Source organism: Epinephelus lanceolatus, chromosome 13 (genome assembly GCF_041903045.1).
Source record: "Epinephelus lanceolatus isolate andai-2023 chromosome 13, ASM4190304v1, whole genome shotgun sequence".
In the NCBI taxonomy this organism is placed as follows: Eukaryota; Metazoa; Chordata; class Actinopteri; order Perciformes; family Serranidae; genus Epinephelus; species Epinephelus lanceolatus.
Window position 1 is genome coordinate 14,758,035 of NC_135746.1, and position 60,948 is coordinate 14,818,982.

General features: G+C 40.5%; 2 protein-coding genes across 4 annotated transcripts; both read left to right on the forward strand.

Moving 5' to 3' along the window:
• Positions 1–21,991: 21,991 nt before the first annotated feature.
• On the forward strand, positions 21,992–38,262 carry LOC117270608 (uncharacterized). 3 transcript variants are annotated; one of them, XM_033648314.2, is made up of 4 exons: positions 22,119–22,228; positions 31,080–31,122; positions 32,683–33,230; positions 35,955–38,262. In XM_033648314.2, the coding sequence occupies exons 3-4, from the start codon at positions 32,689–32,691 to the stop codon at positions 36,091–36,093; spliced, it is 681 nt and encodes a 226-aa protein (XP_033504205.2). In that variant the 5' UTR covers positions 22,119–22,228; positions 31,080–31,122; positions 32,683–32,688; the 3' UTR covers positions 36,094–38,262. The 3 variants fall into 3 exon arrangements, with proteins under 3 accessions (XP_033504203.2, XP_033504205.2, XP_033504202.2); XM_033648312.2 differs by lacking the exons at positions 22,119–22,228; positions 31,080–31,122 and adding an exon at positions 21,992–22,111; XM_033648311.2 differs by lacking the exon at positions 31,080–31,122.
• A 124-nt stretch (positions 38,263–38,386) lies between these two features.
• Positions 38,387–59,054, forward strand: chrna2b (cholinergic receptor, nicotinic, alpha 2b (neuronal)). The gene is made up of 6 exons (XM_033649449.2): positions 38,387–39,132; positions 47,057–47,208; positions 50,193–50,237; positions 50,429–50,538; positions 53,797–54,964; positions 56,209–59,054. The coding sequence occupies exons 1-6, from the start codon at positions 39,066–39,068 to the stop codon at positions 56,332–56,334; spliced, it is 1,668 nt and encodes a 555-aa protein (XP_033505340.2). The 5' UTR covers positions 38,387–39,065; the 3' UTR covers positions 56,335–59,054.
• The last annotated feature ends 1,894 nt before the right edge of the window (positions 59,055–60,948 follow it).

The following is a 60,948-nucleotide window of genomic DNA, read 5'->3' on the forward strand; positions in this document are numbered from 1 at the left end:
CTTTTCTTTCAGTGTGAATATTTTTATTTCAAATGTTTAATAAAGTAACAAATTTAAATAAAGTTTTATTTTTTCTTCTACATGATAGCAAATTATCCTTTTCTTTCTTATTCCGAGACACTGATGCTGCATTTACACCAAATCAGGCGATGGGGCAAAAACATGAGTAAAAGAAATGAAGTATGTATTAACACAGTTTACTATCCTGCAAATGAGAGCACTCACTCTGCTTGCATGTGTGCACCCATGTGTCTTGATAATCAAATGTAATGTTAAGCCAACATAAACAAACTTGCCCAGAAACAAATACTGAGTTGCCGAGATGGGGAGTTTGGCTTTCTCCCACCTTCCACTCCCCACAATGGGCCAGAAATGACACACCTACACTGCCAACAAGCCCCTGGCTAATCACTGCAATACCGGATTTGGTATGAAGGTAGTTGAAGACCCCCTTTTCACCTTGCATTACAATGCCCCTTGCATCCAGTTTGTATTTACTGTAGATTTGGTTTAACCTGATTACAATTACAACTAATATGTGTTGTATCCACACTGAGATTCAATCACTCTGTCCAGCTCCAACAATCGAATGTCCCTCCTTTCATTTGCTGGGATCCAAAAACAAAACAAAACAAAAAGCAGATGATAGCCATTCTTGAAGCTGTGCTACTGTATGGACTTCTGCTTGCTTTTTGCACCACTGGAAGGGGCCAACTTCAACAACTGGAATTCTGAAGACAAAAGCGGACGAGAGTTCGGAGGGGAAAAATATCTGTTTACAAAAAAAATCTGGATATGTATAGACAGGGCCTTAATTTCAGCTGTGGTCAGTGCCATTGCTGATCTGGATGCAGTGATGGTGACCTTTATGGAAGACGACTAGTTGTCAAACATTAAAACCACTGACGAGTGAAGTGAATAACATTGATCATTTCTTTAAGATGTAACTTGAACCTTGTGGACTCATGTGAACGCCACTTCACATGCACAACCCACCTACACACTGCTACAGACCAAGTACACCCCCCCATGGCACTTTCCGATGGCAGTGGCCCCCCGAGTGGGACAATGTACCATGCCACACCTCAAAAACTTCTCAGAAATGGCCTCAGAGATGTGAGAAAGGGCGAAAGGTGTCAACCTGGCCTCCAAATTCTCCCAGTTTCCAATGCGATTGAGCATCCGTGGTATATGCCAGCTCTAAGACACAACCCACAGAACTCAAAGAATCCGCCACTGACGCCCTGGTTTAAGACACTGCGACCCATCAGAGGTCTTATGTCCATGCCTCGACAGGTCAGATCAAAATCTGATGCAAGGAGGCCCCACCTTGGATTGGGCTTGGCATTGGAGTACCAGCATGTACCACTGATGCTTGATCAGATTGCAATCAGGAGATTTTGGAGGCCAGGCCAGCACCTTGAGAAGAAAACACACTTGAGTCTATCTTTTTCTTGTTAAATACTTGACACTTCCACCCCCTGAGCCCTCTAAAATACTTCAAATAAAGTCATCTGAGGGAAAACTGCTCAACAAAAATTTGATGATGCACTGACCTTTACTTCTGTAATTAAAAAAAGGTCTTTCAAGCACAGTGAAGAAACATGCTTCATTACTTGACTTGATTTTTTTCCTAGATGGAATCAAACATGTCCTCCTCTCTGATGCAGTACAGCTTCTAAAAATTCAATTCATGTACAGTAGATGTATGGAAAAGATCAAACGTATAACAATCGTAAAAAGAGATCAATGTGCCCAACCTTAATCAAACAACCTCAGCAAGTGAATCTCCAACTGTGATTTACATGGTATAACAGACTTAGTTCTTTACTTGCTATATCGAGTAAATTGTTGCCTAAAGGTCCCTTATCTCTTTTCTAACAATATTCTTAACTTCATGGATATTTGTGAGGAAAGGGGGACACGGGGAAAAAGGATGATAAAAAATAGGACCAAAAATAGGGATTAGCGTGTAGGAGACTGCAGGAGACTTTAAAAAGCAAGAAAGAAAAAAAAAAAACAGAGAAGAAGTGGAAAAAAACTTAAAGGCCTGCTGCACACTGAAGAGTTTTACTTTGCTATTTGAGATTTGTCAGGCTTGACCGTGGCGAATGAACACCAAGAGTTCTTAAATGTTGTTTTCTTTAGAGTTATTTCCTATCCTGCTTTGATTTCTCCTATTTACTTTAAGCTAAGTGGCCAGAGGCCTGTATTACTGACACTATCACATCAAACAACCAAATGACCCCGTCAACAGGTCAGACATTAAGACTGTGCACTAAACCTCTGCCGGTGGGTGGGACTGAGGGTGTGCACAATAAAGGCAAACAAGGTTTTCAGTAAAAAGGCTCATCTTTCACTGTTAAACCGGTGGAGGCTAATAAAACCACGCCAAAACTTTTAACAGTGGCAGAGCACAACAAATTAAGTTCAGCTGAAATGTAGCTTGCTAGCAGTTTGTTAACCATGTCTTATTGGCATGGCTACTGTGTGCAGAATGTGGTTAACTATAATTACCGCCTTGCGGTTGTATGCCTCCGCCAACCACTGAAGTTGCAGTTCACATCCATCTCTGTCTAGACTCATACAATTAGTGAAAACTTTAAGGCAGTGGTTTCTAAGTGGTGGGTCGCAGGTCCATTCTGAATGGACTGCAAGTGACTTGCCAACGCCTTAAATTTGTAAAACAAACAAAACAGCACTTTATTTCTAAGTACAGTAACTTTCAAGCACAATCTCTTTTTTCAAGTGCCTTTTTCTGCTATAGAGTGAGTGACTACTGATCAGCTACTTGACAGAGGCAGCACACTGGCTCAACAACATGGCCTAACGCAAGTATGAGGCTGAATGTATAAAGTGTGGGACCTCAAACTAATGACTAAGGAAAAATATGGACCCAGTGGCTGCACCAGTTGGGAACCACTGTTTTAAGGAATCTAAATGTATTTCTTTTTTGGCAAAACGAGGATGCTTCACACACATATTCAGGCCAGCAGCACAGGAAATCTGTACATCAGCACAGTCTCAAGGTGAACACCAAAGATTAGAGTCACCACTTCAGTATCTGAGCAAATGTGAAATATGGCCACAATCTCTCCTTCCGTTACTGAGTTATAATGTTGTGACAAGAAGTGTTTTTGCAGAACATTACGATGTCAGAGTAAAGGTGACCTTTTACCTTGCGAATATGAAATGTCCTTTCATCATTTTATCCTATTAGATATTTGTGTGAAATTGTGTTACAATTATAATATGAATCCTTGAGTTAAGACCAAAAACATGTTTTGTGAGGTCACAGTGACCTTTGACCATCAAACTCTAATCAGTTCATCCTTGAGTCCAAGTTGTTGTTTGTGCCAAATTAAAACAAATTCCCACAAGGCATTTTTGAGATATTGTGTTCACTAGAATGGGACGGACAGACAGACAGCCCAAAAACATAATGGCCCTTATTTACAAAACAAATGTACTCGTACTCATACTCGTACTCGTACTCGTCATCCTCCACTTATCTGGGTCCGGGTTGCGGGGGCAGCAGCCTCAGCAAAGAAGCCCAGACAGTCCTTTCCCCAGCCACTTTCATCAGCTCTTCTGAGGGAACCCCGAGGCGTTCCCATCCAGCTGGACGATGTAATCCCTCCAGCAGGTCCTGGGGTGGCCCCAAGGTCTCCTCCCCGTTGGACATGCCCGAAACACCTCCCAACGGAGGGGTCCGGAAGGCATCCTTACCAGATGCCCGAACCACCTTAACTGGCTCCTCTCGATGTGGAGGAGCAGTGGCTCTACTCCAAATCCCTCCCGGATGTCCGAGCTCCTCACCCTATCTCTAAGGCTGAGCCCAGCCACCCTGCGGAGGAAACTCATTTTGGCCGCTTGTACTCGCGATCTCGTTCTTTCAGTCACTACCCAGAGCTCGCGACCATAGGTGAGGGTTGGAACGTAGATCGACCGGTAAATCGAGAACCTCGCTTTCTGGCTAAGCTCCCTTTTCACCACAACGGACCGGTTAAGCGCCTGCATCACTGCTGATGCCGCCCCGAACCGCTTGTCAATCTCCCGCTCCATCCTACCCTCACTCGTTCACAAGATCCTGAGATACTTAAACTCCTCCACCTGAGGCAGGACCTCCCCCCCAACCTGGAGTGGGCAACCCAACCCTTTCTGGCAAAACAAATGTGTGACAGAAAACTGGGCGTACAGTCATTTCCACGCAAATCTTGGCATTTATCATGTGGACATGAGCAGAGGCTAGCATCATATCTAACATCAGGTTTCAACTTGTGTTAGCAAGTTTGACCTAACATGGACTTGTGGTGCAGCAAAGTAAAACTGAGTTGAAGAGTTGTTATTATTTAACTGGCATCTGAGTATTTGCAGCTACATAAGAAAGCCTATATCCCTTAAAAGTCACTTAAAAATGTAGCCTTTGAGAACATATTAGATTTTGTAAAGGCCTGCTTTGCTGCATGCCCTGTATCACAGCTTAAGGCCCGAACATACTCGGGCGGAACATATGCGGACGCGCGGACTCAAAGCGGACGTCCGCAAGCCCTGTGCGCGCAAAGCTCAGATTTTACGACCGTGCGGACTCCGCTCCGCGCACCAGTGACTGCTCGGCATGTATTTTTCACATCGCTGGGATTTTTCACGTACATTTTTACAGGAAACTACAACGCGGAAGTGCGCTCGATTATGAAATCCCCGAATGACTGCGGACATTTCTCGCGGAGTCCGCTCCACTTATATTACGCCCTACTATGTTCGGGCCTTTACAGTTGCCTAGCTCTGTGAGACTGGCTACAGGCTGACCAAAGGCTGAACACCACTGGTGCCATGATGTCTGAAACTCTTTTTAAACACTGACAAGCCAACACATGCTCTATCATCTTTCATCAAGACATTATAAAAAAAATAAATATTTAAACCCTGCAACAGTATAATTATTTACAGGTGGCTGTGGCTCAGAAGTAGAGGTTCGTCCACTAATCTAAAATAATCCGCGGTTCGATCCCCGGCTCCTCCAATCTGCATGTTGAAGTATCCTCAGGCAGGATACTAAACCCCAAATTGCTCCCATTGGCTGTTCCATCAGTGTGTGAGTGCGAGTGAAGGGTTATTGAGTAGCAGGTGGCACCTTGCATGGTAGCCTTGGCCACCAGTGTATCAATGTGTGTGTGAATGGGTGATTGTGACATGTAGTGTTAAAGCACTTTGAGTGGTCGTAAGACTATAAAAGTGCTATTCAAGTGCAGTCCATTTACCATTCAAATACTAGCAGCCCAGGTGATTAAACTTTTAGCTATGTCCGGCTCCGACACAAGTGGTTCTGTGTCTCCTCCACCACCGCCTTTTTACCTGTTATAATATATAGGCTAACATAACTGATATATGTAGGCTATGTGTTGGTACATATCATGGACGTAGAAATTAAATATTTCAACCACAAGTTCGATTGTCTACTGCAAGAATGTCGACAATGACAGTGGTTTCTTTTTAATACTTTGTTTTCCTGACTTCCTTTGATGCCACTTTTCAGGCCATCAAATAACACCAGCTGGTTGAACTGGACCTGAGAAGTCAGCGTTTCCATCTCTAGCTAAGAGAATTTACTCTTTCTGGCCACATTACGCCTCTCCATATCATAAACTCTCCCTAAACCGAGAAAATCTTGGTGTGAGATATTTAAATGACAAATGTTTTCGGCTGCCACATTTAGCAACACCCGATCATTCCTGCACTGTAACTGGCGAGATAGGAATGAGAACGTTTCATGAATCACATGAAAACCCTGTCATTGGATGATTTCTGATCTGGACTGGTTTGTTCGTTAGATTAATAAATAAGGGCCAATGCCTCTGTAATAATAAAAGTATTGCTTGTTTGTGTTATGTTGCTCTTAACTTGCATGACTGGATTCACTGAATAGTGGATGTTTTCATTGTATTGTTGTATCAATGTTTTATTCCTTCTGTTGCTCTGCATGATTTCTGTATGTGTCTTGTGATGCTGATTTTGTTGCTTTAGCTTTCATTTTTGGCATCTTATTGTCTTGTGCTTTGTATTTCAAAACCTGTCACTTTATTTTTTTTTTTTTTTTTTTTTTTTAAATTTTGCCAAAGAACTGCAGCTCAAGATCCGCAGGCTGGCTAACACTGGCACATTTACAATATGTTGATTAATGTTTATTGTCCTGATGAATAAAGAAATGAAATGCTATAAGAGGCACTAATTCACAGTGAAAAGATGACATGGATGGCTGCAATACAAACAAAGTTATGGGCATGTGAATGAATCACATCTATACTGTTGACCAAAACCATCTGGTGCCAGCTTTCACTACTTTAATTTCCAAACAAATAAATATTCCATCAGAGAAATCCCTTTTATCACCACTCCTCTGATCATTGCTGTCACAGCTACTTTCAATTGGCAAAACATGCAAGGTATGCATTTACATGCACGACTACTGGCTAATTCCACGACAGGAAATCCAACTAAAACCACCTGAGCACACAGAGCCATCACATACTGTGCCTAAGGTGGACACAGCATGAACATCTGTTTAATCAGAGGCGAGCCAGTACAATGCAATGATCCATTTTGCTCAAACATTTGTTGAGTGCTTTTCATCTTTCAGGAAATACTGTGCTTCCATACTGTATTACATGTTTATTGTAGTGGTGTCCAACTCCTGTGATAATGTGATTCCCTTGGTTAACTCATCTTGCTTGAGGCCATAGTGGTGCTAACGCTGTTACTGAACATCAAACATTAATATTGGTTAACTGGACCAGCTTTGCGTGCACTTATCTCGAGCAGCACCTAATTTTCATTAGCATAATCAAAATTCAAGCTGAAAAAAAAAAATCCTACTAGTCTTCTCCACTTTCTCTTATGTGATGTATTTTTTCAGTCTTGAAAGGATAACTGATACTCAGTGTTTACATTCATATAATATTTCTGTGTAACAAATAAAGTGATTTTATTTTTTTAAGCAATGACAGTAATTAATGAAGAAACCCAAGATGGAAAATACTGTACTGCAAGTTCGTTTCAATTTAAAATACTTTACTATGTTCATGTGCAGGTCAACACTTGTATTTTGGATTTCTACCACAACATGTTTACCAGCTTTAATGTTCAAAAAACACTTTATTTCTTCATACTGTTTGTACTGGAACCAAGCAGTGACCTCAGGGACTAAAAAACACAGAAAACTGCAGTTCCTTGAATGGCCACTTGAGGCTGGCTCTAAATGCAAGTCAGTGATCACAGACATTGGATGTATTAAGGGATCTGGGTACAGTGTTGGAGGCAGGACCCCATTCATTCCTATTGCTCAGTAGCGCATGAAGCCAAAATATTTCTACAGTATTAAATTACTCTTATGATCAGCACTGCTTCCGCATCATTGGACCCATTGTGGAAGTACACTATGGACTTCCACTGGCCCAGCTGGCTTCTTCTGTTAGTGTTGCGCTAAATTGAATGGGCATAAAATTATTTAATCTTGTGGCTTTTGTAGACTTTCCAAATATTGTCAGACCAAATGGATCATATCCAGTTAGTGAAATGAGTCATTTCACAGGGGCTGTGACACTCAACAAAATGTATCCACTGATTCACATTTGTCTCTTTCCCAATGTAAATCTATGGGACAAAGTCTTTTTGGGCCCAATGGCATCACATGATGGACACGGGACTTGTTATTCCACTGTGGCCACCACAAATATTGGCTTTCAAAGCCTTGTACACTTCCTGGGGGCCCATCATAGACCCCCACCTTAATCTGCCCAACTTTACAGCAGGAAAAAAAACATGTTTAGAGCCTGGTACAAAAAACAGTTTTGGCCTCATTCCCCATTCATGACATCTGTACGAGGGTACATTTTTAATGACTCACATGTTTCCATTTTATTAAGGCTTAAAGTTACATATAATTAAGGGTGTGGCCCCTTTAAGTGATAGGCTCTCTGCGAGGCCACACTACAGTCTATAAGCTAATCCACCCATAACTTCTCACCAGCTCAACCCTTTCATCCAAATACGATCAGGGTCCAAAAACTAAGATGGAGACGGCCAAAGTTCCAAACTCGAGGTTTCAAAAATGGAGTCCACAAATTCTATGGGTGACGTCATGGTGGCTATTATTTTTATACAGTCTATCACTGGAACACCTGTATTACATCGTTTTGGTGCTTGTCTCTTTAGGTTCCTGAAAAAGCCCAGTCTGCTCTGATAAGTCAGAATCTCCACATCCTCAGTATTACTGCGTCTCTGCATCATCATTGCAGCAAGGAATGACTGTACCAGAGAATAACGGCACTTTTTACCGTAAAATATTACTAATTAAAGCTTCTAAATCAAAATCTTCACAACCGGATATGTTCCAGAAGGAATATAATCCGCAATCATGGAGATATTAAAAACTTCAGCAACCAAGATTACATGTTTCTTTTATGTTCGCATGTAGCTACATGTAGCACTGTAGGCTTCGTTATGTTCACACTTGCAGTAGCATGCCTGGAGCAGATGACCATAAAAAAGAAATCTGACACAAGCTGAGGTTAATTAAATCATGTTTTTGCCAAAAACATGATTTGTAAAGCCACAGTAACCTTAGTCTGAGTGGGCGGAAGTTTGCTGCAGAGATCAGCCTCTCATTGGGCGGAGCCACCCGCTGAAGTCCCGCCCTACCACCTCCGGTTGTGTAGCAGTTTTCAACCGTTTACTAACTTTTGCGGTGTTTGATCTTGCAGGGATGTAGCCATTTTTCTGCCATGGTTCGCGTCCTGTAGGTGATATTTTTGTGGGTGTGTTACACCAAAACCTGTTTCCCCCGGCAATATTTTTGCAAGCGCACCGTTGCTGTGGCACCGCCCAGAACGATTGTGATTGGTTGAAAGAAGTACAAGCAGCTGGGGCGTTTTTTTCTCCAATCACACAGTGAGAGTCGGCCCAGCCAGACCTTTCTTTTCTTGAGAAAGGTGTGGTGAGCGAGACTACAGTGACCTTGACCTTTGACCACCAAATTTCTATCAGTACATTGCTGAGCGGACCTTTGTGCCAAATTCAAGAAATTCCCTCAAGGCATTCTTAGATATCACATTCACAAGAATGAAATGGACAAGGTCACAATGACCCTGACCTTTGACCACCAAAATCTAATCAGTTAATCCCTGAGTCCAAGTCCAAAAAAATCCCCCCCCAAAAAAAACCTCAAGGCATTTTTTAGCTATCGCTTTCACAAAAATAGGCCGAATGGACCCACACGGACGTGCAGATGTACAGACGTACAGACAACCTGAAAACATAATACCTCTGGTCACTGCTATCACCAGTGTGGCGGCATAAAACGTTGCTAGTAGAGTATTCAGAACAGTCTGAAGCCTGAGGTTTTGCTCACAGGGATTAATTTTACATATTTATACCCCATTATTTGAAACTTTAGCCACTTATAATTTGAACATCAGACATTGTAGCATTATAGATATATATGACAGAAAATAAGGAAAGCATAATTGGTGCCCTTAATGAGGCTTCAATCTGATTAAATAATCTCTTTTTTTTCCCATCATTTCTAAAATATGTGTGAGAGCTTTTAACCATTTCTATTTTACTGAATCATTCTGGTCCAACACTGTGCCACCGTAGTCTGAGAACAGGTGAGTAAAACCACAGGCATACCGTAACTGAGACCACAATAATGTGGACTAGAGACACTAAACACTAAACCACACCATATACTCAGTTATCGACCTACTTGAGATTTACTGACATGAGAAACGAGTTCTTTTGAAATTAGTTATCTGTAACATCCGACGCCCCATTTACTTTACACCTCTCAGTCTTGTGGAGGTGATCAAAGCTTCTTCTGCCTTCTCTCCAGCAGTGTTTCCCCCGCCTGCTGGAACAACACGTCTCTCCTAAGCCACATAAATCTATAAAAGAACCACAGGAAAACTGTGAGCAAGGAGTCAACAGTGTGTTATCTCCCTTGAATTTAATGATCAGTGAGCGACACCGTGGAAGACATCCAAGCTTTTAATGATATTGCAATTAAATAGTCAACAGCACCTCAGAAATGTGCAAAGCCGTCTGGATTAAGAGCACAATGTCACGGTTTGAAGTGTGACATCAGTTCCAAATATATGCGTATGTTCCATATAGTACGTGGAAACAACCTGGATGTAAACAGATTTAATAATGAAGGAATTCCTTGTTTATGCCAACATCCTTCAAGCTTTACATCAGCTTGTAGACAGTGAGACTGGGCTGTGTTACTTTATGATACAATATTCATATCCATTATTTAATTTACATGTGCTATTGTTGTGGAGCCTTTCGGGTAAGTGGCAACATAACTATGAGATGACGGAGTTGAGCACTGACTTCCATTATGTCGTCATCTATTCTGGCCTCATGGTCTCCAGGAAGCATACAAACTGGCTAATTATGTTTGCCTGATTGAATTCGGGCCTGCCTTCTAACCATTTATCTTACATTTATCCAGGGATATTTAATTACATTAAAGCTAAGCTAAGAGACGAACTGGGATGTAAAAGAGGACTGCCTTTGATACGTGCAGACACTTGTATTTCCATTGGTCCAAATCAATGTCAGTCTGATTGATCAGTGTTCACAATACCCTCAGGCTGTCTCATTTCCTGCTGCTTGACTTATATAATGAGGTCTGGATGAAGGTCTGCGTTTTCTTTTTCGAGGGTGGCATCTGCTGCGAAACACTTAACAAAGCCCAGACAGCTTGTGCAGAACCAAGTGCCCTTTGGCTGCACAGGGGATGCAACTTATAGCCTTTCAGTTTCCACTTAAATGCCATTGAGGGTTTAGGGTCCAGTTTCTATGAAACAAGATGTGCAGCATTAAGAGCGGTCAAGTGTGCAGTTTGCAGAGGGCGTGATGGCACTTTTGGTGTCTTTGTGACCTGTGGCCCTCTTGGTAATGGGCTGGGATTAGAAATATCCCACAGTGGCAGTGGGTGTGTTGGGGGCTTACATCAATCATAGCCAATCACATCTCATCTTGCTCCTTTGAAAGCACAGCTCCTGCTACCATAACGTACTGACAATTTGGTAATGCAGCATCAGCAGAGTCCTGGCCAACTCTTCTGAAGAGCAAACTCGTATTTTTGTCCAGGATGTGCAATGTAATCATACAGCAGCTCAAATATAAATATGTAAGAGGAAAAAAGCATACCACATGTCAAACTCTACAGAGCCCATGAAGTCCCAGAAGGTAATATTTTTTTATCTCATGCGCACAAGTTATTTTGTGTGGAAACAAATTATTATCTTGTGGGGACACAGTTATATCTTGTGCACACAAATTAGGCAGTGTTGATATTTTTAAAAACAAATTCAAGACTCACCTCTTTAGTCTGGCTTTCAGTTGAACTTTATCTAATTATTTATTTACTTATACATTTTGGTCTGTTTTGGTGTTTTAATAGTTGATATATGATTTTATTATTATTAACATGTTTATTTATTATTCTACTTTGTGTTCTTATCCTTTTATTTACTTCTTATCTACTATTTAGAGTTTTTATTTATTGATTGATTTTTACATTTTTACCTTTCTGTTAGATTTTATGCTGTCTCTGGTGTTTTGTCACTCTTGATAGTGTTTCCTCAGTTCCTGTTCTTAATAAGTACTCTTATTTTAGTCTTTGTGTGTGTGTGCGTGCGTGCGTGCATGCGTGCGTTGGGGGGTATTGTTTTATTGTATGACGCACTTTGTGTTACAGTTTTGTTTGTATGAAAAGTGCTATACAAATAAAGTCTGATTGATAGGCTAATTAACTTTTGGGAACAAGGTTTTATCTTGTGTACACAAGTTAATTATATTGTGGGAACAAGCTCATATCTTGTGCACACAAGTTAGATCAACTGTCTGTAGGAACAAGTTATTACCTTGTAGTAATAAGTTATTATTTTGTGGGAACAAGTTATTATCCTAGGCACACAAGCTGATTATCTTGTGGGAACAAATTATTATCTTACACACAAGTGAATTATCTTGCTGGAACAATTTCATATCTTGTTGGAACAAGTTAATGTAGTATGAACAAGTTATTATCTTAAGCACACAAGTTAATAATCTTGTGGGAACACGTTTATATCCTGTGGGAACAAGTTAATTTTGCGGGAACATGTTGTTATCTTACACACACAAGTTTATTATCTTGTTGGAACAAGTTAATGCAGTATGAACAAGTTATTATCTTAAGCACATAAGTTTATATCTTGTGGGAACAAGTTTATATCTTGCACATGCAAGTTAGGCCAACAGTCTGTAGGAAATATATATTATCTCCAGTACCTCCAACAGCTGCACTGAAGAAAGTGAGAAGCTGTGTGAAATCCAAATGTTTGTTTGGTTGTCTGACAACATCCTGATGCTGGCTGCACAAAATTTAATCAAAGCACGGTAGTGGAACTGTGTGGCTTCAGGGAGTCAATCTACTGAAGGCCTTCATAAAGCCTACAAGCTGCTCTAAACAGATGTCGGTAAGAAAAAAAAAAAAAGTCAGCTGTTAAGCTGACTGTACCAGCTGCAACTTTTTTATCAGATACATTCTCACTTCATATTGTATGCAAACAAGAAGACAGTTTATTGTTGTACAGTTTGTTTTGTTTTCTTTTTATGTTTCAGTTCAACTTTTGCTGAGTTGTATTGTGTATTTTCACTGAAATACATTTAAAATCTAAACACAACACTTTTGTTTTTTCCTCCAACTTTTCAAAGGTTTGAGTTAAAGGTTTAAGACTTTTTATGCACTCAATAGATACATTTCTCTCAAAATCAGGTCACACATTTGTTAAAATCCGTGTTAGTGAGCACTTCTCATTTTCCATATAATCCATCTGACAGGTGTGGCATATCAAGATGCTGTTAAACAACACCATTACTACGCGGGTGTATCTTGGGATGGTCCCAGTAGAAGGCCATTCTTTAATGTGCAGTTTTATCTCAGGATTTCACATGACTGACGCTACAGAAATGCATTTTTGGTCACAGATACCCCAAAGAATCGTTCAGTATCTGGTGTAACCACCATTTGCCTGCAGTGTGACACATCTTTCTCACATAGGGGCGTGTGTTGATAGACAAATTTCGTATAGATCTCTGCAACATGGGGCTGTGCAGTAACACGCTGCAAAACGAGGTCATGGCTGCAGATGAATGGCATGACAATGGGTCTCAGGATCTCGTCACAGAACATCTGTGCATTCAAACTGCCATCAATTAATTGCACCTGTGTTTGTTGTCTGTAGCTTATGCCAGCCCGTACTATATAACCCCACCACCACCATGGGCCACTCTGTTCATATATTTGGCATTAGTAGACCACCGGCCCACACAACGCCATAAACACCATCTGCCATCTGCCTGGAACAGTGTAAATGAGGATTCATCTGTGAAGAAAACACTTCTCCACGGTGCCAGACGCCATTGACAGTGAGCAGTTGTTCACTTAAGTCAGTTATGACAATGACCTGCTGACAAGTCAAGGCCCTGGTGATGATGACCAACACGCAGATGAGCTTCCCTGAGAGGGTTTCTGACAGACTGTGCAGAAATTCTTTGGGTGTGCAAACCAAATGTTGCATCAGCTGTCCAGGTGGTTGGTCTTACACGATCTTGCAGATGAAGATGCTGGATGTGGAGGTCTTGAGCTGGTGTGGTTACATGTGCTCAGAGGCCAGATGGATGTACTGCCAAATCCAGGGAAATGACATTGGAGACAGCTTGAGGTAGTGAGATGAATATTCAGTTTACGGGCAACAGCTTCGGTGGACATTCCTGCAGTCAGCATGCCAATGGCACGCTCCCTCGAAACTTGCGACATCTGTGGCATCATGCTGTGTGAGTTAGATGCTGTTGGTTGTTACAGTGACAAGATTCATCAATGGGGCTGTTAAGTGTGTCACATTCACTACTTTGAAAACTTTGTTTTGGCCTCCTGCTGCCGTGATCACATGTATTGACATCTTTGCACAGTGAGTAGATCTATCTATAATTGGCAGTGTTGGGGTTAAGGCCTCAGGTTACGTATTTTTTGAATCGACCAACATATCATCTTAGTTCTTCAATTCCAGTAATGAGTTATTTAGTTAAGTTTTCAAATAAGCAGTCCGTTACTTTTAACACATTACTGTATTTTCCTCTTTCTTTTGTTGCCAGTATTTGCATGTTTGTTGAAACATGTTTTAGCCACCTCAGAAGAACGAATGAGAGCCACTGCTCAGCAAACAGCTGAGAGGATTAGACAGACAGCAGGAATAAGCAGCGTGCAGATCTGCATATTTTCTTGTGCACCACTTCCCATGTTGTAACCACAAGCTCACAAGTTCCATGTGGAAGCAGCAAATGTTACAGGACTAGTAAAGAGCTGTTCAGCAAAAGAGACAGAAGGGAAAATTGCATATTTTCATCAATTAATTCGGAGAATTAAGGGTTCATTTTCACACAACCAGAGTTGGTGATTGTTGGAGACTAACTAACTTACAGGTTAGGTGAATTTTATTTTGTGTCTGTTGAGTTTGAATAAAGTGTGTTTTACGATCAGTTAACAAGGCAGCTAAGCTGATGTTAGTCCTAGTTTGGTGAAAATAATACGTAAAATAGGTGTAAGAATATTTCCTTTCCTTTTGCAAGTTTGCAAGGGGGTGGGGAGGTGTGACGCAAAAGTACTCTAACTAATTACTTTTCTCAGTGGGTAACGCTGTAATGTATATCAAGCAATCAATTCCTCTCGAGCAGAAAGGCAATGGTGCACAAAAAAACACCTCTCTATGCTTTGTACTGCTCCACTGCTCATTTGATTGTTCCTGCAAAATACCTCACCTCTTTTAGTTTGCCACTTGCTGTTTGTTTATTCAGAAGTTTTTACAGAAGTGGTTGCAATGGAAAAAGTACACATTAAAGTGGCGCCACCATTCTGACCATCATGCTACATTGACTTGAATGTGAATACCCATGCTATTCTCATTCGATTTCTATGGTATTTCCTCTCAAGAGAGAGAGTGCATGGCATGTCAGAATGTACATGTATGTCAGATGGCCGTCGGCTGCTTTGTGGTGCGTTCTAGTGCAACTTCATTAGTGGGCTTTTGTTGGGGCTTGTTATTTGAGGTCAGTCTGGTGTGTCAGTGCCCTGAGAGAGTTAATATGTCACTGTTACAGAATATCCCCTGGCAACAGCCCTAAATTTCACACAACATTTCCAATGACAGATTTACAAATTGTCGCACACAATTTTACATGTTATGGATTCAAAAAGTGAATGTTATCACAAATCCCTGCTTGTATTTCCCATAGCTCCCAAATCTGGGCAGTAAAAGGGAACATGGACAAAGTGGCAGAGAGCATTGGTTGTGAGCACTAAGAGCAGCCTGAGCTGTGCTGGGCTCCCAGAGTGGATTAGCAGAGTTTATCAGCACCCGCACACTGTGGCACTCATTGCTGGCGCACTGCTGTGGATAAGTGGCTGCAGAGAGCAGCGAGTCCTTGGCCGTGGTCAATAACAGCCCTCGGGGCACACAAGGTGCTGGTCAATTAGAAAACGCTGAAACAGTTTCTTGGTCAATATATTCACGGTCACAGTCTAATCTACTATGTGTTTTGTAAACACTCCAGGCCAATGCTATGTGAATTCACATGTGGATTTCATTTGAAATTAAAGACGGTGTTTTTATAAATAAGGATGAATTCTATTGCAATATATTGAGAGAGATAAAACATGCATCTCCTGAATATTACCAAACATATTTTAAAAACAAATGCATCAGATTATTTATTAAGTCTTGCATATTGAAACACTAGAAAAATAAGCTTTAATCATCAGAACGTGTCGTATAAGTAAAATCCTCCATGTCCATAAATCTCAAATCACTGTTGTGATATGTATCCTCCACACAAATCACCTTGTGTTTTTAAAAGTCCATGCACACACACCATTATGAATCACTGGATTTTCTACCTGTTGCAGAATTCAAACAGCTATCTCCGAAACACATTTTCCTTCCCACATAATGGAAGATGCTACATTTAATATAACATTCTTTGCAGGAGTCAAGGATTTGTGGTCGGTTATGTGACATGGTCTACATTGAGAATGACAAACTGCTTCCATATGGTGCCTTCCTTCCTTGCTGGGTAAAAGGGAACATCTCTGACATGCTACATGCATGTCTAAACATGGCCAAGGGCTTTTAACGCTGTGATGTCTGACAACACCATCTGGTCTGCTTCAATACTTGGATCACATGTGTGACTGCAGTATTGTTGTCAAGAGTCAAGAGTGTTTGAAATGTTGGAGTAAGAAATATGCAAATAACACGGTAAAAGTAGGAAATTATATTAAAAAAGTGAATACTGTAAAATATGAGTGTTTATCAATGAAATGGGGTACTCTGTTTAAATTATAAGAAAGCTTAAAAACACGAGTTGTGGTTTTGTAAACTAAATTTAAACCATCACAACAGTATGTAAATCATTATGTTGATTTAAATCATTGAGAAGGCTTTAACGTGTGTGTGTGTGTGTGTGTGTGTGTGTGTGTGAACCAAAATCTGGTGAATTTGCCTGGTGCATTACTTTTGCAAAGTTAAAGTACTAAATAATTATAAATGGCCAACTGCAGAGTAGCCACCTTGTAGCAAGTCATATTAATGAATGCTCATTTAGACCTATTCATAATGTTGATGGGCTAATTTAGACTTTACAGGCTGTTACCTTTATTTAAATATGTTTTGCAGCTCCTTTTTTTTTTCTTTTTTTGGCCAATAATGGCCCTTTTAATAGTAAAGGTTGCCGCCCCCTAGTTTAGGGTGTGGAAGCAAAATGGATACAGTACATGATTTCTGCATGAATTTAGGAGCAAAGCTATTACATCCAGAATAAAAAACAATCACTGTCCAGCAGAGCACTGCATTGGGTCGGATACCCATGAGCGACCTACAAGAGGTGATTCTGGGTTCAATTCTAGGTGAAAAAAAGAACATGCAGGTGGGATCACAGGTGTTGGATGATGAATATATTAAAATCAGACGAATAATAATTTAATTCAATGTTTTAAAATTTTAATCCTTTGACAGCTGACTTTGTGTCGGGACTGTCTTCTGTGCCAGCTGGAATATGAGAGCTGCTTCACTCAGGTGTGTTACTAACAGGCACGTTAACTGTGGAGATGTGCTGCTCAGTGTTATGAGAATAAGCATAAAACTGTTCATTCCATTCAACTGTATTTCCTGAATAACCTTCCAGTTAAAATGTGTTATCTTTGTTGCATTTATGTCCCAAAATGATCACTTTGAATATGCTGTCTAATCAAGTTACCTGAAGAGTGCGTGGTATTAGGGGCCGTATACATGCCGTGTTTTTTGCCTCCCTCAAATTCATTGTTTTCAATGTAGATGTGCGGCAGGCATGCTCAAATGCCAGAGCGATGCCAGAGCGGGGCACACGCATTTCCAAGGCACGATGGCTACGCCCCGAGATAAACAGAGTTCAACTTTTGGAATGCAGCAGGGCATACCACAGGTCATGCTACAAGGAACAGTCAATCACAGCCAACAGATATCTTTCCCTCTTCCGTAAATATCAGTCTGTGATAAATATGGAAAAGTTGATCATTTTGGTGCAGGGCTGCCAGAGCTTTATATCTGTCCCGCGGATGAAATGCCCACACAGAGATATCTTGGAAAATGGAGGCATCGGATCAGGACTCTGTATCGGCACATACTTCATATTGAATTACGTAGATTCAAATTGGGGGTAAAACAACGTGATTGGGACATCCCCAATTGTTTGACTTTGGTGTTTTAAAGCATAAATGAAATAAATGAGGCCGTGACGGCACACATTGGTTTTGAAGCCTCAAGTTTGGCATTTCGGCCATCACCATCTTGGTTTTAGGATGAGTGAGGGGTGGATCTAACTGGAAGCCCAGGATACTATTGGCAGACAGCCTGTCACTCAAAGCAGCCCTGCCCCTAAATTTGTGTAACTTTGAAATGTATTAAATGTGAACAGGTGAGTTATAAAAAATTCACTGCCCACACAGTTGTCATTAATGTTGAAATTAGCTAAAGAGACCAAAACCATTTTTTCGTCCCAGACTGTAAACATGTTCATTTCTGCTGTATAGTGGGGTATTTAAACCTGTAAAAATGTTATTAAATTAAATTAATACATTAAATTATTAAAAAAATTTTGTGCAACCCTGAGAGTAAACATGTGCTTTCAACACAACAGCCAGTCCCTGTGATGACACTTTCCTATTATCAAATATCTGAATATCCGTGACTTAAAATGTGTTTAATCCTCTTCGTAGATAAGTGTCAGAAACTTGTCAATGTTATATCTTGGTTGCCGATAAGAGGTCGATAAAAATCACAGATCTCTTCCATACCCTTTTAAATTCAGCCTCTGGTGAAACATTGCTCTGCAGTAGGTATCATGAATCATTCAAATCATTGCTGATCTGGATTACTGTTTGCCATCAGCAGCTGTCATGGATTAGTACCTCCAAGATGAAGAAATAAATATCTCTCTCTATTTTTTTTGTTGGTGAAGCCGGCCCCCTGTGGCACTATTCTGGAAACATGTGCATTATCTTTTCAGGCATTTTTTGCTGTCTATTATTCTGCACTGAAGAGACGAAAACATCTGTGCAGAGATGGGGAGAGGAAATGAAAAAGAACCCATTTATACCTGGTGTTAAAATGCACTCTGTGGATGTAGCATTGTCAACAACACAAACACGGCTTGGTCATTAGATGAGAATCTGTTCCATCTCTTTTTTATTCTAAATGGTAAGCATCATCTTTCATGGCTCTTGTGAAATAATGAGTTGATGGAGAGTAATCAAACAGACATCACGTAGGTGGAAGGCTATCAGAGAACAGCGCCAATGAGGAGAAGGTAACGCCTGCACACTTTCCACAAAAGTTTAATGATGACAATGTTTTGATCCTACTTGGATCTTTATCATGTCAGAATGTTTGATTCAATTCAAGTGTATTGTTAACTGTCAGTGCTTTCAGATGTCCTAACACCCTGGATGATTTGGCACCTTGCATCATAGAGCTTGTCAGCCTATTGGTGTGCATCATGTAAAAATATGGGTGTGGCATTCTGACCTGACAAAGACCTGAGCAGGATCAAAATGTTGTCATTATCAAACTTTGGTGGTGTGGAGTAAGTGTGCAGGCGTTAGTTTTTTTTAAAGAAAAAAAAAAAAAACTAAACTACATCAAACAACATTTTGGATATAAAGCTGATGAAAGAGGTGTCCTCACTGGCTGCAGGCGATGCAGTGTTGTTGTTTTGAGCTGAAGTTTTGTTGGACACCCTGTTTCTATTTACTGCCGTTGCTCATTCTAAAAGTGGCACAATGGACAAAGAACTGCTGATTTGATGGAGCTGTCTATACCATAGATATCTACACTGGCATGCAAGAGTTTAGGCTTCCCTGGTCAAAATTTTGTTAAGTAAAGAGAAGATGAACTGATCCCCAAAAGCTATTAAGTTAAAGATGACACATGCTTTTCAACATTTTAAGCAAGATTAGCGTATTATTTTTGTTTTGTACAATTTTAGAGTGAAAAAAGGAAAAGAGCACCATGCAAACATTTGGGCACTCAAAGGCATTTGAGCGCTCAGACAACTTCTACAGGGTCTCAGACCTTAATTAGCTTGCTATGGCTCTTGTTCACAATCACTGTTAGCAAAGGTCAGGTGATGCAAATTTCAAAGCTTTAAAAATACTCTGACTCCTGAAACCTTGTCCCATCAATCAGCAGCCATGGGCTCCTCTAAACAGCGGCCTAGCACTCTGGAAACTAAAATAACCAATGCCCACAAAGCAGGAGAAGGCTGTAAGAAGATATAAAAGCATTTTCTGGTAGCTATTTCCTCAGTTGGTAATGTAATAAAGAAATGACAGTTAACAGGAACTGTGGAGGTCAGGTTTATGTCTGGAAGACCAAGAAAACGTCCTGAGAGAGCTGCTCGTAGGATTGTTAGAGAGGCAAATCAAACTCCCGTTTGACTGCAAAAGACCTGCAGGAAGATTTATCAGACTCTGGAGTGGTGGTGCACTGTTCGACTGTGCAGCCACTCCTGTACAAATATGATCTTCATGGAAGAGTCATCAGAAGAAAACCTTTCCTGCGTCCACAAAATTCAGTGTTGGAAATCTGCAAAGGAACATCTAAACAAGTCTGATGATTTTTGGAAACAAGTCCTGGGGACTGATGAAGTTAAAATAGAACGTTTTTGATGCAATAAGTAAAGCTATGTTTGGAGAAAAAAGGGTGCAGAATTTCATGAAAAAACACCTGTCCAACTCTTAAACACGGGCAGATAGATCATGCTTTGAGGTCGTGTTACAGCTAGTGTCACGAGGAACATTCACCGATTAAAGGGGAAAATGGATTTAATGAAATTCCAGCAAATTCTGGAGGCAAACATCACACCATTTTTAAAAAGCTGAAGATTAAGACAGGATGGCTTCCACAGCAGCCTACAACACAACTAAAAATCCACAGTGAACTACCTCAACAGGCACAAGCTTCAGGCCCTCAGAGTCCCCTGACCTAAACATCATTAAAAATCTGTGGATAGACCTTCAAAGAGCAGTGCATGCAAGGCAGCTGAAGAATCTCACAGAGCTAGAAGCCTTTTGCAGGAAGAATGGGTGAAAATCCCCCAAGCAAGAACTGAGGGACTCTCAGCTGAATACAAAAGTGTTTAGTCGGGGGTGCTACTAAGTACTGACCATGCAGGGTGCCCAAACTTTTGCTTCAGGCCCTTTTCCTTTTTTTGTTATTTTGAAACTGTAAAAAATTGAAATAAAAAAGTGATCTTGCTCAAATTATATTAAAGAAATGTGATGCTTACACCAGCCCAACCCTACTGCAATCTGCAACCACCGTTAGATGCTACTAAATCTTAAACACTGGACTTTTAATCAAATAATTCCATTCATTTTGACCCTATTCATGTTTGCCTAGTTTTTGTACTGATTGATTTTGTGTAAAATTTAATCAAGCAAAGTTTCACTGTAAAGCTCTACGGGAGCACTGCAGTCTAATACAGTCTATCGTAGCAAATTCATCCTAAAAGTACCCAAAGTACAGTGTGCCTTTAAACAAAATAATATTCATACTGTAAGGAGAGCTGCTGTAATCAATTTTCCACTTATCCCTGACCTCAAGCTAAAGTGCTCCGCAGTTTTAGATGAATACACCTAAATTGCTGTAATGTAAATTACAGATGTAAGGGCATAAGTTTTCCAATAGCAGCTGTAATTGTGATATAAGTTCCTCAGCCCTGCTTCAACACTAAAACAGGGATTACATGTTATGTCACTCTAAATAAGCCACCTGGATACACTGGAATATGGTCATTCATAGTGGACAAATTGGTTTAGGAATTCAGAAGTAAGAAAAATTGAGAAGTTTCCAGTATCAATATTTATTTTTAATTTTGCTGTAAGTAAAAAAAAAATGAATGTTTTAAATGAAGTTTCATTAGTTGGAGGTGAGAGCTACACCTCGGGACTTTCAAGTACTCTGCGATTTTAAGAATTCACTTCATTAATGCAAACAGAATCAAACCACATCATCGGAGATTTATCAACCCTGCAACACAACTTCACAGTGCATTATTAATCTGTCACTACTGTTGGGAAGAAGAGGTGTTGTTTTTTCCCAATTTTTAATGACCTAAGGGCATACTTGAGACTTATTTCAAATGGGCTCCTTCCTAGAATAAATAGTAAATGTATATCCAGCGTGGTTATATGAGGAACCCTCATGCTTCCTCTGTCCCCCACCAGAGCCCACATATGTGAAGTACATTACTCTCCCCCTCTATACCCCTCCTTTTGCCAGCCCCTCTTTCCACTGCAAAGAAAGAAATCATTGAGTTTCAGCCTCTTCTACAAACATCCCCCTCCCCTACCTTCTCCCCTCCCAACAGCAGACAGGGGCACACAGACGACCACACTCTCCAGCCAAACCCTAATTGTGTGTGCGTGTGTCTGCATTTTTTTCCCTGACATGAAGAAGGAAACCAAGTGAGTATTTGTTCTCTGTGCCTGTGTGAATGGTAGTGCTGAGCCCTCTCGAAACATTTTGCTTAACTGGGGAAGTGGAGGTGGCAGAATTTAGCTGTGAAAAATTCCTGGAGTTTGGTAAGTTTGTTTTTTGGGACTTATAAAACTTTACTTGTCGGGTAAAATGGCAACCTGGGGTTTTCTTACCTTGTAAAAGGAGAGAAAAATAATGTTAAGTTACAAAAAGCCTTTTAAAGCTTTAAGGCATTTATACCATTTATATACAGACAATTAAATTATTGTTCGGTGGTAGATTATGTTTATTGACTGTTTTTCTATGTCAGATGGTATTTACATGCAGTATTGACATGTATGTGTGTTTAAGTATAGGTGTGTGTGTGCAAACAAATCTCTACAAATCTCTCTGATTATTTAGCTGCCGAGTATGTCTCCAACTTACATGATTACCTATCACTGAACTGTACATCAACACTGAACCTTCGACGCCTCTTTATGCTACACTGGCTTACTGCCAAAGACCTTGTTGTCATAACAACATTGGAGCGACTGAGTGTTGTGACACCTGTGAAACACACCTGTTACGGCTTTGACAAGAGGGGCCGTGGGGCTGAGCTGCAGCTTCACCACAAACACTCAGATTAGCTCTGACCCGCAGCTAAGTATGTTGCGAGGGGTGAATATCAAATTCAAGGCGCACTTTCACAACTAAAAGGAAACAGAGAGTTCACTGGTAAATGTGTCACAACAAGCCAGTTTTAAATTTCCCCTAGTCATTGTAAAGCTTAAACAATTAGTCAATCGATTAGTTGTTTAGGCAGCTATTTTGATGATTGATTTTTCAAATAAATATGCCAAACATCTTTGTGCCAGTGCCAGAACTGTGTGGATTTGCTGCTTTTCTGATCATTATCAAATATCTAACAAGTGATCTGAAGACTGTAGGTGCCTTCTAATGCCCATACTATTTTGCATACCATAAAAGCTAAAGTATGTCCCAGTTCATAGCAGGGCTGCCCCCGAAAGTCTGAGGTTCAAATCATCAGTCAGTGACCCCTCAGTTGGCTGAGATTCCTTCAAGTCAAGCAGTTGTTTTTTTGTTTGTTTTTTTTTTTTGTCAGTCAGTGTACAGTGTCCTTCTGACAATATGGTCCTAACATTTAGCTGCAGAGTGAGCACTTCTCACTTTAATGCTGCTCTTCGGTACAAGCAGCTGCCTCTGCGTGACGTTATTGTTTGCCTTCTGCTTAGAAGTGGTGAATTTGCAGCTCACAGCAACTTAAGACGATACAGCCTCTTTTTGTTGTTTGGATATATGAGCAAGACAGTCAAAATTTAGGACGCAATGTTATGACAAAGTGTAATGTCCCAGTGACTGTATATAAAGATGGACAATGTGTCTCCACTTCCTCCAATCCAAAATATCCTGGATACAACTGCTGCCATCTTGCTCTGGTGATGTCACATGGAGCCAGAGTCTGCACAGTAACAATTGCTGCGATATTGAGATCTCATCCATATACACATCCAATCAACTGGAAGCAGTGCCAATCATTGCGAGCACACCAAGTGGAACACACAGCTGTCAATCAAGACGTCAGACCCGCTTTTTAAAGCAACTAATTAAACACAAACATGTCAAAACAAACATGTCAGAAAATGAACCAATGAATTAACATCAGCACGATAAGAACTACCTAAAATGACAGAAACCATCTTTGGGAATAACTTCATTTGACATGTATTTGTATACTGACTTGTACTGAGTTTTAAGTTTGGCCCATGTCCCATTCACTAACACTGAGGGGGCAGAGTTTACAGGCTATACAGTCGCCACCAGGAAGCAATTAAGATATTTTGGCTTCACTTCTGGAGAGCTGTCATGTCGTCGATCTTTATTATACAGTCTGTGATATGTCCCAGATGTATGCATACTAAATGCAACTGTACATACTTTGAAAGGGCAGCTGCAGTATGTCCTGAAAGTAAAAAGAAACACTATGTGATTCAGAGCAGTTTTCGATAAGCATTTTTTGTTAGTTGTAGTTTTGACTTGTTTATTCAGTCAAGGTGGTAAAATTACTCCTGATCATTTTAATGTGACTGTGCATCCACCTCAGTGGCATTAGCGCGCAAACTGGACTGAGCTAACGGTTAAAGGATGTCCAATTAACAGCAGGAGTGGATAAATCCGACTGAACTATAATTAAGTTGTTTAAATCACTCACTGCACAACTACAGAACCAGAACCACTAAATGCAAGCTGCTCCTCTTTAAGGATTACAAATAAGAACTCAAATATCCTAATGGTGTTCTGAGCATTTGGCGGTGAACTTCTTTCCCACTGCAGGCGAGCGTCAACTATTTTAAGCCAAAAGTAAAGTCAGTCTATAAAAGCCACTTCTCAATGACAGATCCTTCACAACGAAGCCAAAAAAGGTCACTACAGGCCGCAGAGAGTCTAACACAAACAGTGTTTCAGCTAAACCATAAGACGCCAGCGTGGAAATTGTGCAGACATTTTCCAAAGACAAAGGCGACTGCTCCTGCCAATCTGTGATACAACGAGGAGCATGTGTGCTTCTAGTTAGCAGGCATTTAAGAGACGGAATTAATGTCACTAACTGTCCTTTGACTCGTGCCTTTTACTGCTGCGATGGTAATTGAACACAGAGACAATAAAGTTATATTTTAAGATGAATTATATTTCCATTTGGCTGCCTCCTGTCATTAGGCTGAGAGTGTTGTCACTCTATGCCATAAGGTTTTGATTTATATACATCCAAACAAGTGCAGTAAAAGTTCAGAGTAATAAAAAAGTTTTGGACATGCTGTTCTGCAGCTTTCCAATTAGTAGATGGAGTCAGCTTCCAAGTGTTTTCTGCTCTGAGCTCAGGACAAGGTTCACAGTAAACTCACCTACAAGTGTGTTTTCTGAGTCCTGGTAATCAGCGTCAAAGTTAATTCAACACAAAATGTAGACTTTTAAAAATGTTTTCTGAAGGTTTGAACACTTGAGGGTGCTCACTATAGAGAAGCAAAGTCCTTCCTCTTCCAGTGTCTCCATGGGACCTTATTTCAGAAAAAAATATGTACAGTAGTCAATGGTGAGAGAGAAATAATTTTTTTATCCTGTTTGAATTGTGTCATGAATTACACATTTGATGTTTGTCGATTTCAAAGGTATATTTTCAAGACAAGAAGTTTGTCATAGTACTATTAAGTTTTGCGTGAAACGCTCAGTGAACTACATCTCTCGTCTCATATAATAAACATCACCAACACCAGCTAGGTAACCCATGCACAAATGTAACGTTTTGTTACCTGATGTGTTTTATTCAGCAACTTCTGGTCTCTTTAATCAGCAGGGAAGCAAAACAATGAGCAAGACCTGTTGCTCATGCGAGTATATTCTGGTACAACAAAACACACAGGCATCGTAGCTTCGGTGAGAGAGAAAGTGCGTCACCTAAGCGACTTGTGTAGTCTTTCTAATTACATATTTTAGCAGACTAGGGTTGGGCCGGTGTAAAAATGCCGAAACCCCCTTTGATATTAAGCCAAACACCAGACCAATATACCTTATTTTACCAGGTGCTGCATTTGACTTAGCATCCGCTCCCACGTGTAACATAATGACACCACATGATATCAGCAAACAAGCGTCCGACTATTGCCTTACATCAGAGCTCTCTGTCACCCTGAATCCATTAAATAAGCACTTCTGTTACATCATGTCACCAAACCATGTAAACATCAGCTGTGCACTCGTGATCAGACTGAAGATGTAACCACTTGTGAGTACTCACTATTTTCCTGCATTTGTACTCTTCAAACAAGACACACGTTATATTGTAATACTTAATGGAAATGACATATAAAATAGCCAAAAGCACATGGGTTGTTATTAACAACGGCAATTTCCCAAAATCTTTAAACCCCTCTGAGATCTCCCTAAGCCACCTCATGTTGTTTTTTAACAGTGAAATAAGGAGGTATTTTATAGATGATTCATCAACTCAACCTCACGAATCAGCCATGCTTCATCCATTGTGGTGCTTTCAAAGCTAGCAACAAGAATAAATAAGAACTGGACCATGGACAAAACTTTGGCGCACCATGCACGTTTCTAGTAAACAAACAACATGCACCGTTCATCCCCCCCCCTCACCTCGACTGAAATTTCATCTCCTTCATGTTGCTCTGCTCTGTAGTATATTGCAAATGGCCTGTTGGACACTAGTGGCTCTGTTAGTTTGTTAATAAACAGACACACATTTTGTTTATCAGGTTGTCATATTTCCCATCACTAATGCAATATGAATTGGATTTAGCGCTGTGATGTCGTCAGCACAGGTTGTTGATGTAAGCTTAATTTGCCAGAATGTTGTATATTGACAAATGACAGTTCAGCTGGTTTGCAAAAAAATCAAACGGGTTTAAACTCGTATACCAGCTCAAGCCCCCAAAAGCAGAAATCAACTTAACTTTATTGACTACTGTTCATATTTTTTTCCCCAAAAAAAGTCCCATGGTGGCCCCCTGGAAGAAAAGGAACTTGGGTTTAAGAACAAAGGTTGACTAGTGACAGTAAAGCAGCAGATATGATATGTTTGTAAATGCTTATGACATAAATAATAGATGAAATATTCGAACTGTCCAAATAACAAACCCCATTCATTCATCATGACGTGACACTTAAGGAAATTACTCTAAATCCAGTTGGTGATATCAGCCTGTGTTACTCACATCATGATACAAAGCTCCTGGATTGTGTCTCTGCTCACAGTCTGGATCAGTTTGAAGGTTTCTGTTTACTACTCTTCCTACAGCTGCTGCAACATATGTGAGGTCACCATTAATCAGAAACAGAGGGAGGGAGGGAGAGAGCAGCCAACAGTTGGTTGTTTTATGGGTTTGGGCCATACCACAACTCATCTTAAAATAAATAGACAATTTTACGGTGTCTGTTCTATCAAGCACGACTGAGCATCTAATCTGCATTTCTCGATATAACATGGCAATAGGTGCGAGTCACCCAACTCAAATTTTCACTCCAGCAATGAGAAGTCAAAATAGTTTCAAAGATGCTGTAAAAGTAAACTGCAGCTGAAACCAAATGTGCTCCGACAGCAGAAAGTACTCTGTAATGCCTCTGCCTCACAGGCCTGGTTCGGGTTTTTAAATATATTTCCAGATGCATAGGAGAGAATAATGAATGGCAGTCTGCAAAATGATAAAGTGACACTGTCGTTGTTTGACTGTAACACATGCAGAGAGGAGGGGCAAACACTTTGAGGCAAAACAAACCTCATTTCTGACAAAGCCACATCTGATGTTAGATATTTTGCAAAAACAGTTCTCTCACTGTACTCTCATGAGTTGTAAGGATTTACGAGGTGTTATGAAATGATGTTATAAAAGATCCCCAGCCAGCCGCTCGTTACCAAAAACAACTAACACTGCTGCAGTGGGATGTCAGCTTTTACAGCCAGAGCATGACACAACTCATGCATCTGCTAAGACATGTATGACCATAACACAAATGGAACAACTTAATACAATATTTTTACAAGACTCCTGTTGGAAAACAGCAGAAATTTCTCTGGAATTTCTCCATGAATGACCTGAATTTTCTCTTGAAAAGCACAATATGAGATGTTGTCATGTGGATTTCTGTGAAATCAAGTTATTACAGTAAAAACTAGAATCTTATGAGAAACTGAATTAATTGTAACATTTAAACAGTACTTAATACTTAATGTCGAAATGTAAATACCACTGAATTTTATAATACTTCCCAAACTATCCATTTGATTCTATGTGATCTGAGCTCCCCACTTTGTTCACATAATTTTAAAAGGTAAATAAAACAATGTGCAGACTCATACACAAGAAATTAATCTCATCACTTACAATCCACTACAAATGTGTAGCAGTGTACAGAGACTCTGCCCTCTGCCTGTATTTCCTTATTTTGGTGTGTTCGGAATCTTGCCAGGTACAATGCGCAGGTGAAGTCAGGACTGTATAAAAAGGTAGCGGCCAGGTGCCAGACTGTAGGCAGCACGCATACAAGAGGAAGCTACGGGGAAACACCAAGTGGATACATCTCGCTCCACAAGAGTGAATCTGGGGTTGGCTTTCTCTTTCACTGCCGAAAATGTTTGAAAACAGTAACCAACAATTACTGCATAGTTTAGCTTTAAACCAATTTAAAAAATAAATAAATAAATAAATAAATAAAAAATTTAAAGGTCTACTGCGTAGGATTTAGTGCCATCTAGCGGCGATGTTGCACATTGCAACCAACTTAAACTTCTGTGTGCCAAATGTGTACGAGAATGACAGTGGCTGACGCAAAAAAATGTGAATGGCCCTAGAGCCAGTGATTCATTTGTCTGCTCTGGGCTACTGTAGAAACAGCATGGTGGGTACTGTAAAAGAGGACCTGCTCTCTGTGGAAATATAAATGGCTCATTCTGAGGTAACAAAACCAAAATTCTTAGTTTCAGGTCATTAAAAACTCATTAAAACATAGTTATGAATATTATACTACATTTCTGCCAATATATAAAACATAAAAGATATTTAAATCAAGCTTTGTCACCTTGAAAAAACACCTGAAATGACATTACAGAAATTTAACAGGGAGGAATTCAAATCACTTAATTTCAGATGTCTTCAGACAATGTGTTTTCAATATCTTGTAAATCTTTTTAAGAGTCCCTAAAAGACTAAAACTTGTTATATCTATCCAGGTAGGCCAAAGCACATGTTTCAAGTTTCAATGTGACAAGTTGGCAGTGGTGGAGGAAGCATTCAGATAATCTATCTGCATGAAAGTAACAATATGAGTCAAAGTCCTGCATTTATAAATGCAGGACGGCCCCACACAAACTTGAACGCGCATCCTGCAGTGGGAGTCAGCAGGGCAGAGGAGAGCCAAGTAAAATAACAAATCCCCCCGAAGCAAACAAATAATTACCTGTCCAACAGAAAGACAGCAACCTCTGCATCACCTTTCAGGCCCTTCAGCTCCCTCAGTTGTCTCCACCGTTCAAAAGCTGCACCGATATTGATGTCTGGTTTGTCTTCTCACTTTATCCAAAGCCTTTTTCGTCGCAGCCTTTTCTGCCTCCAACTTTCTTTTCTCAGCCTGTTTAGCGGGGCAAGCCCTTACAAGTAACACTGGAAGTGGTACTTTTGGCTGCATTTTCTCTGCCATTGTTCAGCAAACTCCTGCTAACTCGGTATTTCTGCTGAGGAGTGTGCTGAATATTTCCGACAACGGTGACACATGATGAGTGCACACAGGGAGGAGGGAGGGAGGGGCAGAGGGGGGCTCGGGCAGGACGAGACATGAAGGCATCTGATTGATTCTTTCCATTCGCACCGAATGGCAGGGATTGGTCAGAGTTCTTACAGGCCTGCAGCTGCCACAGAGGTCAGATTATTTCCGTTCCTTTTTCTGAACACATTATGTATTGACTACTCTCAGGATGGAAGGATCATTTCATCCAGTATAATAAGAAGTGTTTCTGAACAAAAGCAAAAGTATGATGTTGTTAGCTTAATATACTCAAAGTGTTAAAATACATGGCATTGCCTGGAAGGTAGGCGGTGAGTACAGTACATAGAACTAATATAATGTGTGTATGTGTGTGTGTTAGTGTGAGAGGTATATGTGTGATGTGTAAATCGACTGAACGTGGTATGACTTTACATGTGTCTTGTGTCTTACGTCTGGTGCAGGTGAATGTACTGATGTTTTCATTTTAGCCTAACACCATCCTAGGATAGTATATTGTATTCTATCTTATACATCCACGTATTATATATGTTTATTGAAATGAGATGGTAAGCAAAACCTAACAGTGGAAAACATGAAGTCAAATAAAGATAATAATAATAATAATAATAATAAATGATTTACAAGGAAAATCTATCAATGTTATGAATTTGTGGGATTTACAGTTAATTTTACCATTGAGTGATTACATTTCTCAAATAGGTGTTCAGTTGCTTAAAATAAAATTATTACATTGTGTACATATCATCTCTGGTAATGTGGATCTTGATAAAAGCAAGACGTCCTGATATCCCTTGACCAAACTCCTATGACTAAACACTATTGCATTTTATAACATTATATAAACAGGTGTCGGTGACGTTGTAAAAATTCGCCAAGAAGGAAATGTTAGCTGATACTGTGTACATTGGTATTAAATGATTACTGCTAAAATATGCAATGTGACATTCAGAGTGCCGGTACAATATTAAAGATTAAATAGAAGCCATTTCTACATTACTGGAAGGTACAGAGTGACAGAGGGAATGCCGACTGGGAAAGGCATACAATAAATGTCTAAAGGTCATGAGACAAAATTAAGTCCCCTTTATGAGGTTCAGCCTTTGGGACCATCAGAGCATCTTCCTTGTGGCATTATAACTATCCACAAAACTTGTATGATTTAAATGAAATGGTTTAAAACATGGAGATGTAGAGAGTGCAATAGGAACGCTTTAGCTGCTCTAATGTATCTAATAAACAGCCTGTGGCTCCTTGGATTCCCAGCTCCATCGTGTAAAAATGTAAGTGTTTATACCTGATTATTCAAAGAGCAGAGTGGTGAAGGTGCCATTTAAAAAAAGGTGATAGTGGACAAATGAGGGTCCAAACTTAATATTCCCTCAATGCTCCAAAGTTCTGCAGAGACATTGACTTTTTTAAAGTTGTCTTTAAACATGAATTTACATTTATTTAACTGAGTGTCGTGACTTATTTGCTAATTACTGCTGGTGACATGGAGTGAATGAGTTCACTTTTTACACGTATTTAATAAGAAGGCTACAGGCTAGCATGCTGTTTGAATTGAAACCATTCTAAAAGTGTTACGTGTATGCTGTCGTCACTTGAGTTAAATAAGGAAATTAATACCACTCTCATATTTGTCCTTTAAATATCAAGCAACAGCCAGCAGCTGGTTAGGACACAGTGTCAAACAGCTAAGGTAGGCTAGCAAACACACACACCTTTAACGTACACTAGTAAACATGTTTTGTGTTTGTTTAATCTGTACAAAAACAACACACTTTGGTTTAATGATGGATTTTGTGTTAGACTGTTTCTTTTTTGGGAGCAGTAAAAATCACTGAGCTTTAAAAGGGTGCTGGTAGACAGATCATGTTCATTTGTATCTTTGGACACAGCAAGGCTTGCTGTTTCCACCTGCTTCATGCTAAGCTAAGTTCACTGGAAAGACATGAAAGTGGTGTCAATCTTTCCAGCACATTCTTGACAAGACAGTGAATAAGTGCATATCCCAAAATGTTGGACAACTCATCAAAAGGGTGATTTCTGTGGTTTTCAATCTGGACCCTATTTCCCCATGTTTTTGTGTCTTAGTGACTAATGAAGACAGCAATATTTTGAAACTGGCTCAGTATTGAGAGACAGCACTGCAGCTGGCATCAGAATAACAGGTTGCAATGAGATCATTCAGGGCATGTTCACACTGTGAATTTACATCCACTAAAAGTGTTTTTGCCACTGACATATTCAGATTTTTATTCTGAGTAGCTGAGAACATTATGGAAAGCATCCCTACATAGACAGATGTTTTTGTTAAAGTGTTAGATCCTTTTTGTTAAAACAGAAACCACTAAAAATGCTAAAACCAAACCCACCAGACTCCATTTAAATAAACAGCAATTTTATCATCGTAAAACACACTTCATTCACAGCCAACACAAAGAAAATAAAACTCACAAAAACATTCCTGTTTCATCTTTTCACTGTTCCAACAACCACCAGCTCTGGTTTTGTTGAATTAAACCCTAAAAGGAGTATTTCACTGCTGGTAAGAAGACCTTTAAATAAAACTAGGATGTCTATGCAGTGGAAAGATGAAAATAATTTTGAAATCTGCACCACAGAACCAGAGAAAACAGAGAAAAATGACTCTTTTGCTCAAGACAGAGAAAACCAACAACTACCAGATTGCACTGCCCTGCACCAGATCAATAAAGGCTTCCGCTGGTGGGTTGTTTGCGTGAACACATCCATTTGACAAAATGGCGGCCGGCTGGCAACAAACCATGTCATATTACAGGTAAACAGTAAGCTAAAACATGTTTTTGAAAACATCTGAGGTGAGAAATATGCAACTAAGTAACAGAATCTTCGTTTATATTTGATCAGCGCTGCTTAGTTTTACATCTGTTTTTCCAGCCTCTGTTTTCTCCCACTTCCTGTTCACAAATGCTCGTTATTACAGCTAAACACGACACTAAGATATGTTTCTAAAAACACTGTAGGCAAGAAATAGGCAGTGCAGTAACATAATCTTGATATATTTGATTAGTGCTGTTCTGCTGCTGCTGGCTGCAGCGCTCTGGCTCAGTCCTGGACCAGTTTCAAAAACTGTTGCTCCCATTAGTAACTTTCACACAAAAACATGGTGAAAATAGGGTCCAGGTTTAAAAAACAAACTTACCCTTTGAGGTGCCTCTTCACCTGCTGATCAGTTCACAGAAGTTATCCACAGTCACTCACCTCCTCCTCTTTCCAGGTTACCATGTGGCATTGTTGGATGCCCTTCATCTTGGTCTGGGTATCCATGGCAACCCCAGCCATGTGCCAAAGTGGAGACTGGGGTTCAGGCTTTGACATTTACTCTGAGATAATAGCCACCAATGACACATCTCAGGCAGCTGGTGATGAGCCTGCGAGGATAAGAAACAATCAGGACTGGATCACATCAGCAGCTTTCTCACCATCGCCATCGCCATCACCATCACCTGCGCTGCAGTACGAGCCTCAACCTGACAAGTGCTCGGTCTTCTTCAACACTAACACTGCTTGGGCTCGAAGGCTGAAAGCCGAGAAAGAGGAGCTGGCCTATCTGCAGGCCATCCAGCATGGAAACAAAGCGGTGATGGAGAACTTGTTGCAGTTTGTGGGGGCAGAGCTGGGAGATCAGAGCTATGAAGATGTGATTAAGGAAAATGTCATTGGGATCCAAGAGGACCACAAAAGTTGCCACGAGGTGGTAGAGAAGGCTGAGGAAGATATGGAACAGCAGCTGGAGGGCGAAGTGCTGCATGCTGGGATGCAGAAGTGAGTGCAATAATCTGTTTTTCTAGAAGTTAAGAAGAATGTGTTTGTACTGAGCTGTTACTGAGCTTTGTAAAGGTCAAGGTTGAAATGTAAGGAGAGCGGCTGAGAAAAAAAGATCAGTTCTTCTTTGTTGGCATACTGAAGATGTAAACAAATTATTGTTGACAACAGTGAACATCTCTGTTCAAAAGATGGCAGAGATGGCCAATCTTTTGCCTCTTATCAGAGCATAGGCAGCTGCGTTGATGACTGTCATTTCATCCTGTCTTTCATAATGCACATGTCAATCAAAAGAAATGAGCAGTATTAATATCATCATGCAGGACTCCTGCGTTGTGTCTTTGCAGCTTGCATTCTAGATGGGTATCAAAGTTTCTGTTTACTACTCTTCTTACAGCTGCTGTGGTGCTGCAGTGTGGTCACAATTCAAAGTAATCAGAACAAAAAGCAAATTTTAATTGTTTAAGATATTTATCAAGCAAAAATGCCACACATTCACCACTTTGTGAGGATTTGTAGCTTCTCTCTATTTTGATGTTATTGCAAATTGTGTATCTTTGGGTTTCGGAGTGGTTAGACAAAACAAGCAAATTGAAGAATTCCCCTTGGGCTCTGGAAAATTGTGATGTATTTCACCTGATGAAGCACCAGGTTAACTAAAGCAAAAATCTTTTTAAAATGCCACTAAACAGCATTTATATCTACAGATATACAACATGGTATGTTGCACCTCTAAAATGACTCTGTAGGGGTTCATGCTTGCAGGACTGAAACTCTGTTGTTTTTTTTGCTGGCTTATTGTTATTCTACAAAAATGCTTTTGCAAATTCCTTGAACACATGAAATTTTCACCGGTGATTGGAAGTTGTTTGCAAAAGCTGCTCAACAAATGTGAACCCAATCAAACTGATTTGGACGCTGTTATCAAAGGTCAACTTTGAAACACAATTCCTACACCATACATCTGACTGACTTACACGAAACTTTGTACAGATATCCATCTGTTCTCACTTTGCAATTGACCTTTCACTAAGCCCGCCCCTTTATGATGGTCCGACAAGCTGTCACAGTAAGCATGGAGCCCACACTGTAACTAACTGTATCCCTGAAGAAATATTATCATATATTTGGAAAAATGAAACAGTGACTCCAGAGAGAAGCAGACAGAGGGAGGAAATTTGAAACGATTGCATTAGAGTCAATGGAGCACAGCTGTGTTGTTGTCAGTTCCTGGTCTGAGCTAGTCTGGGACCATTTAGTGGCCGTTTTGGTAACGAACCAGAACCAGGGCGAGAGAGACAGGATCCGGAATTCAATGGATGCGCCTTTCCGTCAAAATAAAAGCACCAAGCTAATAAAAATGCAGTGAAACTTTTTAATTTAAAGAATATAATTTACAAGAAAAGCCCCAAGCCACTAAGTTAACCTTTTCCTTTTATTGTAAATTGATGGTGCGCCAGAATTTAAAATTTTACTTTGGTGAACACTTTTACTTTGGTGAATTAGGTGAATTCCAGATCCGCTCTCTAGACCAGAACCAGAATCCAGACAAAATTCAGAGTGAATGGAAACCAGGCTCTTCCCCGTACGTGAAGAGCCTCGTGACGTGAGGCTAGGTCTGAGCCAGCCCGATGCTACATTATGACTGGCGAGTCTGCGTCTGGGGGCGGGACTTAGCAAAGGGTCAATTCTGCCTCAAGAACCACTGAGTCTGCCTGACTAGATTTCTGCCTTTTTGAATTTTCTAAAAAAAACAACAACAATTTTTACATCTCCCCTTAAAGCTATGGTCCAATTTGTAGCAAATTTTCTGTGGATAATTACTAGATGAAGCTTATTAAAAATTATCAAAATCGTGTTGATATCTAGTTGTGTTTTGAAGATACTGACTAATGAACTTTAAAAGGGTGTGGCTAAGTACATAAATAGACCAAACTCCATAACCATTGGGCCAATTATCACAACACTTGCAGGAAATGTCTACATACCCTGAAAAAAAATGGATAAATTGACCACTCGGGGGTGCTACAAATGCAAAAAAATGGGTGTGGCATAACACAAATCAGACTATAAATCAGAATCAAACCTGCAGGATATGTATCATAACAATGTTGAATCAGGTGTAAAATTATTTTAAAATCACTCAACAGGGGGCACCATCAGTTCTGTTTTGGCCTGGCACAAAATCTGGCAATAAATCAGTGACAGTTTGTCTAAACATCACCAAACTCAGCAGATATTTTTAACTAAGCTATTGAAGCATGCCCCCAAAATGGTTCTGCAACTGACCAATAGGGGGTGATGGCATTGCTGAAGAAAGGTGAGGCCAGTTTTGGTCATCCATGAACAAGCAAATGTCTGATTGTCATAAAATCTGTTAATTATTTTTAATACAGGTTTTGTAAACGGTCCCTGTTGGCTTGAACCCTTGAAGAACAGCTTGAGGCTATATTTTTAAATGTGTATGTAGAACAACCCTCTCGCTGTCTCCGTCATTCTTTGCATTATTTATGTGTCCTTCCCTTTACTCAGTCTTTCCAATCCCATAAGCAGCAACAACAAGCAGCAAGCTTTAACAACAACCATATGTATTCCACCCCCTCTTAATGTATTTAATGTCCTCAGCCCCTCTTTCACTTACTCTGTCTCTCTCCACATCTGCCCCCGTTTCTTCCATCCCGTCACTCCACCTGGTGACCTGGATTGTTTGTCATTCCGGAGCAGAATCAGAGAAGAGTCCTTGGCCTTTGAAGACATGCTCCGCGCTGCAGTGGACATCGCCAACAGGCTGGAGATCTCATCACAGGCCCTGCATGCATCATTTACCAAGCAGCTGAAAGACATCACCAAAATCCATCGCTAAGGAAGTGATGACAAGACTCGCTGCTCTCATGTCATCCTCCAAATTGAGGAGGATGTTTGGTATCCTGTGTGAGACCCAAAACAAGGGAAATGCTTTTAATTAAGTTAACCATACACAGAGCACTGAGATACAACAATGTGTCAACGTCAGCCAGTAAAGCAACTGTATGAATGAACAAAAGATGAGAAAACGATTAGAAAAAATAATTGTTGGGTAAAAAAACACATTCCCTTTCACCAACATTATAATCCCGTAAGCCATTAAATATTATTTTCCATCCAGGCATTATTATTTGTGGAACTGGGTGAGGACAAATGTGGTAACAGTATGTAGTGCAGGTTTAAGCCAAGTTGAGTGTTTATGGATCAAACTAGATTGGCCTTTAGAGACTGAACATAATGGCTCTGTTAGTCTTCTCTAGAGGAAGCTATGGATTGGCCATCTGGTTCCAGGGTGAGGATGGAGGCCAGGATACAGTTAGGATGACTAGCGTGTTCCAGTGGACATTTTGTTTTTGCAAGACTGCAATGCATATTTATAAAGCATTGTTATCTGTCATTTGGGGAAAACTATGCAGTAACCCTACTCAGTCGCCAGAAGAAATTGTTGGCATTGTATATTACTGCAAACCACAGAAATGTTAAATTGGTACTTTTCATATGTATCATATCAGCGTTTCTAAAGTGGTGTAGCATATGAGCTGTCTTTATCAACGTGAGGTGCAGGGGATGATGGACTGATATAAATTTTTCCTTTTTTTGTCAACCTAAGCAATCCACAGGCAAACTGGCAGTTGAAATGTAGCTTCCTCATATCCCTCCTTTTAAACACCACACACACGTAATTAAGGAGGGAAGCGCAGGGTCGGCCATAATACGGCTCTCCTGAAGCAGTTAGGGGTTCCTTGCCTTGTTCAACAACCCATCAGCAGTGCCCTGGAGGCCCTGAGCTGCTGCCGCCTCGGACAGTGGTTCCCAACTGGTGAAGATTTGTCTCCAGTCATTAGTTCAAGGTCCACACAGTTTAATACATTCAGCGTCATAGTTGTGTTTGGCCACGTCATCGAGTTTGCTGTCTCTGTCAAGTTGCTATCCGTTAGTCACTTACTCTGCAGCAGGAAACAGCAATTCAAAATGAAAGCTCTGTGCTGTAAATTCACTGTACTTCAAAATATAAAGTTTTTTTTTAACAAACTTGACACATTCACGAGTCACTTGTGGTCCATTCAGAATGGATTAAAGTTTCACCGTAACAGCTGCATAACAATGTACAAATGTAACATATCCGTGGTTTGCAGAAACGTACAATGCAAACATTAATTCTGTGACTGGGCTGAATAACCTGTGGATGAGGGACAAGATATTATACAAACAATTAGACCAGTGGTTCCCAACCGGTGCGTCGGGGTCCAAAAGTGGGTCCTGAGTCCATTCTGCATGGACCACAAGAGACTTGCAAACGTGACAAGTTTGTAAAGAGCACACTTTATTTTGAAGTGCAGTCAATTTCCGGAAGATAGTTTTTAATCTGAAGTGCCATTTGCTGCTGTAGAGTGAGTGACTAACAGACAGCTACTTGACAGAGACAGCAAACTAACTTGACGACATGGCCAAACGCAAGTATGGCAAGTATATACTAACGACAAAGGAGAAATCTGCACCCTGTGGCCGGACCGGTTGGGAACCACTGAATAAGACAATTCCCTTGATTAGGAATAAATAGGTTTTTCTTTATCAAGAAAACTCGATAAAGCATCTCTAAATCTGCACATTGTTAAGAGGAGTACTTGCAGGATTTTGTGCTATCCCCTCTTTAACCCTGCCAGGACTCATGAGAGAGAATGCTTTCATGTTTGATTTTTTTAAGTGTAATAATATGAATTTGTACTATGAATATGAAGTATGTTTATCCAGTAAACAGCAAGAAATAAGAAATCAGTCTTTTTTTGTCTGAATCTGCTACCCTGCTTTCACATCTTCTACCCATATCAATATTTTAGGGGGACTAAAACTTCACAGGGCATATTCATTCACCTAGTCTGCCCTCTAGCTGCCACAGAAATACCCCATGGACGTTTCAGCTGCATGTGTCACTTATTTACACACCCTTTAATGTTTTACAAAATAAACAAACCATCAGTATTTACTCTTTTGGAGCATATGGGATCTAATTGTTATTAGTGGATCATTTCCCACACATGCAAGCTACCACTTTTACGGGGAACCCTGTGTGCGTGTGTGAAAAGAGTGAGGAGGAGAGAAAGGAGGAGGGACTGTTGTAGGTACCAGATGAAAGACGCGGAGACCTCAGATGAGTCCTGTCTTCCCACAGTGGATGATGCGGGTTTGCGGACCTAACAGACCAAAGTGAAGACTTAAAATGCTTCTTGTCATGGAGAAGATGTAAAAAATTGAATTTTTAAATGGGAAGTGTTAGATTAGGTCACCAAGGACGCGTAATTTCTTGGCACCGTGCGTAAAAAGGTGGATTTGTTTGGATAACTAATACGCAGCAACAAACCGGACTATTATCTGTAAATAATTTCTTGACACCTTCTCTGCTTTATCATGAACTGGGGCTTAAATCTGCAAACACACCAGAGGTAAGCTCCCGAGCCGCTCCCTGATTCAGCACCGGATGGCTCACAGACTGGGTGCGCGGACACAAGAGGTACATTGCCCGCTCTCATCCCGGCTAAACTGGGCTAAAGTGGGATGAGTGACACGCACATCGATGCAGAGCTTTAGAGAAATCACCGTAAAGTTACTCAGCCAGAGTATCGTCACACTCACTCCCCGCCCACAGATGTAAACGCAGCTATACCAACAGTAGTGGTGAAGTTGTCCTGATATGCCTCCCAGCTGCGAAGATGACAGATTTTGCCCACAAATCACGGTTTCAAGGTAACGTTTTGACAGCGGACGGTAACACCTCCGTGATCTCCGGTGAACTTCTTACCAGCAGAGTACAAAATGGGACACAACCACCTGTTCTCTGTGAGGGCGGCCATCCTCTGCTCGCTGCTCTTGTGTTACTCAGGTAAGCACTTTTCAAACATTTTATCGAGCCTTACCCTAACGGAAAAGTTAGCTAAAAAAGCAACCGTCGTTGTAGCATCATGTAACATGAAGATGTCATGTTTAAACTCACATTTTACAGCAGCAAAATGCTAACTCTACAACAGGCAGAGCTACACAAAGTGTATAAAGTGATAAACGTCGAATTAATAAAAAAAAAATACTCGTTTTAAAAGTAGCGAAATATAACTTACCTGTCAATTTTAACACTTGCACACTTCCACTCAAAACTCCCACAATGCTTTTCTCCGTATTTATTTCACCCTCGCGCGCAGTCGGCTAACGGTTGAAGTCATCTTAGCTCGTGCCTCAGTACGGTTTGTATTAGTTTAACGGTTGGTTTTTAAATTTGAGAGCCGGAAGTTAACTCTGATGGACTCCAGACCTCAATCTTTTACTTACACATGCTGTTTTTAGTTTTTATTGAAAAACAATGCAAAGCTAGTGTTAGCAGTGTGCCTGCAGGTCCTTATATAAAGTCTTAAAATGATTTATATTCCATTTTAAAAGTCATTAAATAGCCTTAAATTTAAATTTGTGTGGTCAAAGTTGCCCCAAATATTACCAAGATTGGTTTATCAATCATTTAATTACTTCTTATCAAAGTTAATTTAGCATCTCTGTATGAAACAGGGTTCCTACAGTGATGGAAAGCCTGAAAAAGTCATGTAATTTCTTAATCTCATTATCCAGGCCTGGAATAGTCATGGTATTAGTATTTGTGTGTGTTTAAAGGTCCCGTATTATGCTGATATTCAGGTTTATCATTATATTTTGGGTTTCTACTGCAACATATTTACATGCTTTAGTGTTCAAAAAACACGTTATTTTTATCATACTGTCTGCCTGAATATACCTGTAATCACCTTCTGTCTGAAACGCTCTGTTTTTTGTTTTGTTTTTTTTATCTTTATGGAAGGTTTCACTGGAATTATATTGTTGGGTCCATGTTTGCTTCCTGTCAGCTGATGTCTTTCACATACACAGCAAAACTTTCAAACAGCAAAAACAAAGGGACCCATTTGCAGTGTTTATGTGTTAAACAGTCTATATAGTATACTTGTGACATCACAATTTGACAGAAATCCCAACAGCTCATTTGACAGCACAGTTTCTGAATGAGAACTATGTGCATTTTTCTGTGGACTGAGTGTTTTGATACTTACACAGAATGGAATGGGATTAACTGTTACAGTAATCGTCCATGTAATTCAACATGGCAGCAAATTTACTTTCTCTAGGCTAGCTATTGACGTAACATAAGACACATTAACAGTTGATGTTTTGTTTACCATATACAAAAAATAACATTTGGAATACAGTAGTCTTTACTGTACAGTTCTGTCCGTGTACTGGTTATAAATGGTCATGGGAATTTTATTGTTGGTCCTTGAAAAGTCATGGAAATGTTTAGAATTTTTTTCCATGACAATGTGTGTCTATATTTCTTATGTTACACATTTCTAAACCTACCACTGAACCTCCTAGTAATGTTTTTACTTAATACTTGTAATGTTGGCATGTTCCAGTGGTAGAAGTACTCAGGTATTTTTCTTACTTTTCAGAAGTGTAAAGTAGCATAAAGTGTAAATACTCAAGTAAAGTACAGGTACCTAAAATGTGTACTTAAGTACAGTACTTGAGTAAAAGTACTTAGTTACATTACACCACTGCAGTCCAAAAATCAGTCTTAAATTATGTCAAGGTTGAAAGGTCTTAAAAATAATTCACTGTAAAAAAGATGAATGGACTAGCTTCGTTAGCTTCTCTCTGTTACCATCTGAGAGTTTGGTATCCTTAACGATGCGCATTTAGAAGTTGTCAGAGAAAGACAGCTGCGCTTAACAAAAAAGTACAAATCCTCTAAACAGTGTGAGAAAATATTACACACAATATGCCACAATGGCGTAGTCATAGTTATAATTTTAGTGGATGTTAATGGTCACAGGTTTGTTTTGTTACCAATGGACTAGTCTTGTCACCAGACAATCAGAGATCTCCGCCTTCTGATAGTCTGGGGACACTCCTTTCTAAAGTGTGTTTAACACACCGGCGAAAACGGCCGTCAACAAAGCAACGCCTCTTGCATTTTTGAAAATGACACGCCTTCTCGGAAATGTGTGCTCCCCCTTTTCTCGTCCGCAAGGAAACAAACACACAGAGCTTGAAAATGGATGCCGAGAGATTATACTCCGTTTTATCAAACGTGTGCTCATCCGTGAAGAAAATATTTTTTCCCAGCGGATGTCTTAGTTACAACATGATTGAGCTAACTGGAGTAGTTTCATGTCGTATCCAACAACGAGAGGCTTTTAACAGATGACGTCCTGATGTTAGCTTTGCTGCTAGTGTTAGCTGTCCCTGTCAGCTGCAGCCACTGATGCTTTCTAGACATCGTGATTTCCCAAAACTGAATAAATACCACACATAGCAACACAAAACTGCTTTGCTACCTCAACCATGTTGTAACTAAGATATCCGCTGGAAAATATATTTTTTTTCACGGACCGTTTAATGAGTTATTACCTATTACAGACACCGCTAACAGCTAAGAAATAGTAATGTTTGTTCAATCATTGTGTTTATAGACTTTACAAACATCGGATTAGTCTAAACGGTGATACAGTGATGTGAAAAATGTGATATATATACATATATATATATATATATATATATATATAGCTAAAAGCTCTGCTGGTTTTCTACCCGAAGTATTTGTAAACAACAAGGCAATTCTCTCTATAGTCCGGCCGGACGAATGAGTTGTGGCCTTGTAAAAGATTATGTTTGTTTCTTTTAGTTGGCGAGAATGTGTCGCCCCAAAAGCAACAAACATCCACTAACTTTGACAGCGTTTTCTGTGAGCGTGGCTGAGCCATTTTGTACCGCTACACATGTTTCTAGTCGGACTATGTTTACAAGCACAAGAGTTCAGCGAGCCACCGTAGGACCGCCCTGCAGATTTACTATTGGTTCTGCAACGTAGGGAGTTTTTTTAAACTCTGAAATTGTATCCGCCCATCTAAACACAAAATCAGGGAGAAAGTCATCAGTGTTTAGTTAAGCAAAGCGTCTAAAGACTGACTTGTGAGTCTACCAATGGACAAGAGCAGGATTTATATTTTTTCAAGAGGATACAGCCTTTTTGTGGATATATTTGTGGAAGCAGTGTCCAGGATGATAATAGTTAATTTCAGTTTGACTTTAAATCCATCAAGCTTGACAGTGGAACTCAGGGCAGCTCTATCAATTCCACCTGAATTCCACCATGAGTTTTATGCACAAACAACTGCTCACTAAGAGGTCTAAGATAATGTGTTCTTGTGACATACGTGAGAGGCTTTAAAATGAACACAGTAGCTTCTCTGTCCCCTCCCTCCATCTTGACATGCTACAGCCATCAGATGTGCAGGTGCTTGATCTCGTGCCATCTCATAACGTCACCGAGAGAGTTCAGCTTCCTCACTGCAGTTTTAGCCGACCTACGGGAAATTTGTTGCATGTTTTTTTAGTGAACTTTCTGCTCTTAAATATTTGACAGCCTAATTTCACGAGAGCGCCCCTGGCTTGAGAAGCTGCTGACTCCATCATCTGAACTGGTCAGTGTTTTATACACCTCGCCAAGGGGGCTTGGCCACGGTCCAACATGCACGGCCTCAGTGTGCTGGATGTTGGAGGTGTCATCTCATTTCAAGTCTCCGCTGGCAGGAGCCTTTGATCTGTGGCACCCAGGAGTCCCTTCTTTTTTTTAAGCCCCACATCTGGTCCTACCCAGATGCAGAGAGATGAATGCGCGCCGCCCTGACTGTCAAGAGAACAGATAAGAAGTCTCTGGTGCCTGCTTGTTTGCCAGAATGAAATTAGTTCATGATGGCAGGAGATGAGCTCATGTGCACCGTGGGCACTAATTTTACTATTCACGTCTACTGCCTCACTTTTTTTTTTTTTTAAACAAACTATTGTTAAAACAATTATGTCCTACCTAAATTGTCACTTAACATGATATCCATAAGGCAGCTGTTTTACACAGAGACTTCATCTGCATATTCATCCAGGCTTTCTTTGTTTAAAGACCCTCAAGCCAAGGAATTACCATATAGGCAATAAATCATTAAAACTGTTTTGCATGTGTCCCTCAGGTTCACTCCATGCACATTAAAGCTCCTCACCTGTTTATTCTCCACTGGACAATCCAGCACTTATTGGTTGTAAATACTTGTCAGTGTGGTAGTCAGAGCTTTAACTCACTGGTGGTCATGTAATGATGTGGCCTTGGCAAAGCATCCATGTGTGGTGCCAGATGCAGGTGGTCCAAGGTCTGGTTTCAGGGTCTTTGTTGGATCATTGGGCTGCATTACACCCTGTCAAACAGAGGTCCAAAGGGAGTGGATGGTAATGGCATGTAAACCCGATGGTGTCTCTATTGATTTTTTAAAAAAAAGACTCTGGAGGTTTGGCTTTGGTGTGATGCGTTACTTCAACATAACCTTACATATATCTCTATAGAGACGAGATAATTGTTTATAAGAGAGGTTCTCTTTCTGTACATTAAACAATGAATATATTTCATTTCTTTGTAAAACCATGAAATAAAATAAATATATGATTACTAACAGGAGAATGAATGACTAATGCGGTTTCACAAATACTCTATACACTAGAGCACGACCAATACATTGGCAGCCATTAGCTAATTGGAGCAACCCAGTCGCCAGAAAAAATGTTTGTGTTGTACAGTTTTGCAGACCACACATACCTTGCATTTGTACATTATTTTGTTGGGGATACATTGAAACTTTACATTTCTCAACACACTGTGGTTAACTTGGCGCAAAAATCACTTGGTTATGGTTAGAAAAAGATCATGTTTTGGCTTAAAACACTCAGGTTTGGTGGCACAAAAGCCAATTAAATAGAAGAGACAGGTCGGTGAGAAACAACCAGGTTGGGTGGCTTAAACGCCATAATATCTCGGTGAAAAGCACCAAGGCTTAGTGGCTCAGACGGTGTGTGGTGTCAGTGAAAAGCACCAGGTTGGGTGGCTCAAACACCACAATGTGTCGGTGAAAAACGCCCAAGTTCAGTGCCAAAAACATTGATTGAATTGCCATGAGGTGTTGCCAAAAAACAACCATTGTTGTTAATTTCCAACAGGGGTCTGCAGCTTGACAGCTGACTCACCTAGCTGACAGGCCACCCACCATCAGTTGCCAATTCCCAATGACAAAAGTCAGCTTAAAATGTTGTGTCACTTTAGAATAATTAATATGATACGTATGAAACATGCAAATGTGACATATTCATGGTTTTCAGAAGCTTTCAATGCCAATACTTTCTTCCAGCGACTGGGCTAATTGCATTTATTAGTGGTATTGTGACAGGCCTGGGCGATATGTTGATATTATATCAATATCGTGATATGAGACTAGATATTGTCTCAGATTTTGGATATTGTAATATCAAATGGTGTTGTCTTTTCTTGGTTTTAAAGTGACATCATTTTCTGAACTGACCAGACTGCAGTTCTGTTAGTTGTCCTCACCCAATAAGTCATTATATCCACATTACTGATGATTTTTTAATCAAAAATCTCATTGTGTTAATGTTTTGTAAAAGCACCAATAGTCTACCCCTGTATTATCATCACAAGGTTCATATTGAGGTATTTGGTCGGAAATAATCATGATAGGTGATTTTCTCTGTATCGCCCAGCCTGATATTGGGAGTATATGCAACAAGAAGTTCGAATTTAGTAAGGTCAGTGGTTTACTTGGGGTAGTTTATCAATAGTAGTGCTGTTACATAGTTAAATTGAATGTAAGGTGTACTTTAGTAAAACAAATTTAAGGGACACTTATAAAACATTTTTGTCCTAGTTTTGTATTTAAGTTTTAAGACAAAAATTGGCGCTATGGTCAGCAGTTTTTAAAAAAACTTTTAAATATCAATTCAGTCAGATTTAACTATTAATTGCAACAAATGGAAATACAGTTACGTATGGCGGTGATGGCTCTGCTCTTAAGATGCTCCCTGGATTAGACGAGCAGCCAAAACAGGGAGCGCAATGTAGAAAACCCCAACTCCAGGTAAACAAGAGTGGGCCCAAAGCAAGATATTTAATACCATTTTGACCTTTGAGCCATGTTGGGACTCTGAATTAGAAAAGTGGAGGCTGGGGTGGTGGAGGCAAAGCTTTGCTAGCTGTTGTAGCAGCACTGTGTGGCAGCATTGGTGTAGGAGGAAGTCACATTTAAACGGACTGCCTTGTTGTGAGAATGAGCTGTGATTGTTTTGTGACTGATTAGAAAGGATGATTCGGTCAGCGGGCTGACTACAGCTGGCGTGTTTGACTTCAATGTTCTGCATGGACTAATGGGATGCTTCCTATATGGGTTTCAAAACTCCAGTTTAGGGCTGGGCGACATGGTGAGAATCAAATACCACAATACTTTTGACCAAATATCTCAACATCGATAATGTAGGTGTAACTATTGGTGCTTTCTGAAAGAATTTACACAATTAGTTTTGATAAATAATCAGAAGTAATGTGTATATAATGACTCAGTGGGTAAAGACAACTACAGAAAAAGTTAGAACAGTTCAGACAATGACATCACTTTACTGTAATGCAGCCTTTAAAACCAGGAAAAGACAACACTGATGATATCATGATACCCAAAATCCAACACAATATGTACTCTCATACCACGATATTAATATAATGTCAATATATTGCCAAGCCCCAGTCATAATATAGCACACACAACTGTAAACACCTTTGTGTCACCCTCTGCTTCAAGTTAAAACTGAGTTAATTGTTTCATGCATCAGCTGTAACGCAGAGTGACAGACAGTTCGACAACAAACACCCTTCACCAGTGAGATATTAGCTCACCTCCACTTAACACAAGCAAGCAATGATGTGTGTAATTGACTCTGACTACACTGATGAAGGTGGGAGCGGTAATCCCCGAGGGGCGGGATTCCTGTCCATTTCCATGCTATTCATCCTGCACTGCAGAGACAAAAAAACTATAGTGACTCAGTCTGAGCTTGTACGCAAATCTGTCTAGACTGCATATTCAAAATCAATTGGATTAAGCCACCTCTCATTGTGAAGCAGCACATACATAATAATAACATTTGAGAGATAAAGAGCAGAGGTGGTGTTGCTGCTTCCCCGGCCTCCACATGCATGGTTTTAGCAGACGACCCACACGGGGGGGCTCAGATCAAGAGATCAAAAGATTTGCTACGATGTGGAAAAGTCGATAAGACTTTACCAAGAAAGGTCTTAGATGTTTGGAGTCTGTGCTGAAACATGAGATGTTCACCTTCACTCCCAACAGCTACAATATCATGGCAGCCTGGTTTACTACTGTTTGTTAAGTGAGGATTAGAGGAGACACGGATGAGAGGACATGGATGTGATCCCTGTATACTGCGCCACTGCCCTCTTCCACACCACTCACTTAACATGCAGTCGTTGTCATACCATTAAATATGAACTGCTGAATGCCAACAAAACAGAGTCACAAGTTAAAACTGTCCAGACCTTGATGAAATGTCAAAAGGACATTTGCACCTACATCAGTTACTTGACGTAATTTTAACAGCTGCATGTTAGCTCATTAAAATGTTAAAATACCTCATATTGCACTTCCAAAAGAAGCTCCAAGAAATATTTAATGGATCTATTAAATGCATATTTAAATCTTTAAAAAAGATGGTAGTGAAATTTAATAGTATTTCATTTGCACAGCATTGAATAAATGTGACCAATTTATAAATTCCATTACTCTCGTACCGAATCTGTGCTCTATAAATGTTTAACGCTAAAAGAGAGAAGATAGTTTTCTTCATTAAAAGAATCAATGTATCTGCAGCTCTCTGCCATGAGAAGACCCACTCGCACGCTGAGGATGAGCTCTTCAAGACGCTGTTCGCCGGTTACAACAAGTGGTCGAGACCCGTGCCAAACATCACTGATGTGGTCATCGTCAAGTTCGGACTGTCAATAGCACAGCTCATTGATGTGGTGAGTTGTCACGCATGTTTGTCCATTCGTGTGGTACATTAATAGAGGGGATATTTAAAGGGACAGTTAAAATAAAAAAATAACAAATACATGTTTTTCCTCTCAAGTGTTAGAGCTATCAGGCACAGAGATGTCTGCCTTCTCTCAAATATAATGGAACTAGATGGCACTCAGCCTGTGGTGCCCAAAGCACCAAAAGAAAATACATTTTAAAAACTCAACAGCAGTGTCTCTTTCCAGAAATCATGACCCGGTTACTCAAGATATTCCACAGACCTTGTTGTGAGCAGTTTCATGTAGTGTAGTGGCAGAAAGGCCTAGAAATATTTGACCTTTAAGGTCAAGTTAGAAGCAAAACATGCTTACTAAAACTGAGTAACCTTGAATGGTCTCACTCTGAGGAGAATTCTACAAAAAGAGTGATGGAAAACAGGTATCGTTTCCGTGGCAGGAATAAGTTGTGGTAAATCACTGAATATTAAGATGAAAGTCAGTGCAAGTTCTGGGAAACTGCAGGAAATCACACCCATGCACATACACACACATGGAAAGTTATGTATGATGTTTATCTGAGGGCTGTCTCATTGTTGCGGTATTTGAAGCTGCATGCTGTGTCTTCAATAAAGTCCCGCAGGCTGCAGATTGATTCTAAGTCAGAGTCTTAACAGTAGGAACTATTTTCTTTCTACCAAACCAAACCCGCCAACTGTGTCACCACACAGAAGGAAGCGTGCGTCTACAGCTAGCTCACCTAGCACCACTGAGCTAGCTCATGTTACAGTTCAGCTAAGGAGGACGCCATTAATGGTTAAATCTTGCGCCGTAATGAGCATGAGCCTCTTGTCTGTGAGTAGATGCACGCTTCTTTCTGCGCAGTGATATGGTTAGCGGGTGTAGTTAAGTAGAAGAAAATAGTTCTTACATTAAACTCACAACAAGGTCTGTGGATGAGCAGTGTGTGAGCAGTTTCATGTAGGAACTATTTTTTCTACCGAACTACACCTGCCAACCGTGTCACTGCGCAGAAGGAAGCGTGCATCTACTCATGGACAAGAGGCTCATGCTTGTTACAGCGCAAGATGTGAAGATGAATGGCGTCCTCCTTGGCTGAGATGTAACATTAGTTAGCTCAGTGATGCTAGGTGAGCTAGCAGTAATGCACACTTCCTTCTGCGTAGTGATACGGTTGGCGGGTGTAGTTTGGTAGAAAATAGAACCATGAAATGGAGTAACTGGGTCATGATTTCTGGAACGAGACATTGCTGTTGAGTTTTTCAGGTGTATTTTTTGGCACTTTGAGCACCACAACCCAAGTCCCATCTAGTTCCATTATACTTGAGAGAAGGCAGACATCTCTACGGCTGATATCTCCAACACTCAGCAACTCACACTGACACAGTCTAGATGGATAAACAGCACTACAGGTAAGAGGGAAAACGTGTGTTTTAGATTTTGATGCCAACTGTCCCTCTAAACACAAGCTAGTTTTGGTGTCATGGTGACAAATTTTTAGGTAATAATGCAAACAATAAACAAAACGCTACAAATTTCAAGGTCAGATTGAGTAGAGGGCATTTCAGTTTATTTTAAGTACAATCATGTATCCCCAGAGCATTCATTAGCATGATTAATACTCCCTATAGTAGTTTTAGCCTGACCTGCATGGCCTGAACATCTGGCTGAATCTATCATAAACCAACACTGTGTTGTTTGTTTTTCTTTAAACCAATCACAATTGTCTTGGGCACCACTGAGCCCAGAATGCAGCGTTATTTTTTTCCCCTAGTCTCCTAGTTTGACCTAGTCCCACCCTTTGCTGTAATTGGCTAGTACTTGTCATGTACATTTGTCAAGGTCGGAGGTAGTGAGGGCAGAGATCATGGTTAGAGTTAGTACCAGTCAATCCCAGCACAGTAGGGTGCCACAGGGCAAGCATTCTTGGGGATGCAGCAACTGTGTTCCAGCAAAATAGGGTGTGTTCCAAATCGCAATCATTTTCTTTTTACCTTTAGTAGGTACTGCAGCTGCCCTTAACAAGTACGTACTGTTGCGTGCAGCATGCACACAATGGCGACATACTACTGTCTCATTACATTACACCCCTGACCCTCTTGCTTTTATGTCCGTTACCTTGGAAATAAAAACAAATGCCACTTACTGAGTTCACTAGAGACGAAGATCAACCCTGAGAGCTCTGCTGTTGTTACTTTGCAATGTATGTAGTTTAACTTTAAAGTTATAACCGCATGACTGTAGATTCTAGCATCATATTTGCGACAGTGAAGTTACATCAACAGTTCTTTTGCGGCATACTCTGTAGTACGGTAGCATAGGTATTGGAACGCACAGGTTGTGTTTGGAGGGATCTTGTTTTGGTGGAACATTCGCATGTGGGCAGGCGAGCTCTGGCATTATAATGGCTAAATCCTAAAAGAAAACTCCCCATAAAACATTTACAGATGTTTTAGTGTGTAGGTTGCGGGCTCAGAAATTGTTGTTTGATGTACAGCGCTAAAATGAAGTGTGGTGATAGGTCGGGCTTTCCGTGACCAGTTTTGTGTAGCGCCTTGGATTTTGACGTCTGAGATAAGCAGCCAATGACAGGCTTACTCCCACAGTCTACATCCTGTGAGCCAGACCACCTCCATACGGACCAAAACTGACACTGAAACTTTAAGCCTCTTTACAGTTTTACACTATATGTGTTTTTTTTAACAGTGTGTTTTGCTATTTTCATATACAGTAGCAAAAACAAACTTAGGAAAACTAGATTATGCACCTTCTGCCCTGTCACAGAAAAAAACTGTTACAGAACACTTCACATCCATCAAGTTATTGAAGTCAAGTTGCTGCGAGCTATATTTGGGTCTGCTTTGACAAACCTCCAAGAACCTCTCTCACAGATTCCTCTGGCCTGAGTTGACAGCCTTAACTCGTCTCTGTGTTTCTCTGTCTCACTCTCTCTCCATCTGTCTGTCTGCAAGGACGAGAAGAACCAAATGATGACAACCAATGTGTGGCTTAAACAGGTCAGAGAAATGTGTGTCAGTGTCGATTTCTTATAAAGATTTTATTTCCTCAGAGGAGTTTTGGTGATATGAAATGTTAATATATGAAGACCTGATGCTGCAGGGCTCATTTGACCAAGTTTATGAGGAATTATATGACTTCTATGATCATTAAGGATCATAACCCTGACCAACATGTTTGTATGTCTCAGGAGTGGAATGACTACAAACTTCGCTGGAGACCATCAGACTACGATAATGTGACATCCATAAGAGTCCCGTCAGAGCTCATATGGGTACCAGATATTGTCCTCTACAACAAGTAAGTGTGATTTAAGACTAATGACGACCTGACACCAGACGACTTTTGAACGGATTTCACTGTGAAGACAAATTTCAAATGTCAGAATAAAATCTTGAGAGTTTAATAAGAGCTGTGGCGCACTCCTGTGATCCTGGTTTTAGGGACGATGTACATTATCTTTAAAAGGCACCTATAAATAAAATGCATTATGGAGGACAACGGGGAAATGCAATAACATGAATAAGTCTCAGTTCTCTTGTACTGTGGATCGGGAGGAGGAACTGGTGGAGATGTGGAGTAAACAAGAGTTGATGTTTAATTCAGCGTGTATCTGATCCACCACCTGGAACTGATTTTAGTGAAACATCTTAATATTTGAAAGGGTTCAGGTGACAAACTTCAAGTACAGTTTATCTTTATAGATTATATTGATGCAGAATTGACAAGAATACTGTCAATATATGACTTTTCTTTTCATAAAATGCCACAGTGGATACTTGTAACATATTTGCAGACAAACTTCAGAGAAGAGTAGCAGAAACACTGATAAATTGGCCTCTTTGCTGGATGGTGTATGGTATGAAAATGGCACCATCTAGTGATTATAAAACATTCTGCTCCTCTGTTAAATTGTCTGCACCTTCACACTGGAAAACAGGCAAATATGATATAACTGACACAGTTCTTCCTGCCTCGCTGGATTTGTATTGTGCATCTCTGTTAATGCAGGTTATTTATTTTAAAATGAAGACAAACTTCATACATGTACTGCTTCAGTGTGGATCTGTTGTAAAATAGATTGTCAGTGCCCTCTCCATTCTCCTAAATCTGCCTCATGAAGGTTAAACCCAGAGAACTGATGATGGAGTTCTGCTCCATCGAGCCAGTGTAATCACAATCTGAGAGGAATCTTTTAAAAAACAAAGGTGTGAAACTGATGAAATGATAATGACATCATTACGTTTTCAGCAGACGCTATCATCACCATTAAAGCGATGAATGGAGGGGAGATTTCTGGAGAAGATCATTATTGGAGAATCATAATACTTTTCCACTGCATGAGAAGACACTCTGTAGTCTCACGCAGTAAGAAGGAAAATATAATTTTTTTCAGTAAAAGGGTTAGAAGAAGCAGGGTATGTTTTTCCTGCTATTTTAGTCTCTGATGTTTAAAGGGACAGTTCAACCCAAAATCAAAAATACATATTGTTTTTATGTGAGTTGCTGAGTGTTGGAGATATTGACCATAGAGTTGTCTGCCTTCTCTCCAATATCAGGGAACTAGATGGCACTCAGCTTGTGGTGCTCAAAGCACCAAAAAAATACATACATGTAAAACTCAACATTAATGTCTCTTTCCAGAAATCATGACCCAGTTACTCAAGATAATCCACAGACCTTGTTGTGAGCAGTTTTATGTAGGAACTATTTTCTTTCTACCGAACTACACCCCCCAAAACTGGCACAAGAAGTACTCAGATCTTACTTAATAAAAGTACTAATACCACAGTGTAGAAATACTCTGTTACAAGTAAAAGTCCTGCATTCAAAATGTGATTTACGTAAAAGTACAGAAGTATTAGCATCAACAAATACTTAAAAGTACCAAAGGTAAAAGTATTCATGCAGAATAATAAATAATAACTGATTGTTGCGGTGTTCATCACTTTAATGTTGCAGCTGGTAAAGTTGGAGCTCATTTCAAAAAGACTGCTGGGTAGTCCAATCTATAATAATATATCATAATTTATTAATTAATTATATTTTGTATTATAAATCTGAATCTACAAAGTTACTAAAGTCGCATAAATGTAGTGAAATAAAAAGTACAATATTAACCTCTGAGATGATGTGAAGTAGAAGTATAAAGTGGCATGAAATGGTACAGTACAAGTACCACAAAATTGTAATTAAGTACAGTACAGTACCACTGCCCGCCAACCATATCACTGCACAAAAGGAAGCGTACATCTACTGCTAGCTCACCTAGCACCACTGAGCTAGCTAACATTACAGCTCAGCTGAGGAGGACATCATTAATGTTTACATGTCACGCTGTCACAAGCATGGGGCTATCATCCATGAGTAGATGCACGCTTCCTTCTTCACAGTGATATGGTTAGCGGGTGTAGTTTAGTAGAAAGAAAAAAGTTCCTACATGAAACTGCTCACAACAAGGTCTGTGGATTATCTTTAGTAACTGGATCGTGGTTTCTGGAGAGAGACATTGCTGTTGAATTTTTCAGATTTTTTTTTTTTTTTGGAACTTCAAGCGCCAGAAGTACCATCTATCTCCATTTTATTAGAGAAAAGGCAGACATCTGTAACGCCAAGTTCACAATGGATGAAGAAACACTGCAAAGTGGGATGATTTTCCATGGAGCGCTCCCTGCTTGCTTTCGGCACCTATGCTAAGCGTTTGGGCTGTTTACACTAGATGTGGTGCGACGCCAAGTGCCCTAGTCGGCTTGCAGTCTGCAGCAATAGTTTCAGCGTCTGTTCTACTTTTTTTCTGTGAGCCGCCAGCAAATCTGTCAAGAAAACACACTGACAATCAAATCAAATCAAGTTTATTTATGTAGCACATCTAAAAACAACTGCAGCTGACCAAAATGCTGTACAAAATAAAAGAACGACAGAAAAACATAAAGCAATATAACATGTACACAAATATAAAACAGAATAACACTGATAAGAACAATTACCTACGTAATTCTCTTCAGATTTGTCTTAAAAGTGTCAGTGGAGGGGGAGCATTTGATTAAGGGATGTAAAATGTATTGTAAATGATATAAAGTGTATATTAAATATGATGTAATAATCTGACTGATAAATGAGAGAAGATATGTCCCATGCTTCCACATGTTTGTCAGTTGTGTCTAAATAGAGAGCCAGAGAGACAACCAGAGCCTCTCACACACACACACACACACACACACACACACACACAAGCAGACAGAGAGAGAGCTCTACGTTTGATTTAAACAGAGCAGAATCACTTGGTGACCGGTGGAGAGAAATGCGCTCCTGGTGTGAACAGGCAGGTGACTGCTGACAATAAATAAATCAGGGCGCTTCCATGTCCAGTGTGAACCCAGCGTAAGGCCGATGTCTCCAACACTCAGCAGCTCACATCAAAATAATCCAGATAGTTATGTAGCGCTATAGGTAAGAGGAAAACTATGTATTTTTTATTTTTGGGTGAACTGTCCCTTTAAAACTGAGGTCTCATACTGTAATTCACCATCGTTTATATGACAACTTCTCCCTTTCCAGTGCTGATGGTGAGTTTGCTGTGACCCACATGACGAAAGCTCACCTATTCCACACTGGTAAAATCCGCTGGGTACCTCCTGCCATCTACAAGAGCTCCTGCAGCATCGACGTCACCTTCTTCCCCTTCGATCAACAGAACTGTAAAATGAAATTTGGCTCCTGGACGTACGACAAGGCCAAGATCGACCTGGAGCGAATTGAGAACACTGTGGACCTGAACAACTACTGGGAGAGCGGCGAATGGGCCATCATCAACGCTGTGGGGACGTACAACACAAAGAAATACGACTGCTGCCACGAGATCTACCCAGACATCACCTACTTCTTCATCATCCGGAGGCTTCCGTTGTTTTACACCATCAACCTCATCATCCCCTGTTTGCTGATCTCCTGCCTCACTGTGCTGGTTTTCTATCTCCCCTCAGACTGTGGCGAGAAGATCACCCTGTGCATCTCCGTGCTGCTGTCCCTCACTGTCTTCCTCCTCCTCATCACTGAGATCATACCCTCCACATCCCTCGTCATCCCGCTCATCGGCGAGTACCTCCTCTTCACTATGATTTTCGTCACCCTCTCCATCGTCATCACTGTCTTCGTGCTCAACGTGCACCACCGCTCTCCCAGCACTCACAAGATGCCCCGCTGGGTCCACTCCGTCTTCCTGGACCTCATCCCACGCTGGCTGTTCATGCGACGGCCCGCGCCAGACGGCCGGCGTCGCAGGCTGTTGCTGCTGCAGCAGGAAGCGGCGCTGGAGCGGCGGCAGTGCCGGATGGCCTCGTACAAATCTGGCAATTGCCTCAGCACCTCAGCAAACTGGTTAAGAGACGGGACCACATCAGAAGACCCTGAGAGAAGCTCTTATGAGGATTTAGAGCTGGGGACGCTGACATCATATTTTTCCTTCCGCCCTCCTTCGCCCAGACCGCCAGGGTTGACTCCTCCGCCACAACAGAAAAACCCACAGAACAGCTTGAACCGACAGGAGGCGGCTGCAGGGACGAACAGACTTTTAACAGGGAGTAGAGTCAATCTTACCCAGAGGCCAACTAAAGTTGATAATACAGTGTCAGACTCGACATTCCTGCTTTCACCAAGTGTTATACGCGCTCTGGAAGGGGTGCACTACATCGCAGACCATCTGAGGGCTGAAGACGCTGACTTCAGCGTGAGTATCAATGAAACACCACAACCACTATTACCATTTTATTTACCGGCACTTACAGGTATACCTCACCCACAAAATGATCACTTATATATCAGTTACTCACCACGTGTGTTGCAACTTCTTGTCCTGTCTTGTGGCGGCAGATTGGAAGTACTTGTGTAGATTAATACTGACTGGCTTTGAGCAGCAAAACAAAGAAAGTCCAAAACTGAGGTTGAAGTTGATTAATCCCAGACTCCAGGATCTTTAAATAAAGCTTAGTACAAGCATGAAATCAACACAAAAGGCAGCAGCCACAAAGGCCAAACATTAAAAGTGATTTGCCTCCAATCAGCAGCACCTGGTCTTCCCTTGGCCCGGCCTTTATCCCCCCATCAGCACACTCCAGGCCTGTAGAGGGCAGCAGAAAACACACTGGCAAGGAAATGACAACTGGCTTCTTTGCTGTGTTACCTTGAATTCCGCCTCCCTACATTGGTTGCCAGTTAACAGAACTGATTTTAAGATTCTTTCAAGAACTTTTAAAGCTCAACATGGTTTAGCCCCCAGTTATATAGCTGATCTTCTGACTATGCTCCAAGTCGTGATCTGAGATCTTCAAGTCTACCCTTACTAATGGTCCTTAGATTAGGGCTGGTAACTAAGGGTGTTTTCACATTTAGTCCTTTTTAAATGAACCGAACTCAGTCCTCTTAAAGTGGACCAACAGAAAAGGGACTCAGTTCTTTTTGTTTTCACATCTGGAGACGTGCAGTATCTTCCGTGGACCAAACTACTCCTCATCCTGCGTCCTTGCAAGTGTTACAGGCTGACTTGGTTTTGTCTGTTTTTTCGAGCATCCCAGTGCAACAGCATGTTATCTAGAGGGCTAAATACAAATCAAAGGTTAAGTGAACCGCACCGCAGACTTGAAGTGAACCGAACTCAGACCACCTCCTGATGTGGTCTGAGTTCGGTTCACTTCAGAGGGGTCTGAGTTCATATATATGCGCAAAAAATGCTGAGTAACAGCTCTGAGTCCAATTAGAGGGCTGAAAACGACCAAGTGTAAAAAAACACCCTAAAAGTAACCGGGATTTTGCCATCAAGGCCTTGAAGCTCTGTAATTCTCTGCCTGAGGAGTACATGACCAAATGTTTGCTAACACACAAACTATGAACTTCATAATTAGAATTTCATGTGTAATGTTTTTTTCATTTCTTGTCTTCTCTCTGTCCCTTTATGTTGCTCTTGACTCTACACAGGTAAAAGAGGATTGGAAGTATGTCGCCATGGTGATTGACCGCATCTTCCTGTGGATGTTCATTATTGTGTGCCTGCTCGGGACCATCGGCCTCTTCCTCCCCCCCTGGCTAGCTGGCATGATCTAGCTCTCGTGAGAAGGTGTGAAAAAATTCCATAACCACTGCTAGTTAGTGAAGATTGACATTCAAAATGTAGCTGAACTCTACTTCAAGACTGTTTGCGGCCTCATGAGGCTACAACGCTCTTTACACACCACCAAACCAGAAGTTTGCTTATTTTAGGGCCTTATTACGAGCAGGGCAAAAATCAGAAGGGTTTATTTTTTGTTCAGTGGCCATTTTTGGAAGAATCTCAGACTCAGCTCGTCACTTTCATCTGTCTAAGCTGCACTTTGTCAGCCTCAGGTGTACTTCCTCAGCCTCACCTGTAATGTTGCTAAAATTAGCATGTTAACATACACAGAGTTGGCAACTACATGCTAATGTTTGGCAACATGTAAGATTTGAGATGTTAGCATACTAATGTTAGTATGCTAACATGCCGATGTTTGGTAAATTGTCTCTTAAGCATGTTCATGTAACACACATGCAGTCAGATCAGTCTCAGTATCAATTAATGTACGCAGATGATTCACAATTGTATTTTGTGATTATTGACTCCCCTCAAAAATAATCTTCAGTGCACACAGAAATAATTATTGTTGAATAGGAATGAAAAAGGTTCACAAATGTATTTTTGACAAACAAATATTTCTTGTTTAAGATATATGTAATGCAGTAAAGTTCACACATGATGGGCAGTTTGTAAATGCAGGTTCAACAGTCTGTATGTAAAAGTACCAACATACAAATATGTTTTTTATAGGGTTGCAGTCACACACCATGAAACCATGATTGTGTAATACTGTATATGGTGATATAATGACACCATGATATTTTCTGAGACAGTTACACTACCATGAAAACCTCATACTGTTACAACCTTCATTTTTTATGAAAATTGCTTATACTTCAAAATCCATATATTTGAAATTTTATTTTATTACAAGAAATTTTTGTGTTTGCATCAGGAATACATTTCTGAACCTTTCCATTTACTATAGGTGGATTTTTTTCCATTTATATACATTAACTTTCTGTGTGCACAAAAAAATCTTTTTGTAAAGAGAGTCATTATAAAGCCTGGTAAGACCATCCTGATGATGTGAACTCAACATTCTGTTTCGCTCTCTGCATCAGTCTGGAGTCAGTGCCGCCTCAAACACTTTCAGTGGGCGGGAGCTCTCACCTTCACAGACAAACTCCTTCAGCCAATCAGCATAACAGAACACATCCTTATCACCAGCAGAGCCAACTGATAAATCAAGATTTTGCCACATCCAGTTGGATGAACAAAAAAGTATTTTCCTCAGAGAAACTCCACGAGTGCAAAGTCACTTAGAGTTAGCGCTTATTGGCTTCAGGAGCCGCCATTACTGTTCTACAAGCTGTGGCCTGCATTTTACGTCATCAACCACAACCCAGTTCCTGATTGGCTGTTTACGTTATCAGCTACGGTACGGCTCCATGATTGGCCCTACTGGATTTTAATTTATAGAAAGGGTTTAGGATGGCAGTGGAACCAGACTGATACAGAAAGTGAAAGAGGATGTTGAGCTCACATCATTAGTATGGTCTTACCAGACTATCATTTATATATAAATAATTAAAAAAAACAATTGTGAATCCTTCTGTGTCCATTTATTACCTCCATCAAGGAGGTTATGTGTTTGTTTGTCTGTCTGTCAGCAGGATTCCAGAAAAAGTATGGGTACGGATTTTGATGCAACTTGATGGAAGGGCCGAGAAAGAATTCTGGAGAAGATCTGAATTACTGGGCGGAAACAAAAATTATTTTTCACTTTTGTTGACATTGCGGGACTGAGCAGGTCTGCACTCTCCGAATGCCTGATCTAATTAACTGACACAGATCTGACTCCATAGAACTGCTTGTTAAACAGCATGGCATCACTGTGGGAAATGCATTACACCAATGTAATTACATTTCTCTGCTGTTTGAGGAATTACAGTTTTCAATTTAGCAACCTGATTACATTACATTTACTAGTAACACTGGGGTCAGTAACAGCACTGACTGAACTGTCGAGCTGTTAATGGACAGTAGCTAAATACCTCCAACGCCTCAGCTGGCGTGGCATCAGCTGTGTGAGTGTGGCAGTTCTGGAGTGTTGGCACAAGCTGGGCTGAGTAACGGAAAGAAATGTAACTAATTACTGTTAGTGTTTAGTTACTAGTAAAGTGATTATATTTTGAATTACCAGTAAAAAATCACTTGGGTTATGTTTTCCAAGTGACTTGTCCTACACTGGTCAGCAGCATTGGCTTGGCTCTAAGTCATTTAGAGGAGTCAGTCATAACCTGAAATGTCAAGTAGATATTCAGGAATAACCAAAGTCATCAGGATTCATCTTCTGGGGAATATTGCCGGAGTCATCCAAGTGTCGGGCTGACACAGTGACAGACTGATTCAGCCACACTTTTTCAGCATGGATAAAATAAATATAGCAATGAGATGCTGAGTTTGTGTCCAACTGAAAAACTTCCTTCCACCTCATATGGGATGGCTTCAACTTTATATGTTTTACAACTTCTTTTGGTTTGGACCAACAGTGGCATGCTATACAGGGAGTCTATAATCTGCTGGACACGTTATCTGGGATCATTTGTGCTGGTTTGGGAAGAATTTCCTTTTTTTTTGACAGGTTTTTCTTTCTGGCTGTGCTGCCATGATTAGAATTATTTTTGAATGATCATACTATGAAATAAATCCCCTAATTAAACCCTCAGTACCCTGTCTATATTCCTGTTATTGAGTGGTGTGAACATTACCTGAGAGCAACATAAGGTTGGGTCATTCCTCCAGTCGTCCTTCCGAGATTTAATCCCAAATTTTTCACTGATAACCCTTTCAAATAATCAGTCTTTTTTTTTTTTTTTTTTTTTAACATTTACATGGAAAAGTAGGTTAAAAAAAGTGTTTTATGTTCCATCTAAATTGTGTCCAGTGGGATAATGTGTATCTTCCATTTGTTGACCAAATTAACATCATCTCCTATGAAGTCATCAAAATTCTTTTATACCCCAACTCAGTTATTAACACATTTAAAACTCTAGAATGTTCTACCACATTTGAGTGAGTACTTTACGTATCAAAAACCCTAGTACATACATATATCACCACTTTGTCAGTGGCCTTTTACATTAACATATGCGCTAGGTATCCTTCTGTGTCTGCTGTTGACGTCACAGGACTCACTACCAACACCGGGACATCAACAAAAGCACGTGGTTGGGTTTAGACAACAAACGCATGTGGTTAGGTTTAGAAAAAAAATCTTGGTTTGACATTCAGGAAGCAAACACTAGGCTTTTGGGTGAAAGTCCAGGGTTTGTTGGACCTGTCCACCACCCCTCCTACCCACCCTATACGGACTTTCCTGCTCCATATATTACGTCGTTACCAGCAGCATTTTCACATATGATGTGCTTGGTATCCTGCATCTGCAGTTGACGTTCCAGGATGCACTACCAACACCAGGACGTCAAAAAAAGAAGGGGAAAAAAAAGCCAATTGATGGGTTTTGGCAACAAGAGCATGTGTTTAGGTTTAGAAAAAAAACCATCTTGGTTTAGCATTCAGGAAGGGGACACTCAGCTCCTAGGTGAAAGTCCAGGGTTTTTTGGACCCATCCACCACCCCTCCTACCCACCCTATAAGGACTTTCCTGCCCCTTATATTATGTGGTTACCAGCAGCATTTTTACATATGATGTGCTAGGTATCCTTCTGCGTCTGCTGTTGGCACTCCAGGATGCACTACCAACACCTGGACGTTAACAAAAGTATATGGTTTGGTTTAGAAAAAAACATCTTGGTTTAGCATTCGGGAAGGGAACCCTCGGCTCCTGGGTGAAAGTCCAGCGTTTGTTGAACCTGTCCACTGCCCCTCTTACCCACCCTATACAGACTTTCCTGCTCCTTATATTACATCATTACTAGCAGTGTTTCAATATGACCCCGTCCAGCAGTGTATCATACGCTGATAGGTGCATATCTATCAGCATATCACAACAACGCCAAAGGTTACGTTCGACTGCTTCACATACTGCCATGAAAGGTGGCTTTTGGCGTCAGGTGTCTGACACAGAAATCAATACAAAGCAGCAGTATTCAACAACTTCTGAATGAGGCAGGATGGAGGGGGAGGTCATAATCACTGATAAAGTTGTTCCTGTCATGATCTGTTTGCATGAGTTCAGCATGTGAATTCAAAAGCCTGGCTGGCAAATGACCTGTCCCCCCTCATAGTCTATATCTGACCGATCATTGTCACAATCAATGAAGAAAGCATCTTTTTTTATTTTTACAACCGTAAGGCTATGTGCCTTGTCTGGGCTGTCACCTTGATCCTACATGTCCAAAACTTCACTCAAAGTGAACCTAAAAAATGACAAGTAGAAGGTTGGGTAGAATAAGAAGTATGTATGTGTAGAAGTACATGTGGATTTAGGTGCATCAACATGTTCACTAATTGTGTGACCCCACTGAACAAAATTGACTAATTGCAAATGCACGTATCAGCACTAGACACCTCGTCCTATCTTTACGTTAACAAACTTCACTAACCTTTTGTTTGGGAGCTTTGATGCAGCCATCCTCATCACATGGTGCAACCAGGAA

Coding starts and splice junctions, on each gene's coding strand:
- LOC117270608 (XM_033648312.2), top strand. CDS start 32,689: ATGTGGCATTGTTGGATGCCCTTCATCTTGGTCTGGGTATCCATGGCA. Junction 33,231..35,954: donor CTGCATGCTGGGATGCAGAA/GTGAGTGCAATA, acceptor ATTCCGGAGCAG/AATCAGAGAAGAGTCCTTGG.
- chrna2b (XM_033649449.2), top strand. CDS start 39,066: ATGGGACACAACCACCTGTTCTCTGTGAGGGCGGCCATCCTCTGCTCG. Junction 47,209..50,192: donor TAGCACAGCTCATTGATGTG/GTGAGTTGTCAC, acceptor TCTGTCTGCAAG/GACGAGAAGAACCAAATGAT. Junction 50,539..53,796: donor GATATTGTCCTCTACAACAA/GTAAGTGTGATT, acceptor CTCCCTTTCCAG/TGCTGATGGTGAGTTTGCTG.